The following is a 72,089-nucleotide window of genomic DNA, read 5'->3' as shown; positions in this document are numbered from 1 at the left end:
ATTGTCCATTTTCTATCAACATTTTGATGTTAACCAATTTTATTATTTTGGTTAAAATAATACTACATGTGAATTTTTATTCTGGTTTGAGTCAAAATTTTGTTAGCTAATTAAACTTGGTTGTATGATATCCGATGTGAACTCTAAATTAAAGTTGGAAAATATATATTTCTGATAATATGTGGTTCATGAATCTAAATTTTTAGGGAAAAAATAGAGTTTTATGAAAACAAATTTTAAACAATTTTGAAGCTACTTTCTGTTACTAAAACTGAAATTTATTGACACTTTCAGCGTGTGTTTCCCAACTATCACTTCAAATTTCACATGAGCTTCCAGATAACTAAGTCATTTAATCACAACAAAATTCGGAACATACCAAGGTTCAAAAGGTTAAACACTCGTGTAGTATTTTGCCTAGAATTTAGAGTTGGTTGAAAACCAAAATCTAGGGCACCAACTTCTAATCCATGGGCGAAGACGAACAATTAATATTTTCTTCTCCAATTTTTAATTTGGTTCGAATCATTGAAAGATCATTCTATTCTGAATAATCCAAATCGACCATGGAAACATAAAACAGAGAGAACCACAACTTCTTGTCAAATTTGCAAAAGGGATTGGCTAGCCATTATAGGAAGCATGTTGTTGGCTACTTGGTAAGCAACTAAACATAACGAGATAGGAAACATAATTTCACATAGTTTCATATGAATAAGATACCAACAATTTTTAATTGGAGTTATTCAAAGCACACCTAATCAACTACTATATGTTGTAAAGGAAATTTGCACATATCATTCTCAACATAAATTAGTGTTGTATAAGTTAAAGTATGTCTATTGGTTATACAATCTCTCTAAAGTCCAAATTTGTAGTGATACACACATCGACTTAAATGTAAGAGGAAAAAATAAAACCATCAAATGCTATACTTAGTGTCTTCCACAATGCAAGGTATATTATTACTAAAGCCAACTGCCAACATGTTCATTCCAAGATGATTAAGCTGTTCTAAACAAAACTACTTTAGCTAACCTCATTGCTTAGATTGTAATCTTGATTTAAAATCTTACAAAATAAGATTCTTTTATTCTCTAACTATTCTCTATTTTAGGATAAAAGGAGAGGGGTCAGCATTGACAACCCATCCCACTGAATCCATGATTATGGGGTCATGAATTCATGATTAGCTTAAAGAAAGCTATTTTTATTATGCTTTGCATACGTGTAAAACCATTAATTAATTGATCATGTGTTAATGACCAATAATTTACATATTGGATACCCATGAATTCAGATTGATTTTTAAGTGTGAGATTTGTGGGTTCCAATATGTGGGGTTTAAATTAAAAGGAGATTGCCCTCCATAAATTATGTATTTTAAAACAATTTATAATTAGTCAGCACTCGCCTTTAATTATCTGAATTTCATAGCTTTTTCTATTTCTATTTCCACTATTTCACATATAATTCACATGTATAATTATTTACTTGGAATGATTCCTTATGGATCTCACACATCAGCATTCATCACAATTGTGTAGGTGTTACTTATAATATACTAGGAAAATAAAATGTAGTAGAACCGAAACTCAAAACTTTATGATAAAATATGAATCGAAATCGTCAGTTAAATTTTAGAATGATATTCATTTTCGGTTTGTCATCGTCTTCATTAATATAATACTGGATTCGCTCGTTTTTTAAAATTAGTTTAATGTCTGTCATCTTATTCTGCAAAATAAGATTTGCGTCACATTGTCCAAGAAATTTAGATTTCTTTTCCATGATAAAACTTTGATTAGTCAAACTGGCAAACTAAAAAAAAGTTTAAATTGGATTAGTACTGGAGACTTAATGAGATGGGCCGAGAGAATTTTTATCTGGGCTACAAATATTTACAATTGAGCCCAATATTAGAATTTAGTTGGCCCATTATTTGTAGGACTAAAAGCTTGACTATAATTCCTTAACTTATCAACTCAACATATAAATAAAGGATGGAATCCAAAAAAAGAGTAAAAGATTAAAAATTTTGTTTAGGACGTGGCCAGGTCAGGCACACCGCTGATCCTACTGCGACTGGATTCCACATGCCCTAAACTAAACTAATGAGCTATTGGTCGAGGGGACCGACCAAGTTTAGGATGTAACGCCTAACACCTTGCATTACATAGTTGTATGTTTTTGTCTTGCCCCACCCCACCTTACATTATCTTTTTCTATGCTCACATTATTAAACGATGCTGCCAAAAATGGAATGCGCACACAAGAAGTATAATGAAGACTATGAGAAAATCTTTTGATATGTGAAAAATCATGTTATTTGATGGGAGAAGATCATACAAAGAAAAAAATGGAACAAAGAAGAGAAACAGTGATGTAATAATGAAGGAGTATTCCAAAGAAAACATTCAATTGAATCTTGAGTAAATCTGATAATGATAATCCATCCTATCCTCCTCCCATTCAAAAGAAGTAAAACAGAAACCAAATTAAAACTTTTGATAAATTACCCCATTAGCCATGGATGCAATGCAGCTCGCCCGTTCCTATCCCCAGAGTCGATCGATCGTTACTTTTCAACACCCCATTACAGCACAATTATACACAAAACTGCCAGACCTCTTCCTATCAAGCAAATGCCACTCTGGTGGACCTTCACTCGGAACCCACGAATTCACCTCGATGAATCCTTCACCAGCATTCCTCGGCCCCCCGATAACCATGAGCCGATCACCACACGCCCTAAATGCTAAACCCCACCCGTACATTGAATCAGCGCGTTCAGGCAGTCTCCCTACCGTCACCCATGCCCTGTTAGCTTTATCATATTTCCGAACTTCCATATCCGCATAGTCCGCAGCGTACAACTGATTATTTACAACAGCGATCAATGGTGGCGCCTCAGATGTAGCAGGTGGTTCGTTATCCCTTGCTGCACCCGTACGCACGGGGGACATGTTAGGTATCTCAGTCCAGGTTTCAGTAGCCAAGTCGTACTCCTCTCCGCATGTGAGAAGCGCGTTGTCCGCTCCGATCCCTCCGACGACGTAAAATTTCCCGTCAAGGAACACCGCGGAGCACATCTTCCTCGCTTTGTTCATGCTCGGCAGTGTTGTCCACGTCCCCGACTCGGAGTTGTAGAGCTCCGCAGATTTGAGGATGCTGCCGTTCAAGTCGCAGCCACCGGCCAAGATGGCGATCTCCCTAAGGCTGGCAGACCCGAACAAGCAACGAGGAGCGTTCATTCTCATCCCTGTAGTCCACGTGTTGGTTAGCAAGCTGTAACGGTAAATCACGTGGGACATGAGATCCCTCCCGAAAACAAGAAGCTCAGTTCCAACCGCCAGAGATTCCTTATCTGCGAACACGAAACAATCGTTAGGGTCCATCCTTGGCAAGCGCATCCACCTGCGACGGCTAGGGTCGAACGCCTCCCATTCCAAGAGCTGGCACGACAGGTAGACCCAATGCTCGACCACCTTATTCTGCCTCCTCAGTCGATACAGCTCCCCGGTTCTAATAAGCGACTGAAAGCTCCGATTCAAGGATGCAATCGCCCCATAATCAGCTCTCGAGCACTTGATCAGACAACTAATGGAGAGGTCGCGACCAATGGCACCAATTAATGAAGTCGTGTTAGAATTATCACCTGCGTGACGCCTACTCCTAGACTCCGAGGCAGATTGAGCCAGGGCAGCGTTTACCATCCCACCGATCGGTGAAGTAGAATCCATTTGATCAGCGGATAGTTTAGGAAACTTCACAACACCAACTTCAATCTCTTCACCTCTATTTATATCGCCTAGTGGCCGCTTTGTCTGCAGAATCTCGGCCTTCTCCAACCTCAAACTCACGAAAGGCCAACTGGCGTTTCGCTCACAACTACGTGAATAGTCCCTCGACACCAAACAAGCCCGGTTTTCCAGCATATCGTTGGATGCAAACCCCCAAAAGGAGCAATTTCCTCAGTTAAAATAAATACAAAACCTCTTTCTTCCTTCCTTCCTTCCTTCCTTTCTTTTCTTAGACTAGAAAACACTCCACTGCCAAATAATCAAAAACCATAAATCCCTATCAGAATGTAAAAAAATCAAGAACCAGTCTTTTACAGAGAGCTCATCTACATACAGATATAGAGAAATATTTACCAAGATTCTGATCCATTCATCCCTTCAAATTCTCAACAAAAAGTTTTGTTCAAGAAAGGGAATATGTGAGGTGGGATAACTTTTCTTCAATAAACCATTTTCAATAATAATCCTAACCGGTTAATCAGGGTCAAAATAGCTAATCAATTTCACACACACACCACAAAAGCTACAATAGAACTAATCTATATGAATAATGAAAGAGGAAAATTACAGAAAATTGAAAAAGGCCCAGATTGAAGAACACCATGAGGATTCAAACTTTAATCCAAACGAATAATGAAGCAGAACAATTACTCAAGAAATAAAAAAGGCCCAGACTGATAAACACCATAAAGATTCAAACTTTGATCAATTGAACAAACAAGCAGAAACCCCAAAGCAGAAACCACTGAAGATTAGATCTCAAAAATCAGATCAACCAATACCCATTTCTCCTATTTTGCAGAAAGTAAAAGCAAAGGCATTCAATCTTGCATTGGTTTCCCTACATCACTTACTACAACATCAAAATTAGATCTATCCAACAGTCCAAGAAAAGGGGATGAATCTTTTCACCACATCCTAAAAAATCACAACTCACAATAAAGCAATATAGGCAACAAAATAGTACTCATAACAATTCAAAACAACACAATTAATTAATTAGAGAGAGAGAGAGAGCTTACATGTGTGTTGGATAAACAGAGAGAAGAAACTAGCAAATTTGTTTCTCTCCCCTTCAAGGTATCTATGCATGCTATTCTTTTTTTTTCTTTCTTTATCTATCTGTATTTAAGCTGGTGTGTGGAAGCAGTTGAGTTCTTGGCCTTCTTGTTTGAGAAATCCTTTGGATTCTCTCTGCAAAATCAAAGCAAAGGCTTTGGGCTTTGGCTTTGGGGCATAATCTTTGAGGACCCCCTCTCTCCTCTCTTTCTCTCTTTCTCTTTCTGCCCTTTCCCTTTATATATGTAAATTTCCCCGATTTAACACAGGCGATTTATTCAGGCAGATGGTAAAAAAATCTAATTCACATCTGAAACGGCTAAAAAGAGGATCTTTCTATCTTAGGTTGCCAAGTACTTAACCCAATTATTAATCTGGTTTTAATAGCAAAGAAAATTTGTACCTAATTCACAAAATCACAATAGAATTATATGATATTATATACTAGTGTAATAGTTTGTGCATTGACTGGTAGCAAAGCATGAAGAATTTTGCTTCTATTCTATTGCAATCAAGTTTTTTAGATTCTTTTGATTTAATATTATTGAATACTATGTACGTTGTAGATTGTTTTTCGTCTCTTTTTCTTTATGTTTGTGTTATTTTATTTCCGTAATTTTGTTTTTAATGAAGGGAGGTGGTGCGGGCCATTACAGCTAGGGTTTGCTTCTTCTCCACCGGCTACGGGCATCCGGCGATACTCGGTTGCCACACGTGTGTTGTCGATTCGCTTGAACTCATTTTCTCCACATCTTCACTTTGTTATAATATTACTATTATAAGCATCATTTATTTGTTTATTTATTATTAATGTTACTATTGTATTGATATTTAATAATCCGCGGAGAAATTTGTGATGAAAAGTTTGTGATATATTGTTTGAGTAAACTTTTTAGAAAATTGCGAATTATTATAATGTTTCCTACTTTCTCCAAAAACGTTCAATGGGATATTTGTATATTTCTGATTAAAAGTTTATGATACTACTAATTTAATCAATGTTTCCAATTCAGGCTCGTTGTATAGTTTTTGAATTGCAAATTTTAGAGGATTTTATATTCTTTGGGGAAAAGGGTTCAAAAATGAAGAATATAGTACTACTACATAATAGGCATTAAGATTATACATATGGATTGGTGTTATAAGATTTTTTATGGCAAAAAATATTAGAGCATTGTATTTAATATTTTAATGTATACAGTATTTGCATTGTGAGAGTATTATAATAATACTTATATATTAACGTAGTTTGATAGTAATAGTATTGTTCAGACATATTTTACATATTGAGTACATATACACTATACGTCGTTGCAATCGATTTTCACCATCTTATTTTTTAGTTGATTGATAGGTCAATTTATTTGCTACTATATCATATAGACTTTGAGATTTGTTCGTGTGTTAAATTTCATCGTTCTTTCGAAATGTAAAAGTGTTGTGTTGATGTAGTTCTCACACGTATATACTATACTAATACTACTAAGATTTAATTATGTGCTCGATAGAATCTTTGACACCGTATCAATGGTTACAAGATTTAGCTTTATAATTTAGGCATGTGGCTTTATTTTGTAGCACATTAACAATGTGATTTGGCGAATGCTAAATACCATTTTGATCGAACAATCAATCTGTGATAACGTGCTCGTCACATGACTCAAAACAACATTTGTGTCTCTTAAAATAACTAATAATAATAAAGATTTGGTGGAATGTGACCAAATGAAGAAATAGAACTTGCATCACATGAAACCTGCAATATGTAGAAAAACAATGTGAAAGAAACTCAAAAGTGTTTGTAATAAACAGGCAAAAATGGCAACTTATCAAATATGCCAGGCATTTTGATTTTTGTCATCTATCATTAAATAATAAATTCAATTAGAAGGTTAAATAATAAATTCTCTTAGATTTTATGTTATTTTTTTCAGCGTGTTATAGACTCATTCTTGTAGCAATTTAATTTAGTAAGTCGCGGCTCGAGAAAAAAATGTAGAGTACATGAAGTTTGGACCAAGAAATTTGCAAAAACCTGAACCACGTGGGACGTTAGACAGACCACACGTCCCTGGTTCAAAGTGGCATCACCGTGCAATGCAAGCCGCATGGACCGTGTGATTTGCAAACTAACCACGTGCCCTACACAAGATGTCAAGCCGATTCTAGAAAGTATGACACGGATTGAAGCAATCAGTGCATGTATTGAGGCGATCCGAAGCATGTTAGGAGTAGTTTTTGTCACCTAGGTTTTGCTATAGTTTTTCCATATGTTTATGTTCTTCTTGATTTTGAATTTACTTTTATTAGGTTTAATTCAAATTCTTTCATATTTTATCTTATTTTAGGAACTTTTCGGTGTAGCATCCTTCCGGTGGGTTCGACACCTTCGTACAATTTTCGACATTGTTCTCGTCCAACTAGAAGTATTTTACGAATATTTTTTAAATTTGATTGTGTTTAGTGAACCTAATGCTCCAATTAAATCTTAATTATAATTAATAAATTATAATATAAAGATATATATTCTAATTAAATATAGTGTACTAAATTTTGAACAAAACCTTAGTTGACGATTCAAATATTTAATGCAGATGTCCACCCCATAAAATAGAATTTTAATTATCCTTGTACCAAATTACTATACTATCTTGAATGTGACATAATTATTTACACATTATTTACGTAGAGGTTTTTTTAATAATTGTATCGGTTACTTGTTTTCTTGGAATTCCTCACCTGGTCATAGTTCATCCTACCTTTTTCAAACCATGAATATTTCAAAAAAAGAATCTCTGAAATCTTAGTAGATGAGATCAAATATCCAAGTCTTAAAAAGAAAAATAAAAGCAGCACATAATTTTGACCACCTCACTGTCCAAGGACACAAATCCTAGACGCTACTTAATTAGCTAGGTCAATGCTATAATTAAGTAACGACTAAAATGTGCATTCAAAGTTCAAAACTCTAGAACAAAAAAAATCACTGCCCAACAAATTCAAGGTCTTTTAACACGAGTATGACAATTTTTTCAATCTTATCTCAAATTGAATCATGAATTTGTAAAATTAAATGTATATTTAGTAAATCAAACTTTTTTTACTTTTTCCAATCTTATCTGCGTAACTAGTTAAGAAATACAGTATTTGAATGGACAAGGGACAATATATCTATTCATATTAGATGCATTCAATTTGATTGTTCCCAGTATTATATTCTATACATATGTGTATGTGTGGTGAAAATGATTTTTGCCTTTTCACCTTAACAGTTATAAATGTTATAGGTACATTGTCATTTACTACTTCCTTCCCTCCCTCCCTTTTTCCTAATAAATTGATTTCACATTGTGGTAATTTATAATTGAACTACTCGAAAAGGACACAACTACAAACAAAAAGAATTATAACAATGAAAAATAAAATATTATTTTTTAAAATTGCAGCACAGTAGCATTGCATTGCATAAGAAAAATTATCCATTGTAATTATTTTTTGGTCATGAAATTGAACCAATTAAAAAGTTTGGTTGCTTGATGCGTCACATTCTTTCTTGTATTATTAGGCGACTCTTCCCCAAACCGCCCACCCAACTAAATAAAAAAGTACAAAAGAAAGTAGTAAATTTTTTATAAATGGAAATATAATTATATTGAGTTTATGTCCATTAATCAAGTCCACCAAACTTTATACTATATGAATAAATGTGACAAATCAATTGAAATGGCCTATGACTAATCTAAATTATCTAATACTACAAAATATGCAATTCAATATTATAGCAAAAAAATAATTTTTCCAAATTATAAATTGACTAAAGTTCGTGTATATCCGGACGCATTATTCGTTTCACGAGGGATGTATATGTTCATTTTGCCATCTCAATCAGCAATATTTAATGAGTGACAAAATGTAGAATCATTGGAGTATATTTGTAATTTGTATAGGCTCATTAATGTACAAGTAGGTAATAGATGTTTAAATATAATAATAGTACATGGTTGGATATGTGATCTATTTGTGTAGATCACGATAATCTGACTGTGAAAGCGTCTATTTTCCAACTTTAATCCAATATTATATACCTATAAGCAAACAATAAAAGATAGCAACGATTTTGTATAGTTGTGAATGTGGTTCCAAGCAATCTTTTCTATTTATTTATTTATTTTTATGATTATGGTCCTACCAATTCGTATTATAATCTTTCATTAAAAAATAAATTATATTATATCTTGAATTTCGTCCTATTTTAAATACCCAATTAGTATGGAGTATCGATTGTCACTTATTTTTGTGGCCTGACTTTGAACTTTGAACTTTGAACTTTGCACTTTGCGATTTAAAGCAGTAAGAGAAGGGTTTTCTCTAAAATTTAACTAACTATTATTTACTGTAGTTTTTATCAATCTAAAGATTTCTAATCAAATATAAAAAAACTTTGGAATTAATATATTATTATTAATAAATTTTATGTTTAATTTGTCATGATTAGCAAACCCTGCGAGTCAATGTACAAATTTAAATAATTATTTATTACTCACACATATTTATATTACTCTACATATTATTAACTTTTCTTAATTTATGTGTCCTAAAAATAAAACATATGATTGAGAGAATATTCATTTTTTATATAATGATTGAGATTTGGGTTCTAATTATAGGATTTTAATTATTTATTGATTAATACCCTCTATATATGTTTTATGTATAGGGTTAGTTCCCACTAGACAAATAAATTGTGTCTAGTCTATATAATTTTGGCTGTCAAAATTAAAGTATGTTAATGTTAGTATGTTATGCATGGTCAATCTTTCCATTATGTATAATGCATGAAAAAATAGAAATTTAGGTTTTAAACACTATTTTTGCTTAAATAACATCTAAACATTTTACAAAAAAGAAAAAAAAATCAAGAAACGTGTTCTGAATTCAGCTGTCTGACTTATAAAACAGTTGACCAACAAGGGACAAAGACACGTTTAGAATAACTTAAAAGTTTCAATTTTTTATAACTATATGAATTTTCGAGATATATGCGCATGTAGCCTTTTCCTTGAATTTTCCATAAATTGAGGACCATTTATATTTTTAATTTGAATTTTAAGTCACTATCTTATTTTATTATTTATTATATTTTAAAAATTAATATGGTTCCTTAATGTGTTCAAATTGTTTCTACTCAATTCCTTGTATATAGACTCGGCGATAATAGCCATTTCTAGCTCGATGTAAAAAAAATGTAAATATTATCATATAGTAGTATACTATATAACTTCACGACAATATTACTATTATCATCCATACAATACCGACAAAACTATTAGTCTTCTTATTTAATTTTCATTTAAGGCATATTAAATAAATGGTCGCCTCTCTTGATCCCTAATTAACTTTTGCATAACCAAGCGCAGAGTAAAATATTTAATAAGAATAACAGGGGTTAGAGTTTCCGCCAAAGCCGGTAAGTGTGACATCCATAACCCGAAACATGCATCATTTTACATATTATATACATTTTTAGTGCATTTTTATGTCATTATTTGCACAATAAATATTATATATAATAGTATCTATATATATATATATATTACCTTAATTATTAAGTAGTTAATTTAAGCGTGTACTAATGTGAACGCGTGCATGGAATTATGGAAGCATATTTTGCATTTTGACTGGTATGTTAATTAGTAAGCTTCATTTTATATATTTTTATTTAGAATATTAAATGATTATTTTTTTCATAATATATATGGGTGACAGGTATCACTATGATTAACTATATACATGCCATTTGGATTACTAATATTTTAATTAATAGGCATAAGTTGGCAAGTGACCGACGTGAACTTTGCTATATAATTGTACATATTTATGCGAAAAAAAGAGATATTGGAGAGTAAAACGAATTTTTTTTTTGAAAAATGCAAGAAATTTATTGAAGTTCACTTTGGGTTTTTAGTCGCAAGTGTTATTTCATCCATACTATATATACAATGCTATTTATTTTGATTTCATGTAGATGTTAGTTATATAAATTATTTTCTTCTCCATTAAATTCTGCATCTACTAATTTATAGGATCAAGGGTTACAAATTAAGAGTTGGAATCAGAAGTTCAATAAGTTTACTTATCATAATCAGGTGTGTATAAATCACACTTTTAATTTTACATGCGTTATATGGTTAATTGCTATGTGTTAAATTGAAGTGAATAATTGGATTATACGATGTGATATTGATATGATATGTGTTTAATTGTGATGATGGAGATATATGTCTGATGCAATAAATATATTAATAGTATATTATATTGGAATTATTTAGTGGAATATGATATGGATATGTGATTGGTGCAATAGATATGTTTTGCATATGGTATTGGAATTAACTGAATCATTTGACTAAAGAGGATCTGTGATAGTCATGTCTTGGATCTGAAATCGCAGTGGACATATTGGTACCTTCGGGTCAATCATAGTGGGACTTTCGGATCAAATCATATTGGGACCTACGGGTCAATTCACAGTGGGACCTACGGGTCAAATTATATTGGGACCTTCAGGCAAATAATATTGGCATATTGGAAATCCCGGGCAGATACCAGGCTTGAACTGTCACAGAATAGTACACTGAACAGAGTGTCGTATGCATATATATATGGAATTATTTTTAATTTTGTTTATTATTGTTATATATATTGGTTAAAGAATATATTTGCTTTTTGGGATGTGGAATTAAAGGTAAGGTTTATATACAGTGAGTTGTGGCTCATATAAACCACTATTATTTTTCAAGAATAAGATACCAGTGAAGTTTTTGGTTGACATGAGTCGTAGCAATTGCACGTATTATCAAGTTCGGCGGCTGACACATTTTGACAACCTTCTCCTCCTCATCATTTTTGCATGTAGATAAATCTATAGTATATAGAGTGGTGAGAGAGCGCCAATACTGTTCAGAATGTTTTGAAATATGTACCTGATAAATGTTGGTTTTTAAACTTATATGGAGCATGTGTGTTTTATGTACTTGCCTGATGAATTATTTGTTTTAAATTTTGGATTTATTAATTATAAGTCTATACCTTAGAAAGGATTGGGCGTGACATTAAGTCCCATTTGAATATAAATTATAATTTTAATATTCGACTATATAATTAATTATACTTTTAACTTTAGCTAATACTACTACACTATCATGTGATTATAGCACTACGGAAGTGACATTTGTTAAGCACGTCTCTTTTTTAAAGCATCATTACATTGACATTATATCAGTAATTAGATTTATTTAATTCAACATATTTCCAAAGCCAGAGAATAATCTAATTCAAGTGCTGGTTTTTACACATACAATAACTTTTTGAAATTTAGATCTCTAACTGTCCGCATAGGCATTATAATTATCACTATCATGTTTTTCATTTTGATATAATTAGATACAGTGCTTCATCATAGTGTGCAATATTTTATAATTCTGAATTTATTAGGCCTTTTTTGCTCTTTTAACATAAGACGCTTTATGCCTTCATCCATCCAATGTGAACATTTTTTTTATATCAATATAATATTATTTGAACATAAAACCCTAGTATGTATTATCTAAATAAAGACTTGCACCGTTACTGAAATCTATTAACATTATCTTAAACCTGCAAATTAAATAATCTATATCCTACCCTCCCAATCTAATTCAACCTAGTCAAAATTTACATCAAAAGGTCAAAATTCCAAAAATGTATGATGAGAAGATACATTAAAATAGTAAGACGGCAATCAATCAATAGGAAGAATCCTAGTAACTATCGAAACGTGCTTCAAGTTCATGAAATTATAGTAGTAGTAGTAATAGTATATTTTAATTATGTCTCCATAAATATTACTACTCCACTCGATAAATTTTTAACCTTTGCTACAAAAGTAGGAGAAGCTAATGTTAAAACTTGGCTCACGTGCACAGACAACTTTTTTGGGAGACATAGAAATGATAGAATTATTGGAGGAAAAATGGGTGATTAAACTGCGATACAAAGATAAACTAATCGGGCAATACAACCCAATGAAGAATGAAGAATGAAGAATGAAGAATGAAGAAATTAAACGGAATAAACTGAATTGAAATTACAAAGAAGAATTCAAAACAATAAACCGTAAAGATGTAAGCCGAGTCGAGGAGTCCTCTTTCCGCAAGACGAGATACGCCCCGGTAGTGCTCTCGGTTTGGCGTGTCGTCCCCAAAGATAAAACGGCTTCGTCTTGTTCGTCGCAGCACCGCAGACGGAACAAGCTCCGGCGAACTAGATGATGGCGAGGGCAGAGATTCGATGGGAAGACAATGCAGAGAGAGGGATAGAGCTATGCAAATGTGTTGTGTGTCTAGTGGTGTGCAATGCATGAAGTGACTGCCTATTTATAGGCCAAGTCCACCCGCAGGAGCATTGATGGAGTCAACAGTCATCATGTGTGTCATGATGGCTTGACTGTAACCGCCGGGGGTTACTGACTAGTGCACTGTTAAGGGTGCACTCCCTTAACAAGATTCCGACGATGACGAGCGGTCGACGACGGAAGGATAAAGGTGGACGTCACGGGCTTTCCCCGGGATCAGCTCCAAGAACAATACGGAATTGAAATAAAAGCGTGAAAATAAAATAGAAGGATAATTGATATTTCTTGATTGAATGAAATGAATAACAATGTCCACTATTTATAATAGTGGATACTAACTTAATGAGCAAGACAAAAGATATGAAAAAGATATGCATCCCTAAATATCTAACTAAATACTGCAACAAAATAATAATGCAAGATATGAAAGATATATAAATAATAAAAGTATCAACTCCCCTGCGGTTAAAATCCACCTTGTCCTCAAGGTGGGAACCACGACACAACGAAGAGCGACGCGAACATAAGCTTTGGCGAGCTCTCCCCTCCTGGATCAAACGCATACCAAATAAATATGCATCTTCCTTCATCATATCCCTCCAAAATCACCAATGGAGGACCGTGTTGGATACGAGTCACTGCAGACTTCGAAACAATATTGTGGTCATGATATTCCAGGGCTACAACGGGGAGCATGTCAACGCGTTCAAGAATACTCAAACAATATGTGTCAAAGCGCGGAGGGATCAACCGTGCATCAGCGTCGAGCGATGTTGATTGATGTTTCATACTTGCAACATCACCGACATGCAAATCTACATATAGAACGACAATTTTCGCCAAACCTTTTGGAATGACATATGCAACTTCATCTCCAACAAATGCACCTAGGTCAGCACCTCCTTTCTGAACCAATTCTTCAGATTCTACTCCAAGCTCATCCGTAAACAACCTTCTCCTATCTTCTATTCCTACTTCAAGCTCATGCTTTGTTGTCTCTGATGCAGCCTTGTGCTCATCAACATGGGCTTGAATCTCCGTTCTCTCTTCACATTCATGCACATTTGTTTCTAACTCCTTTATTGAGCTCGGAATTGCAGCTTGTTGAGGCAGATCAGAGGCCAATGGTGGCGCTGTCACTGGCAGTGGCGGCAGCTCAAAAGGCGGTGCTAGACTTGGGTATCGTGGCGGGCAATCTGATCGCGATAGTGGTGGTGGCTGCTGGTAGTCTTGGTGGGGCTGGTTTGCAGCGATGGTTGCTGTTAGTGGTGGTTCCCAACAATAAGTCTGTTGAGCCTGGGGCTGATCGTATAGCTGAAATCCGAGTTGTTGTTGCCGGATAGGCCGCGGATCCCAGCAAGTGGGTTGTCTGAGCGCGGTGTGGTGTGGCTGCTGAGGTGGTTGATAAGGCTGATCATATGGTGAGTATCCCTGCTGCGTGCACAACCTTGGCGGGTCCCAACAAGAGGGCGGTGGTGGCGAGTACAAATCTGACTCATAGGACGATGGTTGCTGATACGCAATTTCATGGCTCAGCCTTGGCGGGTCCCAAGAAGTGGGCTGACGAGCTTGGTAAGGATGGTGTTGTGGGTGGAGTCGCACATCCTGTGGATGTGGATATGATGGCTGTTGATCGAACTCTCTGATCGGATGGTGCGGGGGATGATATACAGGCTGCTCAAGTTCTTCCATCGCGTCCAATCTCATGTTTAATCTATTGCAGAAAGCCGTCATCCGGTCACATAGAGAAACGATATCCTCGGTGGTGTAACGAGCCATGAGTCTCTCAATGAAAGCACCAATTGTTAAGGGTGCACTCCCTTAACAAGATTCCGACGATGACGAGCGGTCGACGACGGAATGATAGAGGTGGACGTCACGGGCTTTCCCCGGGATCAGCTCCAAGAACAATACGGAATTGAAATAAAAGCGTGAAAATAAAATAGAAGGATAATTGATATTTCTTGATTGAATGAAATGAATAACAATGTCCACTATTTATAATAGTGGATACTAACTTAATGAGCAAGACAAAAGATATGAAAAAGATATGCATCCCTAAATATCTAACTAAATACTGCAACAAAATAATAATGCAAGATATGAAAGATATATAAATAATAAACGTATCATGCACTGGCCAGTGGGAGCTGAAGAGACACGACGCACCTGGACATGCTACACGACGGGATACACCATGGACCGTCGGGATCCATCGGGGACCTTTCGTCTCCCGTTATACGTCGGGGTCCAGCGGGGACCTTTTGACTCCCGTTGTGAGTCGGGGTCCATGGGGAACCATGACGTGGACCAGGACCCGTCGGGGATAGCGTGGAGTTTGGGGTGGTCTAAAAAGAACAAGCGGGGCTCGAACCACGCTCAACGACTAGCTCCAAAGAACAGCCCAAAGACCAATTGCCAAGGCACAAGGCACAAGGCACCCGGCACCCGGGGCACGGGACACGGGACACGGTGCGCGGTGCGCGGTGCGCGGCTCGCGGGCGGCGGCGGCGCGCGCGTGTGGGCTCTGTCACCCGTCTTATTCCACGATAATTATTACACATAATAACTCATCTGATTAAATACTTCATCAAAGAAGTTTATCATCCCGATGTGGGATAATTAACACTTAGTTAATTAATCCCTTAGTCTCTTCACATAGCTCATTTCTAGCTTTATTGTGACCAAATTTAATATATTATTTCTCACTCACCGGGAATCGGATTTGAGAAAATGAATATACTACGGTCATCTACTCGGAACGTAGATCGACACTATTACATTTAATTTTACAAAATTAAATGTCTTGTACCATTTATTATTAGTCAAAAATCATTTGACCAAGCACGATTCCAACAATCCCCCACATGAGTGGAAATTGCCAAATGCATATGTATGCAGACACAAGCTCAACCCCCAAGAGGTATGTAAGCATAAGGATTGATAGTTTTTGGCTTTGAACCATCCATAGTCAACACCATCGGATACACATGCGGACTAGTAGCGCGATGCTTTGAACTATTCCTCCACGGCGTGCACCGAGACAATGATGTTAACACTTAAACACATCAACATCATCCGTTCTCACGTTTTGTGTCCATTTCAGGCCTTGGACACCACTTTGGATTCATAAGTGTATTGTTTGAAGCGGCCCCACTTCACACTTACATAGGTGATTCCTCGTTAAGTATCTTGCCATACTTAGTCTCCTTGAGAAATTCATCTTAACGATATCCTTTAGGATCATTAAAAGTCATAGACTTAACCTCACCACTAGGCAAGTTTTTCAACACTCTATTGCTCTCTAGGGAATAGATGTAGATGAGTGTTTCACACGAATTCTCATAGCTTAGTTTTCCCATTGAACCAAGTTCTTAGGATCTCCAATCATCATTGTTGGGTTACCACATGGCAATTCTTTAGTTTGTGGATTTCAAACCCATTCCCTCTAGCAATTTATTCATTTGATCACGATTTAACCATTCGGTCAGCGGATCTGCTAGATTATCCAATGACTTCATGTAGTCAATTATAATCACTCATGTTGTGATCAAATGTCTTACGGTATTATGTCGTCGACGAGTGTGTCGAGACTTACCATTGTATAAGCCACTGTTTGCCCTCCCAATAGCGGCTTGGCTATCACAGTGAATTAACACTGGAGACACGGGCTTTGACCAACATGAAATATCTTCAAAGAAGTTTTTAAGCCATTCGGCTTCTTCCGCAGCTTTATCTAAAGCTATTAATTCAGATTCCATGGTGGATCGGGCTATACATGTCTGTTTCGTAGATTTCCACGAGACAGCACCGCCCCCAATAGTAAAGACATATCCACTTGTTCAAAGCGAGTCTTTGTTATCGGATATCCAGTTCGCATCACAGTACCCATCATGTACCGGGGGTATCTCGAGAATTATAGCCCATGATTTTGAGTACATTTCAAGTACCTCAAAACTCTTACAAGAGCTTTCCAATGCTCCTTGCTTGGATTGCTCGTGTCACGACTCAACTTGTTCACAACGCAAGCAATGTCAAGTCTAGTGCAATTAGTCAAATGCATAATCCACTCAATGCCCCGTGCATAATCTTCTTATGCAGCGGGCTCGCCCTTGTTCTTGCTCAAGTGAACATTGAGCTCTATAGGCGTCTTAGCCGGGATGCTATCATAGGCGTTGAATCTCTTTAGTACTTTCTCAATATAATGAGATTGTGTCAAGATGATTCCTTTGAATTATAATTTTCCATTCCAAAAATCACATCGGCTAGACCCACATCCTTCATGTCAAAGTTTCTCTTTAACATGGTTTTCGTATAGTTAATCACTTAGGTGTTACTACCATAATTAACATATCATCAACGAAGAGACACACTATAACGTATCCATTATCAGTGTTCTTAATGTAGACACATTTGTCACATTCGTTGATTTTAAATCCATTTGATAACATCACATTATCAAATTTCAAGTGTCATTTCAATGACGCTTGTTTCAATCCATAGAGGGACTTAACCAGTTTGCAAACCTTTCTCTCTTGTCCAGGTACTACAAAACTTTTAGGTTATTCCATATAGATTTCATCTTAAATCACCATTTATACTTATCAACTGTTCCAACGGCCTTAAACTTGCTTTTAAGGACTCATTTGCATCCTAAAGGTTTAGCACCTTCAGGTAGATCAACCAACACCTAAGTTTGGTCGCAAAATTGAATCAATTTCGTTTTGAACAGTTTCTCTTTAAATGCAGCCCGTCTAGGCAAGCAAATGCTACTTTTATCGATGTTAGTTCTTCATCCAACATAAGAGCAATATAGTCAAGACCAACTGTCTTTGGTGTACTGACCCTACTACCACGTCTTAGTATTGTATCGTTTGGATCGGGCCTTGTTCGCTTGTGCGATTCTGGCTCTTCATCCACTGATTCAGAACTAATGGCTTCATCCTCAATTCTTGTCTTAGAATTGGATGCAACATTTTCCTTGTCTTTGCGAGGAAATATATTTTTCAAGAAATACTACATTTCTTGACTCGATTGTTGTTACTACGGTCGCAGTCGGTATTTCAGACTTGTAGACAACAAATCGATATGCACTATTATTAAGTGCATACCCAATAAGGATGCAATCAATCGTTTTAGAACTGGTTGTAATCTCTTTGGGCGGAGGAACCATCACCTTTACCAAACACTTTGAGGTATTTGTAGGATGACTTCCTTCTCTTCCACAACTCATAAGGAGTAACATCCTTACTTTTGAGTGTGATTTTGTTTAGGATGTAGTTGGCTGTCAAAACTGTTTCCCCCCACATGTTCTGGGGCATCCCTGAACTAATCAATAACGCATTCGTCATCTATTTAAGATTTTGATTCTTGCGTTGTGCAACACGATTAGATTGTGGTGAATATGGAGCAGTCGTTTGATGAGTTATACCACATGCTTTGCATAATTCGTCAAACAGGGCTACGTATTCGCCTCCTCTATCACTTTGAATCATTTGATTTACAATCCAAGTTGATTCCCGACTTCGTTTTTATAATTTTTGAACACTTCAATTGCTTCATCTTTACTTCTTAAAAAATAAAGATAGCAACATCTTGTGCAATCATCTATAAACGTTATAAAGTATTTTAGGATTTATTTCACAAGGCACGGGGCACGGAGCACGGGACACGGGTCACGGTGCGCGGCTCGCGGGCGGGCGGCGGCGGCGGCGCGCGTGTGCGCGCGTGTGGGCTCTGTCACCCGTCTTATTCCACGATAATTATTACACATAATAATTCATCTGATTAAATACTTCATCAAAGAAGTTTACCATCCCCATGTGGGATAATTAACACTTAGTTAATTAATCATTTAGTCTCTTCACATAGCTCATTTCTAGCTTTATTGTGACCAACTTTAATATATTATTTCTCACTCACCGGGAATCGGATTTGGGAAAATGAATATACTACGGTCATCTACTCGGAACATAGATCGGCGCTATTACATTTAATTTCACAATATTAAATGTCTTGTACCATTTATTATTAGTAAAAAATCATTTAACCAAACACGATTCCAATAAGAATATTACCACCAAAAATTACAAGAGACAGAACATAAAATACACTAGAATTTGGGGGGGGGGGAAAGAATTGAAAGGAAAAACAATCTTCAAAACCAAGCAATTCCCCCCACTATGTAATTTAGATGTATTATTATTTTAAAATATTCAAGACACACACACAAAAATAAGATTATGGCGTGCATTAACTACTTAATAATTAATCTCGAGGCTCCACCTCTCCAATCCCCTTCCACCACGTGGCGACATCATGTGACCTATTTTTGGGCGACGCGAGAAAGGTTTCTTTGGACTAATTGCATATTTTCGCACTAATCAAAACTCGCTACTTCGAAAATAAAAATATAATATTCGTGTAAAAAAAAAGGCGAAATACACACACAACACACTATATTGCCGTCACGACTTTTACTAAATATTAATTCCAAACAAATGATGCTAAAGAAGTCTCCCTCTCTCCATTGACGGCTATGGAAAAGTAGATAATTTATCTATTCACATACGTATTTAGGATTTATTTCACAATTGAATATTGACTTTGATTAACAAAACTCATAGTACTAAATATTCGTATAATACAATAATATTGCACCAAATAATTAAAATCAATTAATTCGGCATGAAATTAATTATATTAAAAAATTGAAATATTCGCCCCTCTTGAAATTTGAACTTGGATGGACTCGTGGACGCATTCAACCAACAAGGTGATGTATTGCAATTGGATAAGTAAAAAATGTTCTTCATTCTTAATAAATTTAATTACTCCGTATTTCCAATTAATATATATATATATATATATATATATATCTCGTAATTAGAAAAAATGATGTGGGACTTTGACCACGTGGCATGTATGGCTCTTTAGTTGACATGTTGCCATGTTAGTTTGGGAATTGGCAAAGGTCCCATCTAAACATACAAAGTAAGTTCAAGGCCAATTTTTTATTTTCCGAAAAAACAAAAGAATAAGAAGAAAAAACTACCCACAAGTTAAAAACAAAATGCCATTCTTTTTTCTTTTCGCCACTAGAATTGTAAATAATAGTTGTAGTTATAAAAAGTACACAAAAAATGATTGATCCTTTTCATAATATTAGATGTTTGTGAGGAATGAGTTAAAATTCAATTCAGCCTTTATCTTTTGAGCTGTTTTCAAAACTGTGAATTTTTATTGGGAAGTTCACGGAAATATTGATTTCATACGCAACCGTTTAGTTTATTCAATTGATTCTTTTATTAATAGAGCAAAAAGTGATGCACATGCAAATATTAAATTCATAATTTAGTTATACACAGAGGTGTAATTGGCTTTTTATTTACTTATAAGTTTTTGCACCATTTTAATTAGTAGGATGGAGCAAGTTGTAGTGATTGATTCTTAAAGTTAAGAGAAGAAGTCAATAATTAGCCTCAAAAGCCAAGTGAAATGGTCAATGGAAGAGACGTGTTAATTTATTGTGTTATTAATTCTTTTTTCTTCCTCTTTTTTTCATTTCCAACTAAGTGAAATGGATGTGTTTTTCAAATTTGAACTGCAATGTTAGGCATATGTCACCTTCGATTATCCCCTTTTTTGAGCTAACAATGTCATGTCCAATTCATATTCCTTTTATTCAATTGTAATGTGTAGATGCAGGTGTTAGCTCATCTTAACCAAAACGACCAGATTAAAAGTCCAAACATTGCATTTTCATTTAATTAGAAAAAGTAATTACTATTCAACTACTATTCCACCTATGAAATAATGCTAGACATTGAAAGAAATCCACCATACGTCCATACCTTTGTATTCTCATCAAAAAGATCATTCCCACCTTTATGTTTCCATTTGCTCGAATCTCATTATAGAATAGTTTAACAACAAATACACAATTCCAAATCAAAGAATCCACCAATTAACCTCTAATTACGGAAGTAGTAACTAGTAATTCAACTTGCAATGTTATTACATCTATAAAAACGATACTTTGTCTAATTATCTAAACAATACTTTCTAAATAAAAAAAACACTAATTTAAATAACACACTTGCATGTATATAGACTTATAGAGGGTGGAAGCAAGAAATCCGTGAATTTCGGCAAACTAAAGAAATTTAAAAAACCGACATTTGATTGAAAACCCCGAAATTAAATGTGAGGTGAATTTAGTTTAAATAATATTTTATTTGTGAAAAAGACCTCACTTCTGACTTCACCAAGCACTTAAATTTTTCTCATATATTCAATAAGTATCTTTAAACATTTCCATTTCGAGGACTTCATTTATTCTTTCTGCAATGGCTACTGTTATTTATTCGTGTGTAAATGCATAACTTGAGTGGTCGAATTTCATTTACTTAAATTTATTTTTTCAATAAAAATATAAAAAAGATGAATAATTCCGGGTTATAGCCTAAATTCATTCACCTTGATCATTATGGGTAGCATCGAAGGTGGAGAATCTTTTTTAGTGTTTGAAATAGTATATGATATGACAAATTAGTTGGGTGATGCATGTAATGCATTTAATTTTTTTGATTACTTAAGGTCTAGGGAATATAAGGCCATGTTCATTATTTACTATCATCACCCAAAATATAAATTAAAAATGCAATCATCACTATTTGGTTGATGTTTTGCTGGTTATGTGATTATTTAAAGTATGGTACAACAACTACAATGTATAGAAATAGAAAATATTCATCAGGGCGTGGTTTAAAATATAAGGTATAGAAATATTTGAAATACTATATCAAACATATAAAATCATCAACTATGTTCATTGTGAAATTAACTACATTAAAAAAATTGATTTTTTGTTGTAAATAATATTCAAACTCATTATTTTGCATTCGTCTTGCTTGCTGCAAAAATCTATTCTTAGGGACATAGAGGCCTTTGGCTATAAGATGAGCACTTTTACAAACCAAATGTTCCTTCTTAAATTCTCAAAATTACTATTCCCATCGTTCCATAATAGAAAGCGCGCACTTAGATAATAACATAAGATTTTAAAAGATATTGTGTTGTGTATTAAATGGATAGATAAAATAGTAACATGAGAGAAAACTTTTATTCAAAAAATGAAATGTAACATCTTCTAGGGACAAATAAAAAAAAGTGAGTCATCTTTATAGTAGTACGATTATGGCAATATGATGGATCCTTTCCTATGCATGATAAATGATCAAAATATAGAATTCTTGAATGTATTCATTAATTTCAATAACTTATTCCAACTATTATTTGGTTAATAATATACTATACGTACGCTCAACTTGAAAAGATAAACAAACCGTAATATAAAGATGATGCGAAAATGAAATTTAGAATAAATGGTAATTAGGAGTGGAGAATGAGATACTTTTTCTTCTAATTGGAGGTTACAAGATTTGATTATGAAACCAACTGTCAAATCTTAAAATTTGATCATTTGTATACAATTCCAACTCCCCTTCGGGAAATTATCATTGTATTGTCATTAGTTATATGTCATGTCAATTATTGAGAAAATGGATTAAATAAGTATTACTACATCAAATATATAACCAATTAGTTATCCGAGTCTTTTTCCATAATTAAGTTACATCTTCGGAAATCTTCCAATTCTCTACGTCTGTCTTAGCAGAGTAGGTAGTTTATTTTTCAGATTTATAGAAGGCGTGGATACACTATTTAAGATAAATATCGTATTTAAATGATTATTGTATTTAAAATACATATTAGCCTATAAAGCATAAGACACTGCCACAGTGAAATAGAATATTAAGATATTCTTTTATATGCTGATGCTATGTGGTTAAATAAGTAGTTCTTATAATTTTATTAAATCTAAATTATGGAGAAAACTTAAAGAGAAAGAGATTCGGAGAGACATGTGTCTTTAAGTAATTAGTAGATAAATTATTAATTATTAATAGGCATCGGTATAATATAGGTAGGAATAATATATGTTCGCAGTGAGCAATAAACCTTTCACCTGAATAATTTAACCAAATCAAACCTAAATATTAAATTCGGTTCGATTTTTCAAATTTTCGAATCGGATTATTTTTTTTCTTCCAAATTCAAATTTTTGAATTGGTTGGTTTATTAAAACGAGAAAATCCAAATATTTGAGGTATATTTATAATATACGGAGTATGTAATTTTATTTAAAATTTTTAACATTATGTTCATATAACATTGAAATTTTTTTATTCAAATATTTCTAACTTAATACATACAACAATTAAATGTTTTATTTTGGGATTTCTTCGATTTATATTCCCTCAAAATTCAGATTTTGTATCGATTCAAAATTGGCAAAAAATATTTTGAAAACTGAATGCTGACTCCTAAATCATAATTACAGATATATCTTGATTTTATTTTGTGCATTTCTAAGGGGTTTTAGCATCTTTTTTTTTTCTACGGTATAAATAATTTTGTATTTATTCCTCAAGCAAAGTTAATTCTAAAATGGCACTTGCTCGTGGATAAAATAAGAATCAATATTTATGTTTTATATACTAGACTAGTAGCCCTGCTCTATTGATAATCATAAATCATAAACAAATCACTCATTCAAACAAGATTTTATACACTATCAGAAAAAAATTCTACCTGTTCTTGTAGAATTTCTTGAAATATCACTCTTTGTTAGGAAATGGAATTGAGTCTTATAACCCTAGTCCAACTTGGAAAGGGGTAAAAATTAATTTTGGATGGATTGGGGCCAACAATCTATGGGTAGCTAATCAATATCAGCCGGTATTGTTTTTTGACAGTTTAATTGTGAATAAATAAATACTACTAATAAAATGGCGAGCGATGATGCATCCAATTAAAAATTTAAAATCATAAAAAGCAACTATTTTCTTTAATAAATGACAGCTCTGAGTCAATGATAATTATTACTATTTGCTATTAAATAAATTGTAACCGCATGGACCATATATTGCCACGTGCATCAATAGGGAACACTTGAACATTTCGGCATGCCGCATAATTGCTATTTATCACATTTAATTTTAGGCTGCCTAAATAATTCAGCCTCTTTTAAATAATTTCTAATAGAGTAATAGACCATGTCTAAAATGAAAGTAGAGATAGTAATTTAGTAGACGGGGTGACAAAAATGAATTTATATTCTGTAGTGAAAAAAATTTGGTCGTCTATAGCATTTAAATTCCTAGGTAATTTATGGGTGGTAGTACAAAATGATTATAATTTGGGGTGCTCTGCTCTAAATCATGAATAAACAAGTGATTGACAGCACCTTTTTTCTAACTTCCAAGAAGAATTATTGGCCTCCGACGTGTCATACGGTCTCTGACTACGTCAATAAAATAATTGCAATCATATCTAATAAAATATTAATTTATTATCCATAGTGACATAATCAGATTAATGAGATTAGCAAAAACACACACTAAACACCAATCATTTTAACACATTATAGCCTGCATTTTCTATTTTTATTTAATAATTTCGAAAGTTTGTATCTCATTATGTGGTTCTCCGTTTCTAACCCTAATACCTAAAATTGAAATTATCATAATTTTCGTAAAAATCTTAAGAAATTTTCGAAATGGAAGTAATCATTGGACTTGGTCGTAAACTATTAATTCTTGATTTGGGCCATTTTAACATTATTCGTATCAGTTTGTTTTTTACAAAGCCCATTAAGTAGTACCAAAATATTTGTAAATGGGCTGCCGTTGTGAATATTTTTTTTGATATTTTTGAAAAGCAAATATTTTTCACTTAAGAGAGTCATTTAGGCCCAGTCCCCAGAATACATGTGTGTACTACTCCGATAACTAAGTATTATTACACCTGTGCTACACACGGACTAAGATTTTCAAAAAATTAATTTAGATTATAAATTAATTAAATTAAATTAAATTTGAAACAATATCAATATATGAAAATGGTAAAAGAATGCGTATATTAAATATAGATCAATAATAAATACAAGTATGAAACAGTTAATCACTGACTACAATATTTTATTGTTAAATCATTAGGAGATAAACACCTATCATATTAAAGAATAAATTGTGGAATTTTTTTTATACATACATTACCTGTAGAATTAAACGAACATAATTAAAATTCTTTATCGATAAAATAGATCCACTTATACTCTCTATAAAATAAGGACCCAATTAACCATTACAACATCAATTTAATATCAAAATAATTAAAGATACATTAGAATCAATCAAAACTAGAAACATCTCAACATAGTACATTTTATATAAAAATATTATAATGCAAATAAATACATATAGACATGTAAAAGGAAAGAAACTGATCAATTATAATTTTAATGTATAATCTCATATGTAATGCAATTTATTATAATTATAATTTGAATAGGTATAACTTCAAAATCTTTTCACATCCCTTCATTTAAAGTCTATTCACTTTCTTCAATAAATTAAAATATCTGAAAAAACTTTTTACGTCAGAACTTTATGAAGTGAGTATTCAATACTACGTAATTTATGTACATTCAAAAATACCCATAATAATATTTTTGTTATTTCTCAAAAGTTTTCCTTTTACATATGTATATATAGCTTAATTAAATTCTTTATATAAGAATTGATACTATTAATTCTTAATTAATAATATAGTTATTTTTGTCAATAACCATATTATAATGTAAAAAAGAAAACAAACCTATCAAACAGACCGCATACTGATTCTTGATTAAAATTGCATATAATGAAATTTATATACTCCACTACGAAAGCAAAAAAGTTGAAACCCCTAAATTAGAAGCGCCACTTTGTAGACAGTAATATAGTTACACACATACATGTATAACCTAAAAATATCTCGATAAATTTGAAGTTTGAACTCAATCAACTACAACTTGAAAAGTTGGCTTCAACAAGGTGGAAAATGGAAATGTTGAGATTTAATTAACAGTTATTCATTACTATGGGGTAATTAAATGGGTTCTTATTAGTAATTTTAGACCATGAACTCTAATTGCTTGATCAAATTCAACTATTCAAGTACTCCATGTCCGAATGTATAAGAACTACTCCCCCGTCCGCGAATAGGAGTCTCAGTTCACTTTTACCATAAATGTATTAGAGCATCTCCAGTGACGGCCTTCCGGTAGGACGTCCGGTCGGACACGCGGAAGGGCTACCGGGACGTCCGCCGTTGGGGGGTCGAAGGTCGGATACGGACGTCCCGTGAGGACGTCGGGTGTCCTCGGACGTCCCGGCGACGGGCGGGCGGACGTCCGCCACTGTGGCGAGGGTCGGACGTCCCGGTCGGACGTCCGATAATTATTATTTTTTTAAAAAATTCTATGTATTTTCTAAATTCTCTTTTTTTTAATGTTTTATAACTATGTATTTTTGCCCGTTTTTTGGTTTCCCGTAATTTTTCCCGTGTTTTGCTTTCCCGTACTTTTTGTTTATATTAAAATCAAATTATTGTGATTTTTTTTATTGCGGGATGTCCTAGTGGGAAGGGCGATGGGAAGGGCAGATTATGCAGGGGATGTCCTAGTGATGTGGCAATGGGGTGGGATGTCCTAGTGACATGGCAGAAGGTGTTTTTGGGATGTCCTAGTGGATGTCCGAGTGGGACATCCGCCCACTGGAGATACTCTTAGGGTCTCACATTCAACTAACCCATTCCGCTCACATTTAATTTAAAGCTAATATATACAAGTGAGACTCATATTCCATTAACTTTTTTCCACTCACTTTTCTTAACATTTCTTAAAACCCGTGCCGCCAAGGAATGAGACTCCTAATGGCGGACGGAGGGAGTATTTAATTAAATCTCGAACTATCAACTTTTCATAAAAAAATCATACGTTCATTTTCTAGGTCCTGACCTAAGTTATAATTTTGTACACTCCGTTGACATCGAACAATCAGAATTTGTACACCCCCGTTGACATAATTTGTACACCATGTTGACATCAGCCCCCGTTAACAAAATTTGTACACTCCGTTGACATCAGCCCCCCATTGACAGAATTTGTACACTCTGTTGACATCAGCCCCCCCCCCATTGACAGAATTTGTAACAAACTATACAAACTGATGTCAACGGAGTGTACAAATTCTGTCAACGGGGGCTGATATCAACAGGGGCTGATGTCAACGGAGTGTACAAATTCTGTCAACGGGGGGGCTGATGTCAACGGAGTGTACAAATTCTGTCCACGGGGGCTGATGTCAACATGGTGTACAAATTATGTCAACGGGGGTGTACAAATTCTGATTGTTCGATGTCAACGGAGTGTACAGATTTGTAGGAAATGTTGACATTATAAAAATCTCTTATATTAACCGTTGATTAATTTTATATATATATATATATATAAGGATGTGATCATATGATAACCCATATTTATGGTGATAACCTAATAACCTATCATTCTATGGACGAAATATATCATTTTATAAAATAGAATATCATTTTATGGATTAAAAGTATCATTCTATGCATGCTGAAAAAATATCATTTTATAGTGTATAAATATCATTTTTAGTAAAAATGATATTTTTGACCCATAAAATGATATGTTATTAGGTTATCACCATAAATATGGTTATTATTTTAACGCACCCCTATATATATATATAGGGATGTATTCATTTCCTTTTCCTATATTTCCTCCTTTTTCCTTCTTAATATCAGCCATTAGATTAGAGAAATGGACGGTCAAGATCAACATTGGGTAATTAATCCCGTGTTGCATTATTTGTCCTATTTTGTGCATTATGAGGGTACAATAGTAATCTAATAATGGCTGGAAACCGCTACGAATAATGCACCACATGGTCACGAGTAATGCATATAATTGACTATATAATGCACAATATGTGAACTGCAATGCATACGAATAAGATGTACCATGTTATGATGTTTGGACACACGTTTCTTGTTTCCCCTAAGGGTTTAATAAGCTTAGGGGCTAGGGTATAGTACGTAGATACGTATGTAATCTTCACATGGTAACGAGTAATGGATATAATTGACTATATAATGCACAATTTGTGAACTGCAATGCATACGAACAAGATGTGTTGTGTTATGATGTTTGACACACGTTTCTTGTTTCCCCTAAGGGTTTAATAAGCTTAGGGGCTAGGGTATAGTACGTACGCATTAATAACAAATTATAAAACGATACGAATAATTCACCAAATTGTCACAAGTAATGGATGTTATTAACTATATAATGCACAATATGTGAACTGCAATGCATACGAATAAGATGTACCATGTTATGATGTTTGACACACGTTCCTTGTTTCCCCTAAGGGTTTAGTAAGCTTAGGGGCTAGGGTATAGTACGTAGACATTACTAAATGCACGTATGTAATCTTCAATCCGTTGATTAACCCATATACACAATACCTCTAATAATGCATAATATACTGAGATAATGACAATTAACAGCTACATAATGCACTACCTAAACCAAATAATGCACATACGTATATTTCAATAACAACAATTTGTTAGTAATGTCTACGTACTATACCCTAGCCCCTAAGCTTATTAAACCCTTAGGGGAAACAAGAAACGTGTGTCAAACATCATAACATGGTACATCTTATTCGTATGCATTGCAGTTAACATATTGTGCATTATATAGTCAATTATATGCATTAAACATATTGTGCATTATATAGTCAATTATTCGTGACCATGTGGTGCATTATTCGCAGATACCAAAATGTGGTAGTTACTTTTCCGTCAAATGTCAATAATAACCCTGTAATGCATACAACCACCTTCTATAATGCAACACGGAACCAGTTTTATAGAATCAATCTGATCCGTTGATGCCTTAGATCTAACGCGTAATATTAAGAAGGAAAAAGGATCTAAGATGTGAAAAGGAGAATAACGCTCCCCTATATATATATATATATATATAGAGAGAGAGAGAGAGAGAGAGTTGTGATCATATGATAACCCCTAAATATCGTAATAACCCTATAACTAAATCTGGACCACACATATTTCTAATCTTGTGGCTGAGATTCAAAGTTAGATTTACTTCATAAAAAAAAGGCGGAGGGGTAAATATTGTTAGGATCGTCGACTGCAACATTAGTTTGATATTGTCCGCTTTGGGTCAAGCCCGCACGGATTTGTTTTTGGGTCACTCCCAAAAGGCCTCAAACTAATTGGGGTTGGACATGAATTATATACACCTTCCAACTTCCCTCACTCATCCGATGTGGGATGAGTTTGTACCCCAACAAACCTCCCCTCAAACCGAGACCACATCGGGAACGCAGTTGACACGAACATGGGTCGTTCTAGCCCTGGCCCCTGGGTCATCCTGGGCCCGACTCTAACCCGAGTCCTTCAGGGTCCGACCCTAACCGGGGCTCATCCAGGCACAACCCATAGCCACCTGGGCTCTGATACTACTTGTTAGGATCGTCGACTGCAACATTAGTTTGATATTGTCCGCTTTGGGTCAAGCCCGCACGGATTTGTTTTTGGGTCACTCCCAAAAAGCCTCAAACTAATTGGGGTTGGACAGGAATTATATACACCTTCCAACTTCCCTCACTCATCCGATGTGGGATGGGTTTGTACCCCAACAAATATGTCATTTCCCTCATTTAATTTCTGAATTTCGCCAAATATCACGTAAAATGATAAAATGATATATGTTAGGTTTATTGCATAGAATGATAGTTTCACCGGATAGAATGATACTCTACTTCATAAAAAAAGGCGGAGGGGTAAATATGTCATTTCGCTCATTTAATTTCTGAATTTCGCCAAATATCACGTAAAATGATAAAATGATATATGTTAGGTTTATTGCATAGAATGATAGTTTTGCCGGATAGAATGATACTCTGAGTTGATAAAATGATACTCTGAATTTCGCCAAATATCACGTAAAATGATAAAATGATAAAATGATAGGTTTATTGCATAGAATGATAGTTTTGCCGGATAGAATGATACTCTGAGTTGATAAAATGATACTTTTGACTGACTGATAAAATGATAAAATGATAGGTTTATTGCATAGAATGATAGTTTTGCCGGATAGAATGATATTTTGAGTTGATAAAATGATACTCTGAATGATAAAATGATACTCTGAATTTCGCCAAATATCACGTAAAATGATACTCTGAATTTCGCCAAATATCACGTAAAATGATAAAATGATAGGTTTATTGCATAGAATGATAGTTTTGCCGGATAGAATGATACTCTGAGTTGATAAAATGATACTCTTGACTGATAAAATGATACTCTGAATTTCGCCAAATATCACGTAAAATGATAAAATGATAGGTTTATTGCATAGAATGATAGTTTTGCCGGATAGAATGATACTCTGAGTTGATAAAATGATACTCTTGACTGATAAAATGATACTCTGAATTTCACCAAATATCACGTAAAATGATAAAATGATAAAATGATAGGTTTATTGCATAAAATGATAGTTTTGCCGGATAGAATGATACTCTGAGTTGATAGAATGATACTTTTGACTGACTGATAAAATGATAAAATGATAGGTTTATTGCATAGAATGACAGTTTGCCGGATAGAATTATAGTTTTTGCCGAATAGAATGATAGTTTTTGCCGGATAGAATGATAGTTTTTGCCGGATAGAATGATAGTATATGTTAGGTTTACAGCATACAATGATAGTTTTGTCGGATAGAATGATACTCTGAGTTGATAAAATGATACTTTTGACTGATAAAATGATAAAATGATACTCACAACAGATAGAATGATACTTTGAGTTGATAAAATGATACCTTTGTCGGATAGAATGATAGTTTTGTCGGATAGAATGATACTCTAAGTTGATAAAATGATACTTTTGGCTTATAATGATAGTTTCGTCATTTTTTAGGTCGAAGTATCATTTTATCGGCTGCGAAATTAAATGAGCGAAATGACAGTTTTACCCCTCCGTCTTTTTTTATGAAGTAAATCTAAGTTTGAATCTCAACTGCGTGATTTTAAAAATGTGCGGTCCAGATTTAGTTATAGGGTTATTACGATATTTAGGGGTTATCAATATAACGCACCCCTATATATATATATATATATATATATATATATATATATATATAGGGATGTATTCATTTCCTTTTTGCATATTTCCTCATTTTTCCTTCTTGATCTCAGCCCCACGATTTTGTCATCCGACGGTTAGATTGGTGCCACGTGTCATTTAATAATGCATATTTTCAGTTGAATAATGCACACCGACTAATAATGCACCATTATAGTGTAATAATGCATATGTTCAGTTGAATAATGCACAACGACTAATAATGCACCATTATAGTGTAATAATGCAGATCATCTGGACCGTTGATGAATGAGATCTAACGGCCCATATTAAGAAGGATAAAGGATCTAAGGGATGAATAGGAGAATAACGCTCCCCTACATATATATATATATATATATATATATATATATATATATGGTCACCTTATATGCACAACACATCCTTAGTATAGAACTAGAGACTAAATATTGACCATTGGATTAAAATTTTAATGGAAGAGATTAAACTTACAACATCTTTATTCAGTTTTTCATCCCGTTATTTAATTAGTTCAGCCAAGGGTGGCATGTTCATTTTTTAATTTAGTCAAACATGGTAAACAAAAATCACGGAAGTATGAATTAGGGTAAATCAAATTCACACCTTCGTCTTCCCTCTTCCAACTTTCGATGCCCCGGTTTCATCTCTCACTACTTCATTCTCTCTAATCAGGTCGACAATGTAGAGATCTCCGACATCGTTTTGTTTTCACCATCCAATTCTCACCATGGTTGACACGAGGCAGAAGAAAATCAAAGGTATCGATGAAAATTTTACAAACTAAAGTCTTGAATTTTGGTTGTCGATGAGCGGAATCTGCGTTCCAGATCTGGTGGTGGTGAGTGCAGTGATACGTTAATTTAGTAAGCTTCATGTTTTTTTAACTGTATAAGGTGAATTGATTTCAATGTAAGATGAAGTGATTTCCTCTTAAGATGAAGAAATTATATCATATGATGAAGTTATTTATTTTGGATTGTTGAAATTTTTTATTCATTTTAATTGAAATGTTTCCACTTCCTGGGTGAAATTATTACATTAAAAGATAAAGAAATTTGATGATAGGATGAAGAGATTTCATACTATAATTTCGAAATTTGATTCATTTCTCGGATGAAGTTATTTCATTATAAGATGAAGTACAATAATTATAAGATGAAGTGATTGAACGGCGACATTGTAGCAGCGGCGGCGGTGGCACAATACATTGGGGCTGAGTGCGGGTGAATTTCAACCCGGGACTGACCTCGAGATGGTGCCCGAACAACAATGCTGAACCGCGAGTAGGGAGGGCCGAGGCGCGGTGTTGGGAGCTGAGTTATGGGCGGTAACCGACTCGAGGTTAGTCGGAGATGTAATTGCAGGCGTGAAATCAATGGAGATTAAATTGCAGATGGTGAATGTAATTGCAGGTGCTGAATTGCATATATTGAATTGCAGTCGATGGTGATGTAATTGCAGGCACTGAATTAAAGACATGGTGTGCGTTAATTGCAGCCGCAGAATGGAAACGTGTTCATCTACTTGCAGGGCGTGAATTGGTGATGGAGATGTAATTGAAGGTGTGAGCGATGGTGTGGAATGCAAAATTCAGTTCCAAATAATCGTAAATCACAATAATGTTATCCAATTTCCTTAATTAACTTAGCATGAATTATGGAAAAGCAATAACCGTATGAATTATGAATTTCCATTACAACCCTTTTGTAATATTAATTGAATAAACAAATGAGATAAAATTGATAATGAATTAACCGTTAGATTAGAATAAAGGGTAGATGAGATTTGTTCTTTAGTTCGGTCTTTAAAATTAGTTCGACATTGAATACAATCATATTATATATATATATAATTTTCATATAAGACTTTCATTTATTTTTCTTCTCATTTTTCTTCTACTGTTTATAATTGTGCCAATCCTATTTTATAAATTTATTTTGATGTAATTGTAAATATAAGTCAAATAAATTACAATAACAATTCACTACAATCATTTGGATCTGAATTATATTTGTGAATACAATTATAATAAATAATAAGAGTATTTATCTATCTTATAAGGAAGTGTTAAAAAATGTTTTAAATTTATTTTGAAGTAATTGTAAATATAAGTCAAATTACAATTACAATACACTACGGGGGTGTTCGGTTGGCAAGATTAAATCTCATGATTAAATATGTATCATGTTTGGTTCATAAGATTGAACCCTTCAACTTAATCCTAGATGGATAGTCTCATTATAATTAGTCATAGCCTCCCCCTCCAACTAAAATAATCCCACAACTTAATCCTACAATTATTGTAATTTGAATTATATTTGTGATTACAATTATAATACATTACAATTACTAATACATTATATAAATAATACTGTAATTTTAGGTGCATGCTGATATGTACTCGACATGTTTACGATTAAGTGTCTTAATTTTTATTTTCGTCCGTTCACATTTACTTGTCTAATTAATTTTATGTGCACACCAAATCTCAAACGAATCAAGAAAAAGAATATCAAGAATAATGCAATCAGTTAATTAACAAGAAAACTAAAACAATGTTTAATTAAAATTATTTTTTAAAGATTGATATCTGTAATCTCGTATAGTACAACTCGGTCCTACATGCATCTAATATGAAATCACGATTGTCAAAATGGATATCGGGTGTTGGATATCCGATACCCGAAACCCAAAAAGTCGGGTATCGGGTACGAGATTAGGTATTGCAATTTTTGAAATTTAATTTTTCAATAAAAATCTGAAAAAGATTAATATATCCGGTTTACAACCTAAATTCATTCATCTTAATCATTATGAGTAGCATCGAAGGTGGGGAATTTAGTTGGGTGATGCATGTAATGCATTTAATTTTCTTGATTACTTAAGGTCTAAGGAATAAGGCCATGTTCATGTATTTACTATCATCACCCAAAACATAAATTAAAAGGGTAGTGATAAATTAATAAAAATTGTATATACAATTTCGGACATTTTAGGTATTTTACATATAACATAAAGTTATAATTATTAATTAATATCTTGTATTACAGAATTACCCTTCTTTGATCATTTAGAAAAGATTGATTAAGTTTTCCACAATCAGCAGTTAGATACATTTAGGAAATGATTGACTGAATCTTCCGTAATCAATTGCATAATTTATAATCAATTCAGTTGAATCAATTTTTAATCAACAAGGTAAATAATAGTAATATACAACAATAGTGGCACAATTTCTTCTCCCGTTAACTAGAAAGAGGATATTTCTTCATTCCTATTTCAAAATTTAAACTTTCCCCATACAAGCTAAATTGTGTAGATAATATACATTATTCTCAATATTTAAACTCTACCCAACAAACTAAATTCTGTAAATTATGTAGATAATATACATTAGTTGCATAACTTCTTCTTACATAATTTACACTATATTTAAACTCTCCCATACAAACTAAATTATCTTTCGCACTAATTATTTTATTATTAAATGATCTTTACATTTATAAGTTAGAAAAACGACTACATACATATATAATTAATTTCTTAGTATTATCCTCCAACGAAATACAAAATAATAATAGCCATTCACATCCAATTATTTTAAAATTCTAATAATAAAAACGACTCTATGTGTATATTAATTTCTTAGTGTCATCATCATCCAAAGAAATAATTACGGTAGTTCGCATTCAATTATTTTATTATTAAATAATCTTTAAAATTCTAAGTTATAAAAACGACATATGTATGTATAATAATTTCTTAGTGTTGTCATCCAAAGAAATAATTATAGTCCTTCACATCAAATTATTTCATTATTAAATCATTTTTATATTTCTAAATTATAAGAATGACTACATGTGTATGTAATTAAAATCTTAGTGTTATCATCCAACTAAATAATCGTAGTCTACACGCATATGTAATTAATTTTAATATTGTCGTCCAACTAAATACAAAATAATAATAGTCATTCGCATCCAATTATTTCATTATTAAATCATATTTAAATTTCTAAGTTATAAAATGTCTGCATGTGTATATAATTAAATTCTTAGTGTTATTATCCAACTAAATAATTGTAGTCATTTGCATTCAATTATTTTGTTAATAATTAATCATTATAAGTAGAAAAACGACTACATGTGGATATAATAATTTCTTAGTGTTGTCATTCAAAGAAATAATTATAGTTATTCACTCCAATTATTTTACTACTGTTTAAATAATTCTTAAAATTCAAAGTTATAAATATGACTACACGCATAAATAATATAGTAATTTCTTAGTGTTATCATCCGACTAAAAAATTGTAGTCAAAATGATTACATACAATTATAAGTTATAAAAATGATTATAAAATAATAATAGTCATTCACATACAATTATAATTATAGTTATTCACTCCAATTATTTTACTATTGTATCATCCAACGATAATAGTCATTCGTATCCTATTATTTTATTATTAAATCATCTTTAAAATTTTAGTGTTGTAAAAATACTATCTGTATATAATTAAATTTTTAGTGTTATCATCCAACTATATAATCATAGTAGTTTGCATCTGATAAGACCTATTTCATGCATCGGTTTAGGGGTAAAATATATGCTACTTGATCAGTTTATCGCGCAAAGCAAGTGTTAATTGTGCAAGAATGCCGCTTGACCAAGGCAACAAGGCCAAACTGATCAAGTTGGTACAAAAGGCGAAAAGGCCAAAAATTGGGTGAAATGATCAAGGGGGTGATCAAGCAGTTAGGCGGGGACCACTGCGTTCTAGAAGAAGGACACGTGAGGCTAATGAGCTGGATGATGATCATCATTCTGTTATCAAGGACGACGTTCTAGAAGGGGACACGTGCTGAAACGCAAGACGCAAGGACAGAGCTGAGTCATCATTCTGTTATTGAGGAGCGACGTCATTCTAGAAGGAAGGCATGTATCAATCGATGAGACGCTCGATCACAGCGTGAGCGAATATCCTCTTCCGAGATCGTTATCCAGCTGGAGGTCATTGCGGCGAGCTTATAAATAGAGGATGTGCCACCATAATTAAAAAATCTTCTTTTTAGCATCTCCTTTTCAGTTTCTTCTTTTATTTTCCTTTTTTCCGTTCTAGTTCAGTTTTGAGTTTAGTTTCCAGTTCCGAAGGTAGCTTAGTTAAAAAAATAGTTAGAGAGAGAGCGACCGAAGGGAGCGCGATAGAATACTCAATATTTGTTCGGCACCGTCCCAAGTTTCCAACCGAGAGCTCCTCGGCCTTACTCGCTTTCTTACTTTCTAAAATTGTTAGCTTAGTTTAAATTCAGTGTTGTTCCGTAGTTCAAGTTTTGATCTTTTTGTATTCCGCATGTTCACCGCACTGTTATGAGCTATAAAAATCGGAGTTGTTTTGTTTTCGTCATCCTGTTTACTGTTCCAGTTCAGTTTCGCTTTTTAGTCCTTGATTTAGTGTTTAATCATGATGAATGGCAGAGTGTTTGTGTTTCTCGTAGCATGCCTAGGTAGTTAAGCTCTTATTTCCGCCTGTCGCTTACTTGATCCATTAATTGTGTCAGCATGATAAATAGCTTGATCAAGTAGTTAGTTTACATTCTGCCTAGCATAAATACAGTAGCGTAAAAACTCCCAACTTAAAGCGTGGCAGCAGCCGAACCCTGTTCACTACTCACACACTCGATACACCGGTTTCTCTGTGGGATCGACCCCGTTCTTGCCGCTTTACTGTTAAAGTAGTGCGAGTTTGAGAGTTATAAATTATATTGGTGGTGAGCGAGAACGAGAACGCCTTGATCAAGTGGCAACGACATTTGCTAACTGATCCACCCGATCAAGTGTCTATTTTTGTTTTTTTTCCCCATAAATTTATGTAAAAAATCAATTTAAAATTATTAAATAATAATATTTATATTCAATTTTAGAATTATTTGAGTGTCATCTAAGAATAAGAAATACTTGCAGCCTGATATAATTCCACCAAAAAATAAGAACGAACATGAAAGTGGATGATAAAAATGGCCAAGCCTAAGCAAACTATCTGATGCAGCACCAATGCCATATTTTTGTTTTAGTGATCTTCCATATTTTCACATTTTCATCAATGTAATTTAATAGTGATTTAACCTTACTAATATAACAAAAGGGTAGTTAGGTAAAGAAATAATAGCTAATAAAATAACCGGTTTAAATAAAAGCCGGTTTAAAATTTAAGGGCATTTTATTACAATTTTTTTCAATTTATCTTTACTCAAGTTAAAAATGCAATCATCACTATTTGGTTGATGTTTTGCTGGTTGGTTATGTGATTATGTTTGAAATACCATATCAAACATATAAAATCAATAACTATGTTCATTGTGAGACTAACTACATTAAAAAAATTGATTTTTTTTTTGGTTGTAAACGATATTCAAACTCATGATTTTGCATTCGTCTTGCTCGCCTCAAACTCATCATTAACACACATGTATGGCTTAAAAAAATATCGATGAATTTTAAGTTTGAACTCAATCTACTACAACTTGAAAAGCTGGCTTGCAACAATGTGGAAAATGGAAATGTTGAGATTTAATTAACAGTTATTCATTACTATTGGGTAGTTAAATTGGTTCATATTAGTACTCCCTCCGTTCTCTCATAGTTGAGACGCAACTTTTCGGCACGAAGTTAGAGATGTTGAGTGTTTTAAATAAATAGATAAAAAAGTAAGAAGGAGAAAAATGTAGAGATAATAAAGTAGAAAGTGAATAAAGTAAGAGATAAAGTAAGAAAGAGTAAATTAAGAGAGATGAAAAGTAACTATATACAAAAATGACTCAACTATGAGGGAATTTTTCAAAATGAAAAAAATGACTCAACTATGTATGAGGGATCTGAGGGAGTAAATCTTAGACCCTGAGGCCTGAACTCTAATTGTTTGATCAAATTCAACTATTCAAGTATGTCCGAATTTATAAGAAATAGTACTCCTATTTAAGTAAATCCCAAACTATCAACTTTTCATAAAAAATCCTACGACCATTTTTTAGATCCTGAAATTTTAACCAAAGTTATAATTTTGTATATAAAAAAAAGACATCATTTTCCCATGTCATTAAAAAAAGAAAATTATACTACTAAATCATACAGTTGCATTAGTAAGAGCTATATATGTCACTATTTTGGGGGCCAAAATATGGACACATGATATTTTTGATACAAAAGCAATCATTTATAGCTTCATTAGATACTATTTCTCACGGTCATGGATATTTTTAAGTGATACTACTTAGCTTAATTAAATCGTTAGAAATGATGCAACATCTATCTGATTATGCAATCAAAATTTTTAGTGAGCACATGAAGCGGTCTAAGTTTTGCCTCTTTAGAGCATCCACAACCGTGCTCTTGCCAGCGGCACGGTTGTGGGCCCGGGCGGTACTATTCATGTCTGCTCTCTGGCAAGAGCACAACACCCACAACTGTGCTCTTCCGCAAGGACGAACACAATTAATTTAATATTCAATTAAACATAAACATTTCCATAATACTAAAATTCATTAAAAAATCACAATAAATATTACAAAATACAAATAAAATAAAAAGACATAATTAAAATCCTAAAAATTACATAATTAAAATACTAAAAATTAAAAATTACATAATTATTGGCTAATATTACCCGAGGAAGACTACTCATCCGGCGGCAACAACCCCAATTGTTTTTGGAGACCCACTATCATGCCCTCGTGCGTTTGAAGTTGCGTGGGGGTCACAGTTGACCTATCGGCCATATTGAGTTGGGCCAAAAGGGCCCACAACGAGTTGTTCGGGGGTGGAGGTGGAACATAGGATGCGGGTTCGGGGGCGGGGGCCGATGGAGTCGCGGAGCGCCGGCGCTCGGCCGCCGCCTTCTTCCTTCCTTGCGGTCGGTGTTGGGAACCGCTTGGTCCGGTGCCGGGGCTACCCAAGTTAGCTCCGGCGAGTTGGCTAGCCACTTCTTCGGAGCCGGAGTCGGATAGGGATATCGACCTTGACCGTTTGGAGGAGACGCTAGAGGAGGATGTTACGCCTCCCAGATACCTCGGGTGGAACCGCGTTTCCTGCCAAACGTTGAGGTACTTGAACGACTTACCGTTCATGGATTGGTATGTGCTTAGCGCCGCAGTGATGATGTCGACCTCGCTTCGGCCGCTCCCGGCATTCCGCGACTCCTGGAGGAAATAGCCATTGAACTTGCCAATTTCGTCGTTGGCTCGGCCGATGCAGTTGCGCACCATACTCTCGTTGCGCTCGATCGTTCCCGGCGGCCGGTTTGCATTGTACCGGCGAGATACGCGCCACCAAAAGTGATCGCCCGATTGGTTCGTGCCAACCGCCGCATCTTCGGAGATTTCGAAGTACGCCTTGAACAATTTATCCATCTCCGCCGGCGTGTACGGTGTGCGGACACCGCTGCCGCGAGTAGGAGCTTGCGGAGGTTGGGAGGGGGCGGTCGGCCTAGGCTCCGGTGTCCACCCGTATCGTCCTTCGGAGGCACCTTGGTCGTCGATTGGGTATGGACGGTAGCCACCCGGAACGGCCGAATCTTGGGTTTGAGGAGGGGCCGAATATTCCGTTTCCGGACTAGGAAACAGTTGTGAACCTAACCATTCGGGGTTCCAACCGTGGGAGCCCGTAGGGTTATCGCCTTGGCCGGACATAGTGATGTTGTATGGTATGAGAGAATGAAGATGAAAATGGATATGAGAGATTGAAGATGAGAATGGAGATGAGAGAATGATGATGAGAATTGTGTAGTTTGATGTGAATTTTTGGGAGTGAAATTGGGGGTATTTATAGATGAAAGTGTGTATTTTTGGGGTAAAAAAAATTAAAAAAAAAATTAAAAAGTGGGAAAAAACGGTTATAAACGGATATAATTTTTTTGGGAAGTGAATTTTTTTTTTATTTTTTATCGATTTTTTTTAATTAAAAACCGATTTTTTTTTAAAAAAAAATTATTTAAACCCAACGGCTATGCCTTTGACGAATGAGGGCGCGCCACGTCAGCTGCTCGCTGGCACGGTGCGAGCGCAGCGGCGGCGGGTGGCGTCCGTGCCAGCGGCGCGGACAGCGGTGGCGAGCAGCGCCACCGTTGCGGATGCTCTTAAGAAAATAAGGCTTCTTTCTCTGGACATCAAACTAGAAAATCAAAATCAACACGATGAAAGAAAATCAACACCTCAGAAATGGCATGTTTGCAAGACATCCATCTTCTTCTCCAAATCACCACTCAACTGAAAGTTTACCCATCTTTTTCCTTCTCAATTCAATCTGATTCAGACAACCATATATGATGGAGTATATCATCAACTTTCATAAAGAACGAAACGACAAAACTAGAACAAGATCATTTTTCTTCGCTATTTTTTACCTTTCGGGTCCTAGCTAGCAATCTCACTGCTGATTCCAAGTCCTGGAAACTGATGCATGATTGACCAAACACACAAGTTTACAAGCATATCAGAAGAGCACACTAGTACAGTCACAACAGCACTTAACAAATTTGATTGGCGAAAACGATTTTTAGGCACATGAGAAGCGAAAGGTTTAAACAAAAGGGTGACATGAGCAAATCAAGTGCAAAAACAACGTATAGCTTGAAAACCCCTGCTTTGTATTCTGGATCTGCACGAATTTTGATGATGCCTTCAACCTGGTTGTCAAGTTTGCACAAAAGTTAAGAGACGATATATATTTAACGGGAGAGAGACGGGCAATGCAATGAATCAATAGCAAAATCAAACAGCTTAAATCCATAACGAAAGCAATCTGAATCGAACACTAAATACAGATATTGAACGAGCTTACTTAAACTACGCTCAGCTTCCATTGAACTATTCACAAAATAACACAATCCAACTGTAATTGAAAAGTCTAACCACAAAATACAAAACACCAATTTCACTTAGTTTTCATGATCATGAAAAAAATGCTAAACAAATCTATCATTCATCCAAAATACTTGACTGTTATGATGTACTACCTCTGTTTGGGCAGCTTGCAGACTTTCTGCAGTAGTGATCCAACAAGGCCTGCACAAGAAAGTGTTGTCAAGTGTCAAGTGATGAGAGGAGCAAGTCACCTTTTTTTATCAACACAATACGAAACATCATACTACCTTTGATATGGATTCAAATGGGATTGCCATCAACCTTGATTACGAAATCGGGATGGTTGAGCAACTCCGAATCAATACTTAGTTTCGGACAATTGCTAATCGTGAAAAAATGAAATTTAATGAGGGGCTTTAGTGCATCCACAGAGTGCAGACGCCTAAGCTTTGTGCAGCCATCTAGATGTAAAGAAAGTAGAAATGAGAGTTTGTCAAACCATTGCGGCAATTCTTCTATCCCTATATTTTCTAATCTTAAATCCCGAAGAGAAGTGAGATGTTGAATTGATTGAGGCAGACACTCCCAACTTTCCACCCCTATCAATGTTAACTGCTTAAGTGAATTGCAACACCCTTCTAATATGCCATTCACAGTGTCATTAATGGCAACACTACTCCCGTTTGACCACTCCACACTCACATCTAGTGTTAAATACTTCAAGCTACCTAAATCCCAACTCTCAACACTTCCCGCAGACATCAATTTAGGAACACCTGTGATTGCCAATCTTCTGAGATGAGTAAATGACCTAGCGAGGCAGTCAATTAGCATTGGTAGATTCTGTACACTCCTTAATTTTCCCAGTCCAACAGACTGAATTGTAGGGGCCCACAACTCTAGCATTTGACTTGGTAATTCCATCAGTTCTCCGCAACCTACAATGCTCAGATGAAAGAGGGTTCCTTCCTCTCCGCATCTTGGATTCCCAATCGACTTCAGATTTGTACAGTTTTCTATAGTCAACGCCATCAGAGAATTGAGGTTCTCCAGCCCATCTAATGATTTCAAACTCTTTAATTCCCTTATACTGAGCTTCCCTAAATTTGGCAAGTGGCCGAATGTTATTTCCTCACAATCTGAGCACCAATGGAGAAATATCTCAACCAAGTTATGAAGTGGTGGTAAGCAAGAGCCTCGAGGTTCACCCAGCAACCATGTTTGAAACCTTTTGCCTTTTGTATCCTTGAATGATCAACCTCTTCAGATTTGCATGAGGTCTGAGACCTTCCAACACACTCTCATCATTTCTGTCACCCGAACAATTCTCTCCCCATTGAAACTGCATTTCAGACAAGTGTTGCTTCTGAAACAAATTGGCTTTCAGGGCCTCTTCCTTGTCACGCACCATCTCAAGATTGAATAGTTAGTTTTCCTTTGAGATTTCTCAAAGTTCCAAGTTCTTCAATATAATAGCCCTTCTCTTTGCCCACTGAGAAGTAAGGCAGTGCTTGGAGATTAGTTAATCTCCCAATTTCCCCAGGCAACTCTACACCATACCCAAAATAAAGATGCCTCAAGTTAACCAACTTCTTCAACGTGTTTGGCAGTGTCTTCCCAGATGATGCTCTTACCATTCGCAAGTAATTGTTTGAATCATCAGCATACAACTCCGGCGTGTCTTTAGTAGATGCTCTTAACGTTTGCAAGAGACTGAGTTCACCAATCCGCTCCGGCACGTCTTTAATCGATGAATTTGAAAGATCAAGATTTCTCAAATGTATACACTCCCTAATTGAATTGGGCAACTGATGCTCTTCAATTTCACCAATAGTTAGATTATGCAGAGATTGGAAATCTGAAAACATAATACCAGAAGTTTTACCTTTCAAGAATAATGTAAGCAAATGCTTTGCCACCTCTTTTGGAATATGACTTAATTCTTCTTCGAGAAACATGCATCGAGCTGGGGTCCTGCTATCTGTACTATTAAACAATACAGACGATGCAAGATCATGCACAAGATCATGCATCTCATAACAAAGACCTCCATAGAAACTGTTGTATGAAACTTCCAACAAGGAGTTTTGTAGAAGAACATTAAGAAATATGTTTCCCACAGACTCCATATCTTCTCCTTGGCTTGGTTGAAGTAACTCCTCTCCCATCCATAGTTCAATCAACTTTATCTTATTGAATCCATAACCTTTGGGGAAATTCGAACAATACGCGAAACACTTTTTGAGTGATGGTGAAGACATATAATCAAAGCTCAATTTTAGTATCTTTCTGATATTTTCACCACCCTCGCAGTTTGAAAGGCCTTTTTCATTGATCAAATGCCACTCTTCTACGGACTTATGGCACAGCACGCCCCCAACTACATTGGCGGCTAAAGGAAAACCCTGACATTTTCTCACAATCTCTTTTCCAATTGTCTCAAATTCTGGTGGAACTTGTCCATTTCCATCAAAAGCTTTTCCTTTGATTATGTACCAGCAATCATCATCTGATAAGCCATTTACCTTATGAAAATGAAATGGTTTGACAGTTGAAGCAACCTTTTCATCTCTTGTAGTGATGATAATTGCATTTCCCTTAACAGATGTAACTCCTGACATGGAGTTCATAAAGCCTTCCCATTCCCTAACATCTTCATTCCAGACGTCGTCAAGAACAAGAAGATAATTTTGAGCATTGAGCGCTGCTTGAAGCGGCGGTATCTGAAGGGGTTAGTGTTGAAAGGATTTTCTGGAAAAGACTAATTGGGTCAAAAGTTTGAGAAACATGGACCCAAATAAGTGATGGGAATCGAGCCCCTACCCTTGGATCACTAAAGACTTCCCTAGCCAAGGTAGTTTTTTCCCCATACCCGCCATTCCCAACAGAGCAAGGATGGAGAAAGTCGGTTCCTCTTCCTGTGGGTGGGTCTGGGTGAGCATGTCAACTAGATGAGGCACATCATTTGTTCTTCCAATAAAGAATCTATCATGACTGAACGAATCAGTCTCATAGCAAGTAGAAACAGCAACAACATCAGGTGCATTCACAATCATGCTTTGAAGGCCAAGATCTGTTGCCCTTTTGTACTTGGACTCAAAATTCTCATTAATTCGTTTGATGGTATGAGCCATCTAATAGCGATGTGAAATGCGACTACAAGATGGCAAGCATGATAGTACCTTGGGATTAGGTGTCTCCAATTTGTTGATTTTTTTGAGGAGACGGTGAAACTGGAATTCATCCAAGACATTGTCGGCCTCGTAAGCCACATCCTCCAGCTCCCTCAGCCAGATCTTGACAGCTTGGCTGGTGGATTTCTTCTCGGCATCACCCAGGTAGGCTCTAATCATCTCCAGAGTCTCCTGCAGCTTTCGGGCATCTCCATTGAGACCTCGAAACAGAGAGTACTCTTCCCTAACAACGTTGATCAGCTTTTGGACAATAACTTCGACGCCAGCTGAAGACACTGCTTCCATGGTTGAGAAAATGCTTGATTGAGAGTTTGGGTGATGAAGATGAAGAATGCTTGTAAATTGTGAATTGCAATTGTATCCAAGTCATTCACCCAACCACTACTCTCATTTTTAGTAGTGTTACAGTCCGTCTTGCTCCACATCCTCATACCCATTCTTCCATTCAAAACCGGCAAACATTCGTCTATATATGCTAGCCAGTGTTTTAATTAATGTTCAAGTGTTTTAATTAATTAATACTCCCGTGACTCGTCAATGATTTGGGACCAATGGTACTTTAATTTCAAATAATTAATTCTCACCACCGCACACTGAATTAAGCCGTTTCACGACCAATTTGTTGTTCGGCTTGTCTCTTTGGATAATTTTTATTTATTTATTTTCTGTCCTCTTTGATTTCTCATTTTAATAGTGTACGCAATGGATGTAGATAGATTTTATGATTCTTCTGAGGATGTATAATCCCCTATCACTACTGATTTTATCTTGAACCATGGCATGGGAATTGTGTATTCTGTTATTGTTATGTGTTCTGTTTCCTCCTCTATGCTCATTATGTATCGTGTTTATTCACACAGAATACCATCATTGTATTGTATTGTACACCACTCTTAGGTAATTGTTTTGCTCTCTCTAGGAAAAGTAGCTATAGATTTTGCTGAAGGTACCAACATTGATTTTTATCAGTTTTAAAGAGTGATGCTTGAAAGTGCAATTTTTTAGTACTATCTTGTAAAATGAAGATTTATGATTTCAATCATTGTGAGAACATGTTTGTTGCTTTGTGGCATTAAGATATAAGTGAAGTGTGTTACAGGGCAATGTTGTTGCATTTCCAGCACCGAACACTCCATGACTCGAGTCGACATAGCCCCCAGTGGCCTCCACACACGCACCCACTGCCCACAGGGGAAGCTACTCGTGGGACGGGGCTGATGTTTGTGATCCCAAGAGGGCCAGTGCATTTTCAGATGAATATTGGAGAGGATAAGCCATTGATTTTCACTGCCTGGTGCTGGTGCTGGTGTTGTTATTATCCCTGTGAATCTCTTTGGCTCAAGGCCTCCAAGTTGTGTTTAATAACACCAAGTATTAGAATGTCGACTACGTGGTGCGATTTAATTTTGTTGGGAACGAGACAACATAATTAAAGTTTTCCGTGAACTTTAATTAATAAAAGTTGGAACGCAAGATATAAAATAATACGTTTGGGCATCTTAAATAATAAAGGAGTCCAATGTTTGTTCACAATTGGCTTTGGGCCTTTGAACTAAAACAAATAAATAAATAAGTGGGAGATGCTTAATCCTTCTTGAGCCCAATCTCTTCCATTCTTATTCACGTAAAAGGATTTGCTCTTTTCTTCTGTAAAATTACTTCTGCAAAAATCGGTGCAGCTTTCTTTTCCAATTCCTTACCGTTTAATTGCAGCTACTTATTGCCCCTTAATACCCAATTATGGGTATTAATCCCAATTAATTGCCCTGTTTATTCTCCCTCAAATTCACGGTGATTACCTTTAACCCTATCACAACCACCATTTCCAAATTTCTAGCTAAGCAATTGAGAGAGAGAGAGAGGAAGAGCCGAGAGAGGGAGAGAATAGAGGAGCTGTTGGTTTTTAAGTTTCTACCACCACAACTCACGGTAATACCCATTCTTTTCCCTTTGATTTCCAATTATTGATCTCAACCAACAACTCATCGAGGAGCTGCCAAATTTCTCATTCAACTTTCTTTTCAAATCATAGGACCGTCCATTTCAACCCATTCACAAGTTTTTCTACAGAAGGTATACTTTGATGCTCCTCACTTCCATCCTCCACTCACAAACATACATACCACTCATTGTGTAGAATACTCAATCTGCCAAACTCACTCCCACACGAAAGGCTAAATCAATAACACAATCGAGCAATCAACAATTGAATCACCCCTTGTTTGCAATAATTCAATCAATTGAGAACACCAATATGCGAATACACACCTCTGCAATTAATCGAAAACAGCGAAAGAACATAACAGAATGTGAAGAACTTATCTTATCGGGGCTGTTCGGGTTGGATTCGGGGCTTCCGAACAGTGAATCGGGGCTTTCCGAGCGATAACTGAGCAGCAGCGAAGGCGGACGGTGACCACCCCTCTCGCTGCAGCGGCGATTTCCGCTAAGAAGACAGAAGCGGCGGTGGCTGGCGAGGGCTGACCCGGTGAGCTGGGACAGCAGCGACGTCGTGGAGTCGTGAAGAGGAAGGCGACGGAGTTAGGGTTGCCGATCTCTTGGAGAATTTGTGAAGAAGGAGAGTGAGGGAGGCGGAAATACCGAGAGGGAGAAGGGAGTAAATTTTTGGTGGACTCAGTTTTTTTTTCTCTTGACTTTTAAGTTGGGCCTTTCCTAATATTTTGATTTGGGCTCAAATTTTAAATGGGGATATAAGGTGGGCTATGATTTTAATTAGCTTGGACCGAAAATAAATAAATCTTTGGGCTGGTCATTTATGTAATCGTTGGAATTACTTGATTAATTTTCAGAATAATTCAAATGACGAATAAGTTTATCTCAAGTCCGAAATAATTAATTCAGGGGAAAGTAATTGGTAAAATTGAGTTACGCGCTTAATTAAATCTTGGGATTAAATCCTATATCGTGGAGGAAAAATATGAGGAGTCAACGAAAGAGTTGTGGGCGCAAGTGGCCGACCGGCGTCGCACACAACGCCTTGGGCGGCCGCCGAATAATTGAAAATACGCTAACAATAATATAGATTAGTTGACACAAATATTTGGGACCAAGGGTACTTTAATTTCAAAGAGTGCATTCTTTTTTCTTTTTTTTTTTACTTTGGACACAAATGTTACTTCAACTTCAACGTTAGTAGAAATGAGATTTTAAGCTCTACGTGTACAGATATAAATTTACTATTGCTCCGTTTCAAAACGTGGAATTCGGACCGTTGAATTGGAAATGGGAATATTCACTCCGTTGTTTGGTATTCTAAAAATATACAGTACTATAGTAGGAAATTAGAATTGACTTATTTTTCAATTTTACATTAATTCCAGTATTAAATAAAAAGATGGTAATTTCACAACTTTCAATTCCCGGTTCCGAAGATAAATTTGCGGATCTTATGCGGGTCAAAACATAAATCGGGTCATAATCTCAAATCGGGTCCTAAATATTGGGTCAGCTGATTAGTTTAATGTTTGGCTGAAGAATGGGGACACTTCTGGGATGGAGAAATTAAATGGAGTAGTAAAAGATTGAGACCCATTTATTTTATTCTGGACAAGAAATAATTAAGACTTGAGCCTCGGAGCTTAACTAATTAATTCGCGAAATAAATATCTAAATCCGAGGACATAAATATTTCTAAGTGGGAGACGCGAAGGGCCGATCGGTGTCGACCGTGACACCTTGGGCGGCCTCGAGAAAATTGAAGGAAAGAAAAGAAAAAGGGAGATGCAAGTATATAGTAAATGAGACATGTTTATTCTAATTAACACATTTTCTGAAATAGAAACATAATTATTTCTACTTTACCGTATTTCTTACTTTATTCCTTATCTACTCAACTTATAAAATAAAAACGTATAAAATCTTGTGCCGAATAAGAAATGATTCACTTAAAGTGAGAAGGGAGAAGTACATTGTGAATAATGAAATTAATTTTTATTTTTTGCTAAATTATTTAGAATTTGTATTCATTAAGTGAAAATCATATAGTTAGATATAATTAAGCTGTGCTCTAAATAACCATTTAAGACCAAATATGAAACTGCTCAAAGCCCAATTTACTATTTCCAATCATCTTTCCTCTTCTGCCGTTGCCTTGTTAAACCTCTTCTTTCTCCGTCCACCTCAAAACCTCTTTCTCACACACACATTTGCGTGAGTTAATGGGAGCTGAAGGTGGAGAAATGTCAGTGGAAGTGGAGAGAGCGTTCATAGGAGCAGGATGAAACAGACTAGTTCACAACGTTTCGTGGGGGGCCTGTGATTTGATTTCCTTTGGTGCCCAAAACGCCGTTGCCATATTTTGCCCCAAGGTTTTTGCTGCAATTTTGCCCTACTGTTTCATTTTGCAAGTTGATTGACTATTGCTAGTGTCAACTAACAATGTTTTCCTTTCGATAGACTGCGCAAATTTTGACAACGCTTCCGGGCCACAAAGCTTATATTTTGCTTTGTATTGGTATTATATTCAATTGGAATGCTTATATTTATCATTCTACTGTGGACTGTGGTACAGTTGTGATAGTCAAATATCAACTGATGTGGATAGTAGTGGAAGTTAGTATGGTGCAATTAATCATCTGCTATTTGATTTCTCATAATTATTTATTTGAATATCTCAGGTGAATGCAAATTGTGTTGCTTGCATTCCATTGTTGCTGGTAGAAAACCTATGGTTGCTCTTGTCTGGAAACAGTGGGCACCTAGCTCTCGCCATGGGTGGTTTGGATAACAAAATTCACATCTACAGTGGTGAGAGATCGGGAAAAGTGTGTATCATCTAATGCATTATCTTAGTTAATGTTCCTGCTCTAGTATGCACTTTTCTTTTGCTAAAATGAATGTATTGTGTTTACCTGTTTCCAGTTTGTCCGTGCCTGTGAACTGAAAGGGCATAATGACTGGATTCGTTGTCTGGATTTCTCATTACCTTTATATGCAAATGGTGAACCATCAATTCTTCTTGTGAGTTCATCTCAAGACAAAGGGATACGTATATGGAAGATGGCTGTACAAAATAACCATGCTGACAGCACGAAATGGTTCTTCCTCACTCCACACTGCTCCGTTTCTCTGTGTTCAAATTTTTTAATCTCTTCCATGTTTATAGGCTTACACCACAACCAGATTTACTAATACTGTAAAAAACTAATTTATTTCACATAAAACTGCTGGCACCGGGTGATTTTTTTCTTCCTCCGAGCGATGTCGGAAGCCGACGGAGGGGGCGATCATGGAAAATTTATGTCCGGATACGTGGTAAATGGTCGCCGGGGAGGGGCGGTCACCCACTCCTGGATCCGCCACTGTTTGGATGTATTCGAAATCGAATGCTAGTACTAGCTAGTAGCCATGCATCATGTATTCTACTCCCTCCGTTCTATAGTAATAGTGTCATTTTGCCATTTTGATACGTTTAATAGTAATAGAGTCATTTCCCTTTTTAGTAAACGCCAACACATTTTTTCACACCTACTCTACTCTCTTACTTTTTTCTCTCTTTATCTCTCTACCTTTTTCATTTTCCACTTTATTCTCCATTTCTTTAACTCACCTAACACAATTTTTCTTAATTTATGTACCAAAAAGAAACGTCTTCATTATTATGAAACGGGGGGAGTATTGTTTACGTGATCTTAACAATCTTTTTCTAAAACAGTCCAAGTGGCATCATTATTAATTACTAATCTGTTTTGCTTTTTGAGAAATAAAAATCATACATACATCATATCGCATATCTTAAGCAATATTCATTGAACTAACACACTAGCTACATATATGTTGTGTTACACAGCCGACACTATCATTGATCAAAAGTAGCGTCTCGGTATTCAACAATCCCAGATTTTGTCTTACTAATTAAGAGGCTTTCCTCAAAACAGTAGTTAAAAAAAGCTAGTAGTATATCTTTATTACATGAGAGGGCAAAGTCTAAGAAGAAAATATTATAGTCTATCCACCTTGAATATATGCATTTCTCAAAAGATTGCTCAATAACAAATCCTATATCTTAATTGGTGATTCCTCATGCAGATACAATCATATATGCTGACTCGACGACCAACTTGCCATATAATCCGCAACCGAATCAATAACTAGAGGTTCTATTTTGACTGATTATTAATGATTTATCTCGATTAAGTTCTAAAAATATTAAAACGTAAAAAGAAAATATGAGATTAAAAATAGACGTTAGAAATTCTTTATGAAGTTGAACTTATCTAATAGGAGAATTTCAGCCTCGATATGTACTACAATTCACTTTGGACCATCAAAGCATTACATCAATTTATACTTATCTGCAGCAGAAACCTTTAAGGATCGAGTTCTAATTTATTGATTTTTACTAGACTATCAAATCATATGTGGCACATATTACTTGTCGAAATAATATATTGACACAGCACTACAGCAGCATGTAATTAATGTGAAACTATGCTAATTTAATTATTATAAATGAGAAGATTATAAAGAGGGTTCTACTTCCATCTAGTATGTTCAATGTTGTGTATAAACTATAAATAAGAAAAGTAATCAAGCCGTATCATTTGAATATTACATAAGGGTATGAAAATGTGGAGCTTCTATCCAATGACTCCACCCTTTATAAACATTCTCGAATGGATTATCATGCTTGACTTCTTCAAAAAAAAATTCACTTTTGAAAAATTCATTGGTAGACTTCATTATATATGAATGAGATGCACATTGATTACAACTCTCGAAGAGACATCATACTTTCTTCTTAACTTAACAGGAGATGCGCATTAATTGTAACTAATGTGCCTCGATTAAACACATATTTAAATTTTTTAAATAAATTTTTTATATTTTGAGAAACACATGTATGTTTAGTAGTAATAAGATAACATGGGAGTTCATGCTTTGACCGACACAAAATTCGCTAACCACCTCAATTCTTAACCCTAGTTTGCCAATTAGGGAAACACACTTGGACTCAAGGTATGGGCATATCTCTCTCTCACATATCTAATGTACAACAAAATTGTCGACATGACTAACTTAGATGGTTTTGATTCTTTAATATATACTCTTGCATTTGTTCATGCTCATTTCATCTCCGAATAAATGTTCCCAACCTTCAAATTTGTGTAAAATGAGAAATTTCACACTCAATAGGCTGATCAAAGTAAAAACTCAGACATCATTTTATCACAAAATTAATTCGGAAATACGAAGATTAATAATAATATTAAAAAAGAAGACGAAAAGTTGAGATGGACATTAATAATAATTTGAGATGGGTGTGAATAAGGAGTAGGGGGAGCATGCAGTTGTCTTAAAGGAGTCCAACACAATCACTTTTAATGTTGCAATATCCAGTCTCCAAATATTTCTCTCCATAACTTGTCTCTCAACACTCATCCTTCCCTCCACCATTTAAGCCCCATTTCCCTCCCTTATCTCTCTCTCAAACTCCAAAAAATAAAAACTCCATTCTCACACGCACCACTCATTACCAACACCACCACAATGTCTAGCAGAAGGCAACGGTCGAGGCAGTCAGGACCTTCTCGTATAACCGACGATCAGATCGCCGATCTCGTCTCCAAATTACAACAGCTCATCCCTGAAATCCGCAGCCGCCGATCACAAAAGGTTAACTTTTTTTTTTAATTGTGAAATTGAAGGTGAATGGAACATTAATATGGAATGCAGGCATCGGCGTCGAAGGTGTTGCAGGAGACGTGCAACTACATTAGGAATCTGCACCAAGAGGTGGATGATCTCAGCCATCGATTGTCAGGGCTTCTTCAATCCACGGAGGCCGACAGCGCCCAAGCCGCCATTATTAGGAGCTTGCTAATGTGATACTACTACTGCTTGGATGTGTTGTACGTTGCGCTTTATTGGTTATCTTTTGTGGTGCTATTAATGTATGGATATCTCATTTGTCTATGTTTTTATTTGAGTCATAGTATATGTCTATAGACTATAGATATAGTACTATCTCGTTGTAATAATATATAATTCACGTGAGGTAGAAGAAATGAATGAGGAATAGAGTGATAAATGTTAAATTTCAATGATCATTCTTGAATGAGACATACACATTCGTTTTGACTGGATAACGTTCAATTCATTTTTTCTGGAAGAGGATAGACACGCTCATAATACTGACAAATGATTCGATCTAGCTTGATGCCCCTATTCTATTTGTTTTTGTACTACATCTTAATTGTAATCAAAAGGTGCAGGCGTTTCTTACATTTTAGAAGGCAGTTGTAATATCAATTCAAGAATTAATAGAAGGTAGTAATTAAAATGTATAGCTATAGATGCACAATTCCAGAAAATTAAACAGCAAGAGCGCTAGAACTAACACAACAACAATTACAGATAATTGTTATATTTGGGTTTCAAAACTTTTTAAAATTTAAACAAATTAAATAATAGTACTAGTAATTTTTAAATAGGATGTCATATACTGACAAAGGTTATTGTGGGGGCAAACAATATCCCACATTAGAGAATGAAAATTGCAACCATATATATGGATATCCCAACTCTATTAGTACGAGGCCTTTTGAGGAGTACCCTAAGAGTAAAACCGAGTTTTGCCCAAAACGGACAATATCACTATCGTAGAGTTCAGGTGTGCACCTCCGATCTCCAATAGTTATGTTATGCAGTACTAGTATTTTACTGAGTATCATTCATGAGTAGCACTCTCATAATTTTGTCCATGTTCACCGTTATTTGTTTGTTAAAAATCTAACTATAAAAGAGTTTGATGATCAACAAAAATACAAAATGACGTTGTATTAAAAAAATCGACAACTGAAATTAAGTTGAAACTCTAAAACTATATCTCTTCACAGGAAATCTAAAAAACATGCCCCCAAGAATAAAATTGAAAAACATTTCTCTAAAAGTAATATTTCTTCATATAATGGATTTTTCATTTCCATAATAATTAAAATTTGTGTTACTATTCACAACGTTTTCATGATCAGGATAACAAATACTAATTCGGATAAATGCTAACGTCGTCTTATTCACGAAAACTAAATCTATTATACACAGAATACATATTAATTAACTAATTTACTAGATAATAGAATAATAAAAAAATCTCATTCCCATTCACATGATTGTTTCGGCTTATGAGGATTAATAGAGGGGGTCCATCACTTAGAAAATGTCTATAACTAACACAAAAAAAATCTACATGGGCTGTTGGTATCATAAAATAATACTTACACGCGACAAGAAAAGGCAACAGTCATATGCAAAATTTTATTGATCAAATCCTAATACAGGGTTTAGAAAGGCGAAAATTGCATGATATTCAAATAAAGAAATATTTGAATTTCTTTTGATGTTTCCCCTACAAGTAATAATCTAATAATAACAAAAAAATATTACGTGATGAATTTAGGTCTTAATCTCGAATTAAAAGTGGTCGAAAAACTAGGGTCGTCAAACCTAATATGGCTCATGCACAAAGCATGAATTATATACTAGTACTCCCTCTTGTCCTATTAAAAATGAAACCTTTTTCTTTTTTATTGTTTTATTAAAAATAAAATATTTTTTAAAATGGAAATAATTTTATATCTATTTTTTATTTCTTACTTTATTCTCTTCTTTCACTCACAAAACCAACACCATATAAAATTTCGTGCCGATCCCAAGTGTTTCACATTTAATTATGAGACTAAAGGAGTATTTGATTTCTTTGAAAGATTAAAAAAAATGAGAACCACAAGGTTTGTTGTTCACGGGGTGTCACGTGCCTAATGTCGGCACTTATCAAGCTGGAATAGTTCATCACTCAATATTTTAAGACTAGTAGCAATTAATTTCTTCCTTGAAATTTTAGTTGCAATTTGTTAGGATCGTCGACTGCAACATTAGTTTGATATTGTCTGCTTTGGATCAAGTCCGCACGGATTTATTTTTGGGTCACTCCCAAAAGGCCTCAAACTAATTGGAGTTGGACAGGAATTATATACACCTTCCAACTTCTCTCACTCATCTGATGTGGGATAGGTTTGTAACCCAACAAACCTCCCCTCAAACCGAGACCACATCGGGAACGCAGTCGACACAAACATGGGTCGTTCCAACCCTGGCCCCTGGGTCATCCTAGGCCCGACTCTAACCCGAGTCCTTCAGGGCCCGACCCTAACCAGGGCTCATCTAGGCACAACCCATAGCCACCTGGGCTCTGATACCACTTGTTAGGATCGTCGACTGCAACATTAGTTTGATATTGTCCGCTTTGGGTTAAGGCCGCACGGATTTGTTTTTGGGTCACTCCCAAAAGGCCTCAAACTAATTAGGGTTGAAAAGGAATTATATACACCTTCCAACTTCTCTCACTCATCCGATGTAGGATAGGTTTGTAACCCAACACAATTTTATATTCTAATATAGAAATACCAAAGCATAATTATATAGCTAGTGATTCATTTAGTATTTGAAGTGGTTTAGCAGCATTGCAGTAAGGCTCGAAGAAACTGAGCCCAGGTCCACATCAGATTACTCTCTCTCGCCCAGCTCAGCCCAGCTCAAGAAGAAGCCCGGGTTAGTTAGACGGTTTTACCCAAATACTAGTTCTGGAAACTATATATATATATATATATATATATATATAGGATTGTGATCAATACCGAACCACTCTTAAACCTTAAACGCCGAACAACATCATTATATGATAACATGAAGTTCATTATAATGAACTAATAATAAACATATAATGTACTTCAGATTTCTAAATTATGCATGATAATGTCATTGTTTTTAAATCTTAGAATTCCCTATAATGAACTACAAATAAAGTTGTAATGAACTCCACATTATTATATAATGATGTGTTTGGCGTTTAGTGTTTAAAACTAGTTTGGTATATAATACAATCCTATATATATATATATATATATATATATAGGGTTTTGATCCATGCAAAATCATTCTTAATACAAAAATGCAGAACCAAGCATACAAAAGTCATTTTTAGGTCATTGTAAGCTTATTTTTACGTCATTATAGTAAGGATGACATGAAATGATCTTAACATGACCTCAAATCCAAAGTTTATAATATGACCTAAAACTGCTTTACAATGACCCTCCGTGTTTTGTTTAATTATTGACCATTGGATTGTCAAATCTCATGGTCAGGATTTGGTCTGGATTTTGTATTGAGATCAAGTTTTGTATTGATCATTTTCCTATATATATATATATATATATATAGAGTTGTGATCGATGTCGAACCAATTTCAAAGACCGAACTAGAGACCAAATCTGGGCCATTAGATCTAGTTTTTTTGATGAGATGTGCTGCTGTGTAAATTTTTCGGTCTTCATTACAAGCTCATTTTACTTCATTGTATAGGTTTGTTACTTCATTTCGTACGTAATACCTTGAAACTACAACATGTTTTTACTTTCTTCTAGTAGGTTTTGAAATGATTCAACATATGTTTCATTTGAATTCATTGACCTGAGTTTTTACTTTATTTACATTAAAAAATACAATTTATTCAAGTGCGTTTATTACTTCATTCAGAAACATTATTACTTCATTGGATAAGGTTTTTACTTCATTCCAGTAGGACTTCAAATGCTTCTACACATACTTCATTCCAATAATTTATTACATCATTCCATGTGTTTATTACACCATATCAGCATTGTGGCGGTGGTGATAGATATTGTAGAGAGAAAGAACGGCACGCGACAGCGAAACCGCATTTACATACTGGAATGAAGTAATAATCCTACTGGAATGAAGTAAAAACCTACTGGAATGAAGTTAAATCTTCATAACATGTTAGTATGACTTATTTACCTTCGGATGAATTAAAATAGGCTCGTGATGAAAGCGAAAATAATTGATAAATTTGTGTCTCTAATCCATAAAAAACTAGATCTAAAAACCCTAATTTGGTATAGTTCGGTGGTTCGGTCTTTAAGAGTGTGTTTGTGAATAATGGGACTCTATATATATATATATATATATATATATATATATATATATATATATATATATATATATATAGGGGTGCATTATAATGATAACCCATATTTATGTGATAACCCTATAACTAAATCTCCACCACACATTTTTAAAATATATGGTCTAGATTTAATCTAACAAAACTATCATATTTTGGATATATTAAGGGCAAAATTGTCACTCCTAAATCTGTCGTCTTTCAGGTGATTGTTGGAGGCGGAGGTGGTGGCGCTGCAGCTGCGGCCTCTGGTGGTGGTGGCGATGCTGTCCAGTTCGAGGAGCAGCCAACAACCCATCGCTCCGCTCCAGAAATCGTCAGCTTGGTCAGGACGCAGCGCTGCTTGCTGTCACGGTGTAGTAGACGTCGTCACTGACGCTACTGCTCGGAAAATTCCGATACTCCGTCACCATAGCTGCTGTCCGTCACGAGCATCCGCGACCCGCTGCGCCGTCGTCTCCTACTCATCGCATTTCCGTCGTTGTCATTCGATGAATCTTAAAATATGTGCTCATCTTCCATTTCTTTCAATCAAAAGTATTTCATTATGTGTAAAATAAGTTTCATGCTCACAGTAATGAAATATATAAAAAATTCTGCACACCCAAGTAATCAACAAATTTTAATCTATATGCAAAGAGTTGAGCATTATATAAATCATTCAAAATTGGGCTAATTTTTATAAGTGAAGAAGATCCTAGCTCGGTATGATCATATATAGAATTGTTACTAATTGAGTTCAAAATAGCGTGAGGCATGGTCCATCAAATGCTCAGCAGCTTCTTTTGGCCTACTTAAGGGGATAAAATGATAGTTTCAAATGATAAAATGATACTTTTGCATGATAAATTGATTGTTTGAGTTCTTTGGTTTGATAAAATGATAGTTTCGGGGAATAAAATGATAGTTTCAGTGGGTAAAAATGATAACTTCAGTGATAAAATGATATTTTTGTTTCATAATGATAGTTTTAGATTTTTGGCTGATAAAATGATACTTTTGCATCATAAAATGATAGTTTGAAGGGATAAAATGATAGTTTCAAATGATAAAATGATACTTTTGCATGATAAATTGATTGTTTGAGTTATTTGGTTGGATAAAATGATAGTTTTGGGGAATAAAATGATAGATTCAGTGGGTAAAAATGATAGGTTCAGTGATAAAATGATATTTTTGTTTCATAATGATAGTTTTAGATTTTTTGCTGATAAAATGATATTTTTGCATAATAAAATGATAGTTTGAGGGGATAAAATGCGGTGAGGATCACCAAACACATTTTATAATACATTTGTTAATACAGTACTAACTATAAAGTGGACAAGTGGACTCGAAATTTAAGAAAAGAAAATCTATACCTAATATATCTCTCCTCTACTTTCTCTTTTATTTTTCTCAACCTTTTTAATCTAAATATGTTAATGTTTTGATACTAATGTTACTTAATTAGCTTTAAAACATGTATTACGGAGATGGTTATTATTATTATTATTAATATTATTATTATTATTATTATTATTATTATTATTATTATTATTCTAGTAGATTAAGTAAAATTAAAATGAAACTATTAAAATAAAATAAAAAAGAAATAAGATTATAAAGAAAATAATTTGGCCATCTAATATTATAATATAGAATTATTATACGATGTATTTTATATTTTAATATAATTAAAATACATGATAGATCCTAATATTATTAACTTTATATTTTAAGTAATTAAAATCTATGAATAAAACTTATACGCGAGTATGTTAATACTATTAGCTACAGTAATATATTAGTAGTATTAGATTTTTTATTAAAAAGTTACGTATACAGTATATTAGATTAAAACTAATAGTTAGAAAAAGGAAAAATAAAGTGAAGAAGAGAGAAAGTGTAAGGGTTATACTACTAGAAGCAGATTTTCCTTTTCTATAAATATGGTCCACTTGTCTAATTTATAGTAATATATTAGGAGATGTAGTATAAAATGATAGTTTCGGGTAATAAAATGATAGTTTCGGGTAATAAAATGATAGTTTCGGGTAATAAAATGATAGTTTCGGGTAATAAAATGATAGTTTCGGGTAATAAAATGATAGTTTCGGGTAAGTTCACAGGCCGGAATGATTTTGGGCTTTGGCGGATAAAGATGAAGGCCTTATTGATTCAGCAAGGGCTGTTGAGGCGATCAAGTCCAAGGCACCAGAGGTCACCGAGGGAGAGGATCCGAAGCAGATTCTCAAGAAATCGGAGATGTTTGAGAAGGCACATGGTGCCATTGTTCTGTGCTTGGGCGACAAAGTGCTCAGGGAAGTGTCAAAGGAGACTACAGCCGCCAGAATCTGGGCTAAACTCGAGCATCTCTACATGGCGAAATCTCTTGCCAACTGCCTCTATATGAAACAAAGATTGTATTCCTATAAATTCCAAAAAGGGAAAGCTATAGAGGAGCAGATCAATGAATTCAATAAAGCGATCGATGACCTTGAAAACATCGATGTAAGTCTTGATGATGAAGATAAGGCCATCCTGCTTCTCAGAGACACCATGTTGCCATGTTGTATGGGAGGGAGAAAACAATTACTCTCGAGGAAGTGCAATGTGCCTTGAAGGCTAAGGAGTTGTAGAAGGTCTCAAGCTCAGCAGCAAGCACGAGCCGTGACACCGCAGCTGAGGCTCTGAATATTAAGAAGTACAAGGGAAAGAAGCAATCCAAGGGCAAGGATGGAGCTGGCAAACCCAAGATGCAGGGGCAAAAATCTCTTGACAGTGACAAAGAAACCAGGAAATGTCATTAGTGTGGCAAGCCCGGTCATCTCAAGAAGAATTGCTACGCATTCAAAAGAAAGCAAGCTGAAGAGAATGGGAATTCTAGCACTGCTGATTGTGCGGAGGAAATAGAGCCAACTCAAGCTTTGAACGTGGTTGGTAAAGAAATAGCAGAATCTTGGATAATGGATTCCGGCTGCTCGTTTCACATTTGCTCACATAGGGCATGGTTTGAGAATCTTGAGGAAGCTACTAGCACAGTCCTTTTGGGGAATAATCAGGTATGCAAGGTACATGGAATTGGTAATATTAGATTCAAGATTCATGATAGTTCTGTTAAGCTTTTGACTGGAGTTAGATACATCCCTGATATAAAGAGAAACTTAATCTCATTTGGAACATTAGAATTAAAGGGGTATTCATTTGAGTCATCACATGGTTGTATGAAAGTACTGAACGGGAAGGACATCATCATGAGAGCTATAAGAAAAAATAGCGTGTATTATTTGGATGCTGAGACCATTCAAGGAAACGCACTCGTGTCAGAGAGCAGTGATTATGAAACTTGGCATAACCGGCTTGGTCATGTGGGGCAGAGAGGGATGAAGGAGTTAGCTCGCAGGGGCTAATCCAAGGAGTCGATCCTGAATACTCGAAGATGTGCGAATCATGCCAGCTTGGAAAAGGAAAGAAGCTCTCATTCCAAGCAGGTAAACACACCTCGAGTAAGCCTCTTGATTATTGCCATGGGGGCCATGTTCAACCAACTCGATAGGAGGGGGGAGGTATTTCTTGAGAATTATTGATGATTTCAGTAGGAATGTTTGGGTGTATATTCTCAAAGAAAAATCAGAGGCATTTGAAAAGTTTAGGAGTTGGCATGAAGCTGTGAAGGTGGAAAATGGGCACGGTCTGAGGTGTCTTAAAACGGACAACAACTTGGAATTTTTATCAAGAGAGTTTGAGAACTATTGCAAGAAATATGGGATTAAAAGGCACAGGACCGCACCTGGGAATCCGCAGCAAAATGGGACAGCGGAACGAATGAAAAGAACCTTGTTGGAAAGGGTTAGGTGTATGTTGATCACATCTGGTGTTCCAAAGAGGTTCTAGGCAGAGGCAGTTTCAACGGCTGCAAAGATGATAAATAAATGTCCTAGTTCAGCTATCAGCCATGATACTCCCGACAACAAAGGGTATGGCAGTCATGGCAGTTACAGAAACTAGAAAACCTTGGGGTGCAGGGCATATGCACATATTAGGCAAGGGAAGCTGGAGCCGAGGGCCTTAAAGTGCATTTTTCTTGGATATCAAACTGGAGTCAAGGCCTACATATTATGGAGTACAGAAAGTGGGAACCAAAAGATCATTATCAGCTGAGATGTTGTTTTCAATGAGTTGGAAATGCCGTACAAAGATGCAGCTTCAGTCACTGAGTCACAAGGTCAGAATATGATCTTGGTGATAAGAGTGATCAGGATACTATGATAGGTGATGATTATGAACACAACTCAACAGATTCAAGTGATCCTGGCAGTTCATCAGGCTAACAACCTGAATATCCTCCTCCCTCAGTTGGTAACCAAGGTAATGATGATGACTACTAGTTAGCAAGAGATAGAACTAGAAGGGAGGTCAGACCACCTGCAAGGTTCAGAGATGCAGATTTTGTATATTATGCTCTTTGCATTGCAGAAGAATTGGAGCTGAATGAACCGAGCAACTACAAAGAGGCTATTGGAAGCAGGGATAGACAAAAATGGATTACTGCAATGAATGAGGAAATAGAGTCCTTGCTAAAAAATAAAACTTGGGTTTTAGTTTTGAGATCCATGATCCAACAGAGACCCATTAGTTGCAAGTGGATATACAAGAGGAAGGTGGAGGCTTCACAGAATGACTCTATCAGGTTCAAAGCAAGGCTCGTGGCAAGAGGTTTCACACAAGAGGAGGGGATTGACTACAATGAGGTATTTTCCCCAGTTGTAAAGCATAGCTCTATCCGAATATTGTTGGCAATAGTGGCCCATAGGAATTGGGAATTGTAACAGCTAGACGTATAAATTGTCTTCTAGCATGGTGAATTAGAGGGAGTTATATATATGGAACAGCCACAAGGCTTTGTCAAACCCGGAGATGAAGATAAAGTTTGTCTTCTTAAAAGGAGCATCTATGGGCTGAAGCAAAGCAACCGACAGTGGTACCTTAAATTCGAAGAGCAGATGATGAAGATGGGATTTAGAAAGTCAGCATTCGACAGTTGTGTATATATCAGATACAAGGAAAGTAAACCAATCGCATACCTGCTACTATATGTAGATGATATGCTTGTGGCAGGACCAAGCAAATCAGAGATTGCTCAAGTCAAGGTGGAGCTTGAGGCAGCTTTTGAAATGAAAGACTTGGGAAATGCGATAAGGATACTTGGGATGGACATCATAAGAGATAGAGCAAAAGGAAGCTTATGGCTAATACAACACAACTATGTCAGAAAGATGTTGAGTAAGTTTTAGATGACTGACTCTAAACAAGTCTCAACTCCATCAAGTCAGCAATACAAACTGAGATATGAACAAAGCCCTAAAACTGATGCAGAAAGAAAGAGGATGTCTAAAGTGCCTTATGCAAGCATAGTAGGCAGTATAACGTATACTATGGTCTGCATCCGTCCTGATTTGGCCTATGCTATAATAAGCTTGACTAGTAGGTATATGAGTGATCATGGAGAGACTCACTGGCAGGCATTGAAATGGACTTTAAGGTACTTACTAGGTACTCAGAGTCATGGCTTGTTATACTCTAAGCAAGAAGATGTAGAGACTGATGAGTTGATTGTGTATTGGGATGCTGATTATGCAGCACATTTGGATAGCAGAAAATCTCAGTCAGCATATATATTCAAATTTTATGGGACAACAGTTAGTTGGAAGTCGGGTTTGCAATCGGCGGCTGCACTCTCAACAACAGAAGCTGAAGCTGAGTACATTGCTTTGGCTGAGGCAGTGAAAGAGGCAATTTGGCTAAAGGGGATCCTTGAAGACTTTGATGGTGGACTGAATCTTTTAGTTTACTCTTAGTCTTAGATGGTGGTTCTATGCAACCGAGTATAGATTTCTTCTCAGTCAATAGCACACGTAGTGTAAGCGTCTGTTACATGAAAGAAAAAGAGAGTGTTATTTAATCTCTACCTAAGTAGAACAAAAGAAAATTTCGACAACGTACAGTCAGCAGCATTGTTGTTTCTAGGTAGAGCAAATATATATGCGAAGTATGGGTGCTATTTATAATTTTCCTAAAAGACTTTCGTGTATTTTCCTTCTTATTTTTAGTATTTAATTCTACTGTTTCTAATTGTGCCAATCTTATTTTATAAATTTATTTGAATTAAGTACACTACAATTGTAATTTGAATGATATATGTGAAATGTGATTACAATTACACGACAATTTTTAATATATTGTTAAATAAATATTAAGTATTTATCTATCTTATCATTTGGATTGACATAAGAGGCCAACTGCATTGTCAGAATCCATATTGTATATTTTTTTATTTGAAAGCGATATAAAATATAAGAAATTTATTTTGAAGTAATGATAAATTTATAAGTCAAATTACAATTACAAAGCAATACACAATTTAGTAATTTAAATTATATTTGTGATTACAATTATTAATCTATTACATACTATGCAAATATCTTAGGAATATCATGAAGTAATACTCCTTCCGTCCCAAGTAAGATGACCCCTTCCTCAGACGGCATGAGATTTTATGAAACTTTATTTTATGTGTTGAGTTGAGAGAGTAAAATATGAGAATTGGTTACTTTTTGTCAAAAATAGAAATAACTATATTAACTTGAAATTTTTCAAAAATAATACTGTAGTATTTTTTACCAAAAATAAAAATGACTCACTTAATTCAGAACTTTCCAAAATAATAAAATGATTCTATTAAGGTGATACGATACGGTAGCCATAAAGGTCAAATGACGAGAGCATGCATGGGTATGATTGGTACCATTGTTAGGGCCTGTTTAAACACTGTTGAAGCCCACAAACAATTGTTTGGTAGCCCACTCAGTTAACATGATGTAGTCAAATTTGTTAGCCGTTGTTTTTTTCTAGTTTTATACGAAATGTTTCCTTAATCGAAAGCATCCGATATGTGAAATACAAGCTCACAGTTTATGAATGAATTGCAGAATTCAATGCTGATTTTCAGTTGAGGGCCAATTTTGGAAAATTGCACACATTTTCAAAATTGTATGGACTCAACCAAACAGCTGAAATCCCAATTTCATGCAGTTTATTTTTGCTACCAGACACTCACAATCTTTTCATTATATAAACACAAAAAGCTTTATATCAATAATCTTGCTAATGCCTTGCAAGGGTACCAATCATACACCAAGATGATACCAATTACCAAATCTCCTACTCATACAATAATTTTTTATTTGGTTTAAAATTGTCATTATACATAATTTTCATGTAAATAAAGAAGGCGTATTTTCGCCTGTAACATCGATATCTTGATTGCCAATTTTTTTGTATTGAACATTATATTCCTAAAATAAAATAATGAATATTAATTGATATATATCTAAACAGTAAAAACATTTTTGAATAAATGATCCAAACAAAGTATAGAATCAACCCTTTATCCAAAAAGAAAAATTCCATGTAAATGATTGTTGAGAACTTGCGGTGCATTAATACTCAAATTACATATAACAGTCTGTAGTTCTAATTAATATTCAATAAAATAGGCCAGGCCAGGCCAGGTCTAATTCAACTTAATGTCGATATTGATTTTCAGCATAGCCCACATCTTTGATTTTGTCCGTAATTTGTGTCACGAGGTCAACAGGATCAAAGTTTCCTACAATCTTCAGGTACACCCCATCCGTCACTGACTCAACCCTTACAAATTACAAAAGATGGTTAATTTCTAGTTGGCCCAACTCTTTTAAAAATTGAATTATAAATCATGTAGTAGGAGTAATAGTTTGCACTTTGCAGTTATCTCAACTATTCTCATCCGTCTCATTTTCGACAAAATATGCGATCCGACAACCGATTTTAAACACTTCACCAATCACATAAACATGTATCATTTTAAGAAAGAGACATAAGACGATTGATAAGGCCTATTTCATGCATCGGTTTAGGGGTAAAATGTATGCTACTTGATCAGTTTATCGCTCAAAACGAGTGTTAATTGTGCAGGAATGCCGCTTGACCAAAGGCAACAAGGCCAAGCTGATCAAGCTGGTACAGAAGGCGAAAAAGGTCAAAAACCGGGTCAGTTGATCAAGGGAGTAATCAAGCAGTTAGCCGGGGGACCACTTCGTTCTAGAAGAAAGACACGTGAGGCTGATGCGCTGGATGACGATCATCAATCGGTTATCAAGGACGACACTCTAGAAGGGGACACGTGCTGATACGTAAGACGCAAGGACGAAGCCGATCATCATTCTGTTATTGAGGAGCGACGTCATTCTAGAAGAAGGGCATGTATCAATCGATGAGGCGCTCAATCCCAGCAAGGACGAATATTCGCTGCCAGAGACGTTACCCCAGCTAGAGATTGTTGCGACGAGCTTATAAATAGAGAATGCACCATCCTAATATGAATCTTCTTTTCCTTCCGCTCCTAGTTTAGCTTTTCTTTTTAGTCTAGTTTCCAGTTCCCAGTTTTTCTCAATTCCAAAGATAGCTTAGTTAGATATTAGCAATGGTCCGTTAGAAGAGAGCGACCGAAGGGAGCGCGACAAAGAAATCAATATTTGTTCTGCGTTGTCTCAAGTTTCCGACCGAGAGTTTCTCGGCTGGATTCGCTTTCTTACTTTCCAGTTTTAGCTGCTTAAGTTCAATTCTTCGCTGTTTCGTAGTTAAAGAATCGATCTTTTGTATTCCGCATGATTACAGTTCTGTTTTGAGCATTGAGTATAACAATCGGAGTTATTTTTTTTCGTCATTTTGATTACTGTTCCAGTCTAGTTCAACTTTAGAGTCTCTGATCCAGTGTTTAATCATGATGAATGGCAAAGTGTTTTGTGTTTTCTTAGCAAGCCTAGGTAGTTAAGTCCTTTTCCAGCATGATGAGTTACTTAATCCAGTAGTTAGTTTACATTCCGCCTAGCGTAACCCAGTAGTTTTAAACTCCCAATTTAAAGCGTGGCAGCAGCTGACCCATGTTCACTACTCACACACTCAACGCACCGGTTTCTCGGTTGGATCGACCATGTACTTGCCGCTTTACTGTTAAAGTAGTGCAAGTTTGGGAGTTATAAATATTTCTTTCGGTGGAGCGAGAGAGAACGCCTTGATCAAGTGGCAACGACATTTGCTAACTGATCCACTCGGTTCGGTTATCCTTGGCTAAATCTTGTAAATACCTCTGAGATGATGTTTTTTTCCAACCTAGTATAGATTTCTTCGCAACAAATGTAGTTCAAGCGTCTGTTACATAAAAAAAAAGAAAAAGAAAAAGAAAAAGAAAAAGAAAAAGAAAAAGAAAGAGAGTAATTATTTAATCTCTACCAAAAAAGAACACAAGAAGTTTTCGACAAAGTACCTTCGCCGTTTCTAGCCTTCTAGGTAGAGGCGTAGAGCAAATATATATGCAAATTATGCGTGCTATTTATAATTTTCGTAGAAGACTTTCGTGTATTTTCCTTCTTATTTTTATTTATTTTCTACTGTCTCCAATTGTGCCTATCTTATTTTATAAATTTATTTTGAAGTGAATGTAAATATTAGTAAAATTACAATGTAATTTCAATTATATTTGTGATTACGATTATAATACACAACAATATTAATATATTAAATAAATAATAGTAAGAATTTATATTTCTTATAAATAAGTGATTAAAAATACTCACAATAATAAATAATTTTAGGTGCATACAAATATGTACTTCCCCTTCCACGATTAAGTATTTTAATTAAGTTTTCTTCTTCGATAGTACAAAGTGTCTTATTTCCTATTTATTTATTTTGTGTGCACACCAAATCTCATAGGAACAAACAAAAAGAATATCAATGAATAATGAAACCAGTTAATTAACAGCTAAATTAATATAAATGGAGATATATTACTATGGATTGGTTTAATGTTATTGATAAAATATTCATAATAAAACGCTAGTAATATAGTATAAAATATCTGTATATCATCATAATAAAATTATACTAATATTTGTAATGATATTGATGATATTTTATTTTTATTATATATCACTACCATTTTCTATAAAATATCAATTTATAATAGTATTATGGTGAAAAGGTTCCATGCTCTCTGGACATGTTTCAATGACCGTTGGCATGGGTCCAGCGGGCTGCTGGGTTGCGTTTTTTCTTCAGCTTCTAGATTTTGACTTTTTATGTCATTTTTCAGCTCTATTTTATATATTTCTCACAAAACACGCCAAAATATAAAAATAGATAAAATATTCAAATAATAGAGATGTAATACAACTTCGACGTTCAAAACGGCCCAAATAATGATCCTAAAACAGTGCAAAATCCGAGCGTATCAATGTAGAAATCGAATCATGATTGAAACTACGTTGGACATAAGAAACGGCAGCGATGAACCCCTGCCCATTCTAAGCAGCAGTCTCACGACTGATGTTTTGGGCGCGTCTTCAGCGTGGCTCAAGACTATTTTCACTCTCTAGCTGACATTCATGCTAACAAACAATATTCACCCTTTTTATTAATTACCAAAAAATAATACTCCATCCGCTCCTTGTTAATAGGGTGTTAATAGACTATTTTCACTCTCCAGTTGATATTTCTTTTCGCCGCGCAGTTTAAGAATAACGTGTTAGATGGATGGTGAATAAAAAAAGAAAAAATAAAGTAAGAGGGAATAAAATAAAAGAGAGAGTTATTTTTTGTCAAAAATAGAAAGATTCAATTATCTTAAAACTTATTAAAATAGAAAAATGACTATTAATATGAAACTGAGGGAGAGTACTGCCTAAAAGCAAAAAAACATACTGTTACTTATAAAGTTTGTTGGTAAAATTTTTTAATCCTAGTTGAATGTGTGTTGGTTAATAAGAAATGGCGAACCTGATCCCCAAATATCGAATTTGGACGTATTCGAATGCTAGCTAGCCATGCGCATGGTGCCACTATTCTAATTGTTTATGTGATCTTTTCAATAACTTTCCAAAATAGCCCAAACTGCTATATTTATTGAAGTATATCTGGTGACTTATCTCTAGAACCCATCTCAGAGCCATTCTCAATTTTTTCTGCCATGTCAGCAGGTCCATCTCAGAGCATATCTCCCTGTAATAAGAGCTCATCCCAAAGCTTATCTCAAAGTCCATCTCATTTTCATATCATCATTATTTTTATATATTTCATTTTTAATTGTTGGTGTACATTAAAGACAAGATGATAAAAAAAACAAATTTCATTAAAAAATACTATAGGGATGAATGTATGAAATGGAAGAAGGAGGTATATATAGAAGTAATTAAATAAAAATAAATAAATAAAAAATTAAAAATCGGCTCCGCTATCGGCTCGAGCCTCCGCAATGGAGACCCATCGCAGGGCCAATGCGGAGCCGATGAGCTATCGGCTGGGGCGAAACATCGGGCATGGGGCGGAGCCGCGGAGGCATTGGGGAAGGGCAATTGGCTCTCCCTCCGCAGTGGGGGCCTATGGGCGCCGATGGGGAGGCCAATTGCTCGGACCTTGCGATCGGCCTCCATTACTGGTGCTCTTAACGCATAGTATTAGTTAATTTATGATTCATTGTCGAGCGATCGGCCTCCATTGCTGGTGCTCTTAATATTTATGATTCGTTTTCGGGAAATAAATATTATACATATATTATATATCGCATATCGCATATCTTAGGAAATATACTTATTCATTGAAGCAATATCTTAACACACACAGCGCCTACATATATGTTGTGTACAGAGCAGACTAGCGTCTAAGTAGAGACTCCGTAATCCCAAAATTTAGTTTAATTAATTGATTTAATTAATACTCCCTCGGCACGGAAATTAAGAAAAATTATGTCAGGTGAAGGAGAATAAAGTGTAAAATGAAAAAGGTAGAGAGATGAAGAGAGAATAAAGTAAAAGAGAGTAAAGTAGGTGTGGAGAAATGTGTTGACCTTTACTAAAAAAGGAAATGACTCTATTACTATGGAAGGTATCAAAATGACAAAATTACTCTATTACTATGAAACAAGAGAGTACATTGTCAGTCGCTTTTCAATTTCGCCTCAAGTATGTAGAGTTAGATTAGTTAAATTTAGCCTATAGTCCATTACTCCATTAGACTTATATAACAATTGCAGTTCTGTTTTTATAAATTTGAACTTATCTCTTTGGAGAAATTATATACGACCATGAAATTATTGCATTAATACATATCTGCAGCAGAAAGGATCGAGCTGTAAAATTTATTGTATTTTTAGCAAACTCAATCCCATGCACTTGTCATATTTCCCTCCACCATTTAAACCCTATTTCTCTTCTCTTCTTCTCTTTCTCAACATCCAACAATGTCTAGCACAAGGCAGCGGTTGAGGCAGTCGGGAGCTTCGCGTATAAATAACGATCAGATCGCCGATCTCGTCCCCAAATTACAGCACCTCATCACTGAAATCCGCAGCCGCCGCTCCAATAAGGTTAACTTGTTTTTTTTTTTCTTTTTCTTTTAGAAATTGAAGGTGAATGGAACATTGATATGTAATGCAGGCATCGGCGTCGAAGGTGTTGCAGGAGACGTGCAACTACATTAGGAATCTGCACCAAGAGGTGGATGATCTCAGCCGTCGATTGTCGGAGCTTCTTCAATCCACTGACGCTGACATTATTAGGAGCTTGCTAATGTGATACTACTACTGCTTGGATGTGTTGTACATTGCGCTTTATTGTTTGTGGGTTTGCCTATTTTTAATTTATGAACGTCTCATTTGCTTATGTGTTTTAGACTTCTAGATGTATTTAATTTTAACGTGAGTCACACCTCTTAGCTAGTGCTATGTCTCACTTTCAGATTTGGATTCCCCTTCTGTGCTCAAAGCCAAAGCAGAATGTGCTGTTCCACATAACACGATATTTAGTATGTGGATGTTGTGCAAATTGTTACTCCATCCGTCCATGATTAAATGACCTGTTTTGTATTATAATCTTATAATCTTAAATTGGATGACAAAAAAATGAACTTTTATAATCTTAAATTCAAAAATTTGAAAATAAATATCTACTCCTATGTACTCCATATACTATCAAAATTTCGATATTGTGGAAAGAATTTTGGGAAATCATGTTATATATAGTGGTATATAGTTTTCAATATGGTTTTGGGAAGTAACCTTTCGCATTATAATAATTGATAATAGTTCATGTGAGGCATAAGTAAATTGAGGAATAAAGTGATAAGTGATCAATTTCATATTCATTCTTGAAAGAGACATACAGAGTCGCAATTACATTGACTAGATAACGTTCACTTCATTTTTACTGGAGAGGATATATATGGTCATACAAATATTTCACTCTATATGATGCACTATTCTAGTAGTTGTTACTTTTTTGAACACCTAATTACAATGTAAAGCTGTTGTTTTTTACTTTTTGGAAGGCTATCGAAAATATTAATGCACTCATAAGTTCTCCGGAAAATTAAAGAGCTACAACGATAAATCTATATAACACGCTACGATACAAATTATTGGTGAGATTTGAATTTAAAATGTAAATTTAAAACAAATTAAATAATACTAGTAATTTTTAAATAAGATGTCTTATTATATAAAAGAAGTATACAATGTATTTGGAAAATAGTAGTATTATGTTACTTATTTCTCGTTTAATCCACATTTTATTTTGTCTTTACATTTAATTTTGCTTAGATGAAAACTTGGTTTCACAAATAGAGTTGTTTCGTGTTGGGTATACAGCTGCTATGTCTCGGCCCAATTTTTAAGTTCAATACTTTTACCTTGTTTAAATTTTGTACACCAAACAGGCCCATAATGACCCACTTTATCATATGATTAAAATTATGTTTCCATAGACACTTATTTTTGTTCCTCCCTCCGTTCCCGATTAATTGTCACTCTTTGACCGGGCACGAGTTTTAAGAAATATAAAGAAAAAGTTGGTTAGAAAAGTTAATGGAATGTGAGACTCACTTTTTTATATTGATTTTATAATAAAATGTGAATGAAGTGAGTTAGTGGGATGTGAGACCTACTTATCATTTATGGTAAAAATAAAGTGTGACAATTATTGAGGGACGGACCGAAATGGAAAAGAACGATAATTAATGGGGGACGGAGGGAGTATAATATATATTTTCGATAATCAATTAAGCCAACTTTAATACTTTATTATCTTTATATTAATATTGACATTATATTAATGATAACTGGCAACATAATAAGTATATACGGAGTAGTTAATACGGAGTACTAGTTTATGGGGTAACCTTTGGGCGCGAGTTTTCCTATACATGGAAAGCCGATTTCCACGTGGATATTCTAATTTAATTTGTGAATTACGTTAAAAAATAGTATATTTTTTGTCCTCACGATTACATTGTTTTGAAGCACTATTGGAAACTTATACAATAACATTTTCACGTATTTTAAAAAATATACTCCTATAAGAATATCCATGTTGGGTTCGGATCTTTCAAATTTTCTATTTAAATTGTCTTAATTTATCACTCTTCGTCCCTCAATATGAGTGAATCACTCTTATTATGGGCACGGATTTTAAAAAATGTAAAGAATAATGAATTGAAAAAGTTAGTGAAATATGAGACCCACTTTTTCATACTCCCTCCTCCGTCCCCAAAGAATATGCACTTTGGGGTCGGCACGAGTTTTAATGTAAATTGGTGAAGTAAGAGAGAGATAGAGAGAAAAAGTAAATAAAGTATTGTTAATGGAGAATGACTCCCACTTCATTAGTAAGAAAAAACTTTCCAAAATTAGAAAATGCATATTCTTGTGGGACGAACTAAAAAGGAAAGCATGGATATTCTTGAGGGACAGATAGAGTATTGGTTTTATAATAAAATATGAGTGAAGTGAGTTAGTGAAATGCGAAACCTACTATTATTTACGGTGAAAATGAAGTGTGACTTTTATTGTGAGACGAAGAAAGTATAATATTTATACAGGTGCAATTTTTTTTTATTGTGAGCCGAAGGAAGTATAATATTTATTTATACAGGTGCAAATAGCTATGTAACATTTGGCCTAATTAATAAAGAAAACAATTTGCCTAGAAATTAGAAACGAAAAAAAGGGCAGAAAAAAACCCCTATACTCTATTATGAGTAATATCAAGTGGTTAACAAATCACTTTCAAGTTTAAAGTTTCAATAGCAAGTAAAGGGGGAGGAGTGACGTCAAGCATGGAAGCCCACATGGTATACAATTTCCAGATATATTTTTCTTTTTCTATTTTGTTTTAAATTTCAAAATGAAATAAGTATACGGCATATGAAGGAGAAGATGCATCTCTTGTTAGTTTAATCGCAATATAATCTTTTCAAATTATAATACCATCATAAACCAATCACACACATTTTTACATGCTTGAGTCGAGCATTTGTGTGTGTGTGTGTGTGTGTGAGTGAGAGAGAGAGAGATATAGAGGAGATAGAACATGGATGCTCCAATTAGAATTAGAAGGGATCAAGATTCCAACTAATAAAGTTATGTACATGATGCAAAAATAATCCAACTCCTCTATTGGCCCATTAAATATTACAACAAGTGGGACTCTCTCAACCATTATCTCTCGATTTGGGTCCTACTTACATACATGTATGATCATGTCGTAAAATATGAAAGCT

General features: G+C 34.9%; 5 protein-coding genes across 5 annotated transcripts; 2 read left to right on the top strand and 3 right to left on the bottom strand.

Moving 5' to 3' along the window:
- Positions 1–2,303: 2,303 nt before the first annotated feature.
- On the bottom strand, positions 2,304–5,221 carry LOC121772690 (F-box/kelch-repeat protein SKIP11-like). The gene is made up of 2 exons (XM_042169884.1): positions 4,826–5,221; positions 2,304–4,052 (listed from the first exon to the last, which is right to left on the bottom strand). Exon 2 carries the CDS (start codon positions 3,936–3,938, stop codon positions 2,586–2,588), a length of 1,353 nt encoding a protein of 450 aa, XP_042025818.1. The 5' UTR covers positions 3,939–4,052; positions 4,826–5,221; the 3' UTR covers positions 2,304–2,585.
- Positions 5,222–40,838: 35,617 nt separating this feature from the next.
- On the bottom strand, positions 40,839–47,284 carry LOC121772615 (putative disease resistance protein RGA3). The gene is made up of 3 exons (XM_042169787.1): positions 41,546–47,284; positions 41,411–41,459; positions 40,839–41,080 (listed from the first exon to the last, which is right to left on the bottom strand). Exon 1 carries the CDS (start codon positions 43,886–43,888, stop codon positions 42,671–42,673), a length of 1,218 nt encoding a protein of 405 aa, XP_042025721.1. The 5' UTR covers positions 43,889–47,284; the 3' UTR covers positions 40,839–41,080; positions 41,411–41,459; positions 41,546–42,670.
- On the bottom strand, positions 41,559–42,669 carry LOC121770144. Its single transcript, XM_042166935.1, has 2 exons — positions 42,546–42,669; positions 41,559–42,397 (listed from the first exon to the last, which is right to left on the bottom strand). The coding sequence occupies exons 1-2, from the start codon at positions 42,667–42,669 to the stop codon at positions 41,559–41,561; spliced, it is 963 nt and encodes a 320-aa protein (XP_042022869.1).
- A 4,677-nt stretch (positions 47,285–51,961) lies between the features above and the next one.
- On the top strand, positions 51,962–52,300 carry LOC121771210 (transcription factor PRE6-like). The gene is made up of 2 exons (XM_042167986.1): positions 51,962–52,087; positions 52,148–52,300. Exons 1-2 carry the CDS (start codon positions 51,962–51,964, stop codon positions 52,298–52,300), a joined length of 279 nt encoding a protein of 92 aa, XP_042023920.1.
- Positions 52,301–68,775: 16,475 nt separating this feature from the next.
- LOC121771215 (transcription factor PRE6-like) lies at positions 68,776–69,109 on the top strand. Its single transcript, XM_042167989.1, has 2 exons — positions 68,776–68,901; positions 68,972–69,109. The coding sequence occupies exons 1-2, from the start codon at positions 68,776–68,778 to the stop codon at positions 69,107–69,109; spliced, it is 264 nt and encodes an 87-aa protein (XP_042023923.1).
- Positions 69,110–72,089: the final 2,980 nt, after the last annotated feature.

This window comes from Salvia splendens, chromosome 16 (genome assembly GCF_004379255.2).
Source record: "Salvia splendens isolate huo1 chromosome 16, SspV2, whole genome shotgun sequence".
In the NCBI taxonomy this organism is placed as follows: Eukaryota; Viridiplantae; Streptophyta; class Magnoliopsida; order Lamiales; family Lamiaceae; genus Salvia; species Salvia splendens.
This window is presented reverse-complemented; position numbering and strand designations above follow the sequence as displayed.

What these genes read in the sequence shown, in the direction of transcription:
- LOC121770144 (XM_042166935.1), bottom strand. Translation starts at nt 42,669, where the DNA reads ATGGTGCGTGACAAGGAAGAGGCCCTGAAAGCCAATTTGTTTCAGAAG. An exon ending in TGATGAGAGTGTGTTGGAAG is followed by an intron (nt 42,398 to 42,545) that starts GTCTCAGACCTC and finishes ATTGGTGCTCAG; the next exon opens with ATTGTGAGGAAATAACATTC.
- LOC121772690 (XM_042169884.1), bottom strand. Translation starts at nt 3,938, where the DNA reads ATGCTGGAAAACCGGGCTTGTTTGGTGTCGAGGGACTATTCACGTAGT.
- LOC121771215 (XM_042167989.1), top strand. Translation starts at nt 68,776, where the DNA reads ATGTCTAGCACAAGGCAGCGGTTGAGGCAGTCGGGAGCTTCGCGTATA. An exon ending in GCAGCCGCCGCTCCAATAAG is followed by an intron (nt 68,902 to 68,971) that starts GTTAACTTGTTT and finishes TATGTAATGCAG; the next exon opens with GCATCGGCGTCGAAGGTGTT.
- LOC121771210 (XM_042167986.1), top strand. Translation starts at nt 51,962, where the DNA reads ATGTCTAGCAGAAGGCAACGGTCGAGGCAGTCAGGACCTTCTCGTATA. An exon ending in GCAGCCGCCGATCACAAAAG is followed by an intron (nt 52,088 to 52,147) that starts GTTAACTTTTTT and finishes TATGGAATGCAG; the next exon opens with GCATCGGCGTCGAAGGTGTT.
- LOC121772615 (XM_042169787.1), bottom strand. Translation starts at nt 43,888, where the DNA reads ATGAACTCCATGTCAGGAGTTACATCTGTTAAGGGAAATGCAATTATC.